General features: G+C 42.4%; 2 protein-coding genes, 1 non-coding gene and 1 pseudogene across 3 annotated transcripts; 1 reads left to right on the top strand and 3 right to left on the bottom strand.

The window, feature by feature from the left end:
* Positions 1 to 12,875: 12,875 nt before the first annotated feature.
* Ccdc39 (coiled-coil domain containing 39) lies at positions 12,876 to 51,551 on the top strand. The gene is made up of 20 exons (XM_038346975.1): positions 12,876 to 12,965; positions 15,861 to 15,980; positions 16,405 to 16,551; positions 17,827 to 17,985; positions 19,285 to 19,377; positions 19,466 to 19,594; positions 32,707 to 32,898; positions 35,533 to 35,636; positions 36,525 to 36,657; positions 37,733 to 37,927; positions 38,767 to 38,931; positions 40,506 to 40,643; positions 42,031 to 42,239; positions 44,876 to 44,999; positions 47,446 to 47,605; positions 47,944 to 48,050; positions 48,715 to 48,855; positions 48,968 to 49,144; positions 49,242 to 49,315; positions 50,372 to 51,551. Exons 1-20 carry the CDS (start codon positions 12,876 to 12,878, stop codon positions 50,523 to 50,525), a joined length of 2,811 nt encoding a protein of 936 aa, XP_038202903.1. The 3' UTR covers positions 50,526 to 51,551.
* On the bottom strand, positions 21,495 to 22,269 carry LOC121677350 (annotated as a pseudogene).
* On the bottom strand, positions 48,656 to 63,350 carry Ttc14 (tetratricopeptide repeat domain 14). Its single transcript, XM_038346976.2, has 12 exons — positions 62,889 to 63,350; positions 62,271 to 62,395; positions 61,968 to 62,167; positions 60,734 to 60,818; positions 60,485 to 60,614; positions 60,117 to 60,272; positions 59,670 to 59,741; positions 59,141 to 59,260; positions 58,919 to 59,041; positions 56,948 to 57,065; positions 55,916 to 56,025; positions 48,656 to 55,179 (listed from the first exon to the last, which is right to left on the bottom strand). Exons 1-12 carry the CDS (start codon positions 63,044 to 63,046, stop codon positions 54,261 to 54,263), a joined length of 2,316 nt encoding a protein of 771 aa, XP_038202904.1. The 5' UTR covers positions 63,047 to 63,350; the 3' UTR covers positions 48,656 to 54,260.
* LOC119826975 lies at positions 61,325 to 61,428 on the bottom strand. The gene has a single exon (XR_005287529.1). It is a non-coding gene; the product is annotated as a U6 spliceosomal RNA (small nuclear RNA).
* Positions 63,351 to 71,911: the final 8,561 nt, after the last annotated feature.

Genomic DNA, 71,911 nt, shown 5'->3' with positions numbered 1-71,911 from the left:
GTGTGGAATGAGGTAATGATAAACAGCTACCCCAGAACAGCCATGGCGCTGAGGTGAGAGCTGAGGTGAGATGGCAGACACAGAGCAGCTGGCAGGCATGAGCAGAGGGTGCAGGGTGCTGGTCTTTGTTCACAGTTCTTTCCGTTTAGAGACAAGGAGGTTCAGAAGGCGAGGCCTGCATCCTTAAGGCGCTAAGGTCAAAAGACACAATGAGTGGAAGGAAATACCCAGTTCCAGGTCTTTCATTTGTTGGGCCTGGTCAGTCAGTATGGCTGTTTTAGGAAGACATATCCAGCATGGGTTACTATCCAGTGATACGCACAATGGGATTCCCTAGCCCCTGTGAAATGTGCCATCGGGATCCAGGAAGGCGGGAGGGATTACCTCTTGTCAGAGAGAAGTGAGAAAGAAAACAAAGTAATCCAAGGGGAAAGTGAAGCCGTGTGTGCTCGAGGGGAAAGCCGGTTGGTTGGTACCACACGGAGAGGAGATGAGTCCTCAAGTCAGGTAAGGAGCTGTGTTTGCCATCCCGTGAGAATGAAAAACAGATGACCCTGACCAGGGCTGTGGTTTCTGGGATAACCTCCCCGAGATGCTTGAGGACCCGAGAGCCGGGTGGGGACAGCGCCTCCCACACCACCGGCCTTCTCTGAGGAGTCAGGGCTGAGTCCCTCCTCGGGGACGGCCTTGAGTGGTACAGAACTCACAATGGAAGCAGAGGAAAGAGCAGTTACTACTCTTTACTTAGACTTGAAATGGTAGGAAGTGAACTCCCAGCTGCTGCGTGAAACATTGAAAAAAATCTCCAAAAAAAAAAAAAAAACCCATTACCCACAGTGCACTGTAAGACACCACAAATGGTTACAGAGAAAGTCGGGGCAAGCTCTTCGCGTGTGTTTAAAACAAGACCCTTTTAAGGAGGGGGGTTCAAATTATCTTAGCGGGTCTTCACTAGAGATGGGAACAGGCTGGCAACTCTCAGGGTTCTATTCTTTCTAGGATTTGATGATTTAAAAAAAATGATCTTATGAAGATCGCTCTGGCTTCTTTTCTATTGTAGCCACCCAAGGAATAGCTGTTGCCTTGACAACAAGGGGCAGTCCTCATATGCTAATAGGAAAATGGCCAATTTTCTTGTTCATAAAAGAAAACTGTTGGCTAATAGCTTTTTTCTCTCTCTCTCTGTCTCTCCCTCTCTCCCTTTCTCCCTCTCCTTTTCTCCTCTTCTTCCTAGTCAGTTTACAATGAACCTCACTGAAAAGAGAGACTGGTTTATATCTTCAGAATTCTCACCGAAACTTGAGAAACTCGTTTACAAAGGAGTTGGGAGCGAGACAATGGCCTGAGCAGAAGACGAAATCAGCAGTCGATTGCTGGGGAAGGAAAACAATGACATACCTAAGATGCTGTGCTTGTGGCAAGGCACAGCGGACAGAACAAATCGAAGAGCGTACACTGGATCAGGAGACTAGCAGCCTCCTTCATGCATAGTTCTCCCAAGTTAGAAGCCACAAGGGCAGAAATCATGCAGTAACCCCCGGGGTGCCCCCTGCTACCTTAAGTATAGCCAGGTATAGGCTGAAGCAGACCGGCAACTGATAGCAAGTGCTTTGAGTAAATGTACCCATGTGCTATGGCGAGAGCTGCAGTTCCCAGAGTAAAAGCACTCTAGGCAGTGTCTTAAAGCCCGTACTGTAAAAGAAGCCAAGTGTCCCAGGCCACGGTTGCCTTTGCACACAGCAGACGGAGTGTCCATACGCAGCCTCCTGCCAATCTTGTTTATATAGATGGCGTGATAGATGCTAGCACCATCACAAGCTACATCCCTGCGGTCATGACCCTGCTTCATATATTAGCTTTTGCTTGTGATTCACCAGTCCCCATTACCTCCAAAGATATTTTTTAAATATTTATTTATTTATTATGTGTACGGCATTCCTTCCATGTATGGCTGCAGGCCAGAAGAGGGCACCAGATCCCATTACAGATGGTTGTGAGCCACCATGTGGTTGCTGGGAATTGAACTCAGGACCTTTGGAAGAGCAGGAAATGCTCTTAACCTCTGAGCCATCTCTCCAGCCCCCCTCCAAAGATATTTAATTACTATTATTAAGGTTTTTTTTTTGCCAGGCAGTGGTGGCACACACCTTTAACCCCAGCACTCAGGAGCAGGTGGATCACTGTGAGTTCGAGGCCAGCCTGGGCTACAGAACTGTCTTGAAAAACCAAAAGGATTATTTTTTTAATTATTAAAATAATCCAGGCTGGTGAGATGGGTCAGCAGGTGATGTTGCTTGCCACCAAGCCCAACAATGTGAGTCTGAGCCCCGGAAGTGACAAGGTAGAAGGAGAGAATCAACTCCAGCGAGTTGTCCTCTGACCTCCACATGAGCTGTGATGCGTTCCTCCTCCTTCGATAACTAAATAAATGTCAAATTTTATTTTAAATGAAAATATGCTCACTGTAAAGAAAATGCGGAAAAGAACAGAGAAGGAAGCAAAGGATTGTTTATGCCCAAGAGAAAGGCCGAGAGCACAACACCCACTGCCAGTGTTTCTTGTCCCCAATGCCAGACACCACAGATGCCACCCCCACACTGCCACTTCCTTTCCCCATGCTTTCTGTCGCTGATGACATGTTCGTGCACACTTGCAAGTGCCTGAAGGTTTTAACATACAGTCTGATGACCAGCAGACATGGGATCATATCAAAAAACCAGGCAAAACCACACTTGCTGAAGGAAGCCTGGGGAGGTTGTGAGAGCTTTGCTATTCATCATGCATTTTGCTGGAAGATTTGGAGCTGGACGCTAGGACGTCCCGCAGAAAGGAAGGCCATTCTCTTGGTTCTTCTGGTTTCTAAACATCCACAGAATAGCACCTCTTCCTCCATTTCCTTCCCTGAGCTTAAACATGGTGTGACCTGGTACCTTTCAACCATTCCTGTCTTACTTATCACGTGCCCCTCCTAGACAAACGCTACCCTGTGCCCAGCTATATCAGACTATTTCTGTAATTCCTCTCAATCCCTTCTCCACTGCAAGGAACTATTACTAGGACCCCAGGCTTTAGGCAAGAGCCTTTTCTTCCCGTGTTGCTCCTTGACTCCCCCTGCCCCCCACACACCATCCCTTCCCTGTGAAGACAAAGTCCCACTTTATTTGGTGAACCCTGATAGCCGTGCGATACTGTGGGCACACAGTCTGCATTTAACGAAAGTTCTGGGAGCAGTGAGAATCTGCCTCTCTGCAGCAACAGTACTTCCCTGACTTGTTTCCCAGGGACTAGGGATTCCTTGGCTTCCCCACCTTCTCTAGCACTGATCTGGGCTGAGCCAGGAGTGTCGCCAGCACAGCAGGGAATGTGTCAAATGACAGATTTCTGGATCGCAACTGCAGAGCGTGCTGCTCAGGAAGACTGAGACTCTGCAATGTTTCATCTGGCCCATACTGAAAATCCTGGCAATGGTTCTTTTGAAAAGTCTGCTACTGTGGCTGGGGTGATTCTGGAGGCTGGTTAGGGTCCCAGGATCTGGTACAGACACAATAGCCTTACACAGCTCTAGCATCTAGGAGAGGTGTCCATGCGTCGTGGAGGCAGACTCTAGTCTGTTTTTGTTCATAAATGTGTGTCCCTGTCGTTGACACAGGCAGTGTGCCCGACATACTTCTCGAGATCAATGACCATTAAAAAAGGAATGAAGGAATGTCTACAGAATTCTTAGTGTTGGGAGGCCAGAGACAGATAAGCTAGTGGCCCCCCTGATCCCCCTGATGGAGTAGAGGACTCAGAGAATAGACGCTTAGTAAGAACATAGTTAGGTGCTGGTGAGGCCCACTCAGGTCAGACAGCAGACAGGAGCTGAGCTGGGTGAACGCCCAGGCAGAGGGAACACACGCACCAAAGCAGACATGAAAGTAAACTTGAAGAGAAGATGATAAATTGAGCTGGACTAGAATGTCCAGTACAGGAGAATGAAAGGTGAGGCTGGGAGCCAGTGGGAACCAGTTCGTGTCGGTAAAACAAGCTTAGGGACCATGGCGGGCAGGTATGTTCAGATGTGAGGGTTGAAGAAGTCATCACGGCTGCGATACTGAAATGTCATTAGATGTCCTCGATGGAAGGCTGGAGACTGGTCAGGGGCAGCTTCCACAGTCAGCTCCTCGAGGAGAAGTGCACTGGCTAGTTTTATATGAACTTGACACACGCTAGAATCAATGGAGAAGAGGGAGCCTCAGTTGAGAAACACCTCAGTAAGATCAGGCTGTAGGCAAGTCTGTAGGATATTTTCTTAATTAGTGCTTGAAGCGGGAGGACCCGGATCATTGTGGGTGGTGCCACCCCTGGTCAGGTGGCCCTGGGTTCTATAAGAAAGCAGGATGAGCAGGCCATGGGGAACAAGCCAGTAAGCAGCACCCCTCCATGGCCTCTGCATCAACTCCTGCCCCCAGGTTCCTGCCCTGCTTGAGGTCCTGTCCTGACTTCCTTTGATGAACAGTGCTGTGGGAGTGGGAGCCAAATATTCCTCCCCAAGTTGCTCTGGCCATTGTGTTTCCTCACAGCAATAGAGACTCTAAGTAAGACAAGAAGGAAGATTGTGTTAATGTTGAAGAACCCCAAAGAGCAAGGATATCTAGGTTTGGTGGTCTATGCCTAGTATTCCTATGTAGCAAGTTCCAGGCCAGGGATACATAGTGAGACCCTCTCAAACAAACAAACAAGAAACAAACAAACAAAAAATAAGCTGTTTTGAACACAGGTCAGATTATAGTCTCTCATATTCTCTGTCTCTCTCTCTCTCTCTCTGTCTGTCTCACTCACCTGTGCAAGCCTGTCAGCACTTGATCACAAGCTGGTAAGAAACTCACATGAAGAGATGGGTAAAGACAGTGGTCACCTGAAAAGCTGCTCCCAAGTCAGGTGTGTCTGTTTTGAAATTCAGCCCACCCAGGACTACAGTCTCCTGAATGAACTCACTTCATGAGGCCTTCAGTGAGCAGACTGCCAAGACCTGCCCCATGGCTGGCGCTCATTGCTAGACACTGCTTGCTTCTCTTTTTGATACAATGAAAAAGCGTAGAAGAATTTTCAAAGAACTCACTTCATGAAATCATGTCAGAGAGAAGCAAATGAAAATAGAGCACAGTAGGCTAATGCAGCAGGGAAATCTAACTTTTTATGAGCAGCCAATACCACCCTTTTTCTTGGCTTGCGGTATGATGACATGCTCAAGACCTTAGCTGTGTTGAATTATAACACACTGCAAACCCTCCAGATAACAGAAGCTGGACATGGATAATATCTGGTTTAAATGATATGCTTCCTAATACTGTTTATAAGTAACATAACTGATCAGTTATAGGTTGCTGGACCATAGGGGTTATCTGTGATTTTTTACACACCATCCTTACTTTTCTAAAGCTTTTGGGGTTTGAGAATTCATAATGAACGTTTTTACGTATGGTTATCTTAATCATGGATTTGTGTTTATAATTTTTTGCATAGCACCAGTGTTAAAATATGTGTCATCTTTGAAAAGATTGATTTACAAGTTGCCGTCTTCAAATTCCATTTTGCTGTTTATTATTACCATGACTATGGCTGCTTCATGGCAATGTCAGCTGTGGCATTTATTTGGAAAAGGAAGAGGGGCTATGCTTCCCACACTTGGGTGTTTGTAATATGGAATCAAAGAGTCATTGGTAACAGACTGCTTGGCTGCCCTTTGGTCCACACTTATTTGCGGGGAGGGACTTCTCAAGTTCACCTCCAGTGCTGCATCTAGATGTTTGGCTCAGATGCTGGGAATAGTGGTCTTCATTGTACTAGTAGGCCTTCATGAAGCTCTGGAGTAAACCAAAACAACAACAAAAAAAACCAAGATAAAAGAAAAGGAAAAAGGCGTTTGTGGTGCTTTACATATACAGACATGTAGCACCATCTGCTGGATCCCGGCAAACGAGTGAGAGCAGCCGTGAAGAGCTAAGTAGCGCAGCTTGGAAGAAGCTTGGCTTACACAGGGGTTCAGACTCTCGTCTACTAATGCTCAGAATACTTTGATATATAAATAGCTTTTCTGTCCCTGGTTTTAGGAGGCAGCCCGAGGAAGTTGTAGGCTGTTGTTTATAGTCATACACCTACACAACTGACCATACATGTACACACACAGATGCACATGCATTCATGCACATACATACACACATATACACACATGCTATGCATAGAACAGATCCATGCACACATGTATATACATATACACATACATAAAGGTGTACATACATGCTTATATATAATATATATGAATATATATATCTACACATACATACATGCATACATACACCACTGTGAGACACACACACACACACACACACACAGCATTCTGGCTTAATTCCATCACTGCACATGAACATACATGGACTGTAATCATTTAGTTACACAGTACTTTTGCAAGGCAGTGGCTGATTCTGGAAAAATAAATCTTGTGACTATTTCAGAAAAAGATGTTAGAAAGTCTGTAATTAGGGCTGGTATAGTTAAGTGGTAGAGTACTTATCCCTGTGTGCAAGGCCCTGGGTTTGATCCTCTGTACTAGAAAAAAAATCAGTAATTAGAGAAATCCTTCTTATTGTTTTTCTGCATCAAAAAATGTTTTCTTTAAATATGACTATAGCAAACTTTCATCATAAAGTACACACATTGAACAAAAGATTTATGAATTTAACAAGTATTGAGATATTAGCAGGTACCAGAGACAATAGCTGGGACATGGGGACAGGTCCAACAATGTCACCAGAGACACTGCAGCTTCTCTCCACGTGAGGCTAATGCTCCGTGACAAGAGCATGGAGCTCGCATTAATGTGCCCAAGAAAACACGGACAAAGCCTGTGCGGGACACATTTTCACAGAGTGCTAATTGCTGGACAAGTGCCACTAGACAGATGGGGCACAGCAGCCACTGGCCTCGTGACATTCTCTCATTCAGCTTCATCTTCCTGCACCAGGCTGCATGCCTCAGGAGCACTGGGCACACACCAGCCACCATATGATTCTGTACACTCCTTATCCTCAGGCATCATTCAGAGTGTTCTTCAAATTCTGCGATGGACGGATTTTCCCAGTAAGAATTACATAAAAGAAGATCCGAATAAATGGAGAAGCATACATTTCTGTGTGGTGAGACAGCATGGGAAAATTGTCAGCTCTTAAATTATCTCCCACATCCAGTGTATTTTCAGTGGAAGCCTTTGGGACTCCCTCATTTAAAGACAAGGCTTCAGTCACTGTTCTGTTGCTGTGAAGAGACACCATGACCAAGGCAGTTCTTACAAAATAAAGCATTTAATGGGGGCTGGCCAACGGTTTCAGAGGTTCAGTCCATTATCATCATGGAAGGGAGTATGGTGGCACACACGGTGCTGGAGCAGTAGCTAAGAGCTACGTCCTGATCAGCACGCTGAGAGGGAGAAAAGGTGAAATCTCAAAACCCACCCCCAATAACGTACTTTCTACAGAAGGCCACTGCTGCTGTGGGACAATGGCCTGTACCCTGTCACTTGTATTTGAAATAAATGCTGATTGGCCAGTAGCCAGGCAGGAAGTATAGGTAGGGTGACTAGGTAGGAAGTAGAGGCGGGGCAATGAGAATTCTGGGAAGAGGAAAGTTTCAGTCTGCAGTTGTCATCAAAGACACAGAAGAAGCCAGACACAGAGCAAGCAGGATGTGACTGCCTCTCCAAAAAGGGTACCAAGCCACGTGGCTAACACAGATAAGAATTATGGGCTAATATAAGTTATAAGAGTTAATAAGAAGCCTGAGCTAATAGGTCAACCAATTTATGATTAATGTAGACCTCTGTGTATTTCTTTGGGACTGAAGGACTGTGGGACCTGGTGGAATAGAAAACTATACACATCTAGTCCTTCTAATCCTATCAAAGAGTTCCAACTCCTGGTGACTAAGCATTCAAAGATATGACCCTATGGAGGCCATTCTTATTCAAACCACCATAGCAAGTTAGGGTCTGTCTAAGATGCCTTAGTGGTTAAGGGTGCCTGTCGCTAAATTGATGACCTGAATTCCATCTTTAGGAGTCATCTTGTGGGAGGAAAGAACCAACTTCTGAAAGTTGCCCTTGAACTTTGTTGGTGAGATTCATTCATTCATGCATGCATACATACATACATACATACATACATACAAGGTTGTGGTGACACATGACTTTAATTCCAACACTTAGGAGGTAGAGGCAGAATGATCTCTGAGAGTTTAAGACCAGCTTGGTCTACATATTGAGTTCCAGAACAGCTGTAGCTATATAATAGATAGAACTTGTCTCAAAAACAAAATAAATAACAGCAACAACAACCCTCCTCCTCCCCCCCGAAAAAAGCCTACTTTTGTTTTTTAAATCATTTCCAGACAGCACAGAGAGTGAAGGTAAATAATTTGTTGTGCAAACTTCACAACCTGAGTTTGACTCCTGGATCCCACAGTGGAAGGAGAGGCCTTCCTTCTGAAAGCTGTTCTCTGGCCTCCACATGCATGCCACATCATATATCACTCACAGACACATACATTACACACATACGCACATCTCAAAATCAGGCATGTGACAAGAACAGCAGATAGCTTATTCTTAAGACATTAATGAAAGGGCCATCGGTTTGGTCACATAGCCCCTTCTCAGGACACACATACACACACACACACACACACACACACACACACACACACACACCACATAAAAGTAAAAATAACTCCTGTGAGCTGATATGGCGCAATTAAATGGGCTGACAGCTCTCTGACAAAGCTGGCTAGTTGGGTCAAGTGCCACCACAGTCATCAAAATGAAAAAGGACTAGATCGCAGTGAGGAACTATGCAGCAAGACTGGAAAGAATGTCTTTTCTCACTGCCTGGCCGGCTTGCCAAACACGTGACCAGCAGATGGTGACATGGGTCAGCTGTGTCCAGTTTCTTGGCCTCTTGTTGAAAGGATTGATACAAAGGCAGAGTTTCAGCAAGGTGACTTCATTCAAAGCAAGGTGACAGTTGAGGTCAGATCCACAGTCGAGACTGTTTGCGGGTCACATGAGTGAGGACACCCAGGACCGGATTTTTGGTTTTGGCAAAGTTTAATGGTTAAGAGAAGGAGTTCAATGACTAGGGGCACAGTCTGGGTGTTTTGACTGGCAGGTTTGGATGATGTAATCCCTTGCTCAGTGTTCATGGTCCTTCCTATGATGCATGATTTTAGTCATATGCATGCCCAATTATGCACAGGCATGAGATGATAAATAGGGGATTCTCCCTAAAATCTCCATTAGAGAACACAGCTTGCCTTGCAGTACATGTACTCCAAGCAAGCTTATGCCAGGCTAGCCCTCCTATCTTCACACCTCCATGTATTAGGGATATGTCTGAGTGGAAGGCCATCTAAGGTTGATGGTCATTAAGGGGAATATAGTCTATTATTCAGAGAAGAGTGTATATACAGCTCAATGCAGGGAAGAGTGTGTGCCCATGGCACATACAGATGGTCCTAGGTTTCTGAGTGTCTTGTTAGAACAGGGGTATACAGTGCCCAAGTTGAGTGGAGTCAGGCTGTTAAGCTATTCCCTATGCTTTCTTGCCTCACCGGGTCTTGGCCACTTCCCTTCCTTCCACTTCCTGGCTGCCAGGAGGGAAATAGCTGCTTCCCCCAGGCAATCCCACCAAGGCTGCATCGCTTTCCATGGGCTCCAAAGCAGCGAGACGAATCAAATATGGGATGAAATCTCTTACTAGAAACCAAAAATAAATTTTCCCTCCTTTTAAGTTGGTTATCTCCGACACTTTGTTACCATGCTGGATAATTGGCTAACAGAGACCAAGATCAACATGGCACTTGTATAAAGGCGGAGACTTAGATAGTTGATGGTGATACAAGGTACTTTCAGACGCAAGGACAGCTATGAAGCGTTAGAGGCTGATCAACGCATTTTTAAAGATATAACTGGAAAATTTTCTATGAGAAACAATATGATCATTAAGGTAATTATTCTCAGTCATAAATGAAACTCAGTCAACCTGCAGCCAATTAACGAGACCCCTCCACTTGTGAAGTCTTGTAACCAGGCTCCTTCTTTGTGAGGCCTGGAACCTGGTGGGTGCAGGCAACAGCATCCTTGGTGCTACACACAGCCTATTGCTTCCTGCATTTCCCTTAGGGATCTTAGAGATTTTCAAGGGCTGGTCATGTTTCTGATTGCATGCTAGACATGTACACAGGGTCTTTTTGTGAAGCCCCCAAGTATAATTAGGGTTTACAATGGCCAGGTTATCATGTCCACCCTTACCAGGATGCAGAAAAAGGAAGGTGTGGTTGAGGTCCTGCCCAGTGCCAGATTCAAGTCCCTGGCTGCCACATCTCTAAGAAGTCTAGATTTAAAGGGGTGAATGAAGATGAACTTGAAGACATGGTGGTTGGGAAATAGCTCTCCCAATTGACTGTGAAGTCAAACAGATCCTCAGTGCTGGTCCCTGCATTCTGGAGACTTCTATAGTCCTGCCTCTTTAATGATACTCACCAACAAAATGCACACATTATCCAGAATAAATAAGTACAGTTCAAGAAGTTAATTATGGGGTGAAAGTCATAGCGCTGGCCAGGCATGACTGGGAGTTCCTATCTTAAATAATAACAGTAGGAAATGGAGCATTGTGGGTAAATAGGATCAAAATACATTGTATTATAGTCTAAAACATTAACACAAGGAATAAAATATAAAGCTAAATTTAGCAATGTAATAGTTGTGTTAGCTAAGTTAGAATTTACTATGGTGCTGTCTACCATCAACAGCAATTTTCTGGTGGGATGTGGCTCAGTGATAGAAGACTTACCTAACATATGAAAAGCCTTGGGTGTGTCCCCTGCTCTGAAAACTTTTCAAAAGCCAATATTTCTTTTCCTTGTACCATGTATCTGTGGTAAATACAGAATTGTACAAACGCACATACAAACTTATAACATGGATGTAGATGAGCATAAACACTAAATATTTATAAGTAGTTTGATGACTTGTAAGTTGTTGTTTGGTTTTCTGGCCTTTGCTTGTGGTGCTGGTAAGAGAAACAGAATATCTCCTTAGCTTTTGTCTCCAGAGCTGAACAGGTGACTGACTGAAAGTAACTGACAATTAGAACAGCGGCGAATGGCCAAGACACTGTTCAGAAGAGAAAAGAATGGTGTAAGCTCTGACACGGGCTTCCCATTGCACAGAGTTAAAGAAATGCTTATAGGGGGCTGGAGAGATGGCTCAGTGGTTAAGGGCACTAGCTGCTCTTCCAGAGGACCTGAGTTCAAATCCCAGCAACCACATGGTGGCTCACAACTATCTGTAATGGGATCCCGATCTGGCATGTAGGTGTACATGCAGATAGAGCACTCATATACATAAAATAAATAAATCTTTCTTTTTTAAAGGAAATGCTTACAGGCCCTGAAAGAGTCCAACAGAAGAAAGACCTGCAGGATCAGCAAACTGTTACATTGCTGGGCTGCACTGTGTGTGACAGCTAACTGTCACTAGCCTTTAAATACAAGGAGGATCTGCATAAACACCACATACACAAAGAACCCCACGTAGGGCTTACTAAGGAAAAAAAAAGGAAAAACATCAACTGTCCTTTTTAAAGAAGAGAACCAAGTGATCACCCAGTGTTTCAGATATCAGGTACCAGACTGGGTTGCATTTAAAGGTCTCTTTCATCTCTGTTATGCCGCAAAACCTGACACTTCGAGAGTCTGAAAAGAAAAGCCCTGAAATATGTTCTCACTCACAACAGGAGGAAAGAAAATTAGGTTACCACGACCGGAGAGGCAGAGGATTGGGGCCTCAGGAGCAGGCACCTGAAGTGACGGCCCTACAGGTCTGCAGAGCCGCGAGGAGGTGTCAGCTTTTCTTTAGGGTAGGCAGTGGGACTCCTCTGCTGTGCGCTCCCACGCAGGCGTCCTGTTGTGCACACAGTGTCGTGTCTCTGTTAAAGCTGACTGACTTGATCAGAACCTCCAGAGTGTGGGAGTCCGATGGTGCAGAGCCAGAGCCAAATTATCTTGAGCTATCTTTAGTTTCCTTCATGGCCATCCATTGCCCATTTGACCAGGCAATACTTTTTGAAGTGTGTTAACTTAGCAGACCCCTAGCTTCCACCAACCCCAGAGCTAAGAATGACGTCAGATAGTATATGAAACTTACAGCACAGACTTCCCAACTGTGCCATACAGACAGTCCCTGATGACGTTTTCATCAATGCATTGGAAAATGCCTTGATGTATAGTTTTCTTTACTTCTGCACCTACAAATAATGTCATGAATCAATTTCCATGCTAGAACACGCTATTTGGGGTAACCTGGATTTGCGTTCCTGGACCATGGGCCCTCACCTATGGCTCAAAAATAAATCTCAAGTTTCTTTGGGGTCCTATATAGGCTCTCTCAATCTTGTGGTCCTGCATCCTCGCACCCTGTAGCCCACGACCCTGGCATCCCAGGAACCCTGTGCCTTCCATCCCCTGAACTCTGTGATCCTCTGGGGGCACCCGAGGTCTCAGATTTACTCGTGCTGGAAGTCCTGAAAGTGTCCCTATCCTTGAAAGGAAAGCTGCGCCTCACAGTCCCGGGCAAGCAACTTCTCTCAGGCTTCAGAAACAACACGGGAATTTTCAAAGGAAGTTCCGCTTTCCAGCCTGAGTGCTTCCTGTTTGGTAACTAAGGGCGCCTGGCTGTTGCTAGGGCCGCGGAATACAAACCGGCAGGCTTTGCAGACTCAGGCTGCGCTCTCCAGGGAGGGTTTTTTGGGAGTCTGTCTGAGCTCCCTTTGAGACGGTGCATCATGAGTAGCGAGTTCCTGTCAGAGCTGGCCTGGGAAGATGGGTTTGCCATCCCCGTGGCCAACCAGGAGAACAAGATGCTGGAGGATCAGGTGAGGAGGACCGGGTGGAAGTTAGGGGATAGACATGAGAGGACCTGCTGAGCAACGGAGAGGGGGTGTAAGGTGGAGGGGAGAGGGTGGGGACTGCTTGAGAACCGCCAGGATAGCCAGATGAGGGCCAGCGGGAGGATGGAGGACTAGGTGAGGACCGACTAGGATGCAGGTCCGGTGGGTGGGTATTCAGTGGGAATCAGGAGAGCGCCAGGAAAGACCCTCGAAGTCTGGGTGCCTCGCCGCCCAACTCTTCTGTGCCTCCCGTGCCCTGGCGTCATCCCATAAGTCGGATTTCTATCCTCCCCACTTTCCCTGCTGCTCCTATCAGTTGCTACACATTTGAAAGTTCTATCGAAGCAACGATTTCTATTCAGGGTCGTGAAACCTGGACTCTCACTCCTCCAGCTTTTTCAGATGCCAGCTAGTAGCCTCCCCTATCCAACTAAGGGCTGCAAGTGGGTTGTTGGTGTTTGCCTAGTAACCGCTGTTTACGCATGTGCACACACAAGACACGTTCTCGTGGGCATTAGCTTGCCTGTGATGCTTGAAGTGGCCTGGGTGCCTTTCAAGGGGGAGCATTTCAGTGAAATCTGCAGTGTAGGACGTTTCAAAGAGAGGATCAAGGTGTCGCAGGAAGACAGAATATTTCACACTGTGGGAAGAACTTGCACCAACTACAAAACATACAGTTTCAGCCTCCTGTTAGAAACAAAAAAACAAAACAAAAACATGAACTGCAAACGACTCCACAAAGGTTGGCCCATCTTTAGCAGCCAGCCTAAAGCCCCACAAGCTGGCCTTAGGGTGTGGGGATGAGGGCCCAAGAACAGACAGTGTGTACAAACTGAGGAAGTAGAAGAGAACCTTTTTCTGCCCTATGAATAATGAGAATGAAAAATCCCTTGAGGGGATCTGCTGAGAGGAATGGGAACTGCAGAATGGCGTGTGTGTTTGGAATGTGAGGTGGTGGATGGGAGTGATTAGTGTACACGTGTGCAAGGGTCAGAGGTCAACCTTAGGTGCCATTCCTCAGGCTCCCTCCACTTTACTTTTTGAGGCAAGGTTTTTTATTGGGATTTAGGGCTCCCAGATTAGGCTAAAATGGTAGGACCAGCGTGTTTGAGTAACCCTCCCATCTCTGTTGGGATTACAAGAGCATGAGGTGGCTTTTTATGTGTATGTATGCTTGTAGAGCAAACACTTACAGGCTGCTTTTTTTTTCCTGATCATGTTTACCAAGTATGCATCTAGTTTTTTGTTCATGTCATTCAATACAAGCTCGAATCATCTGAGAGAAGAAGGAACCCTCAACTGAGAAAATATTTCCCTCAGATTAACTTGTAGGCAAGGCTGTGCAGCATTTTCTTGATTAATGATTAATGCAGGAGGGCCATGCCCACAGTGGAAAGTGTCACCCATGGGTAGGTGGTCCTGAGCTGTACAAGAAAACAGACTAAGCAACCTGTGTGGAACAAGCCAGTAAGCAGTGACCCTTCATGGCCTCTGCTTCAGTTCCTACCTCCAGGTCAGCTTCCCTGCTTGGGTCTCTGCCCCAGCTTCATTAGTGATGGAGTGTTGTCTGGAAGTGTACAACCAAACAAGCCATTTCGTCTTTAGTTGCTTTTGGCCCTGGTGTTTATTAGAGCAATAGAAACCTAAGATAAGAAGACAAACCACAGTGTAGCCACTCGATAGAGCTCCACTTTTGCCTAGAGGGAAATAGCCCTGTTGTGTGAGAAGTGCAGCCAGCAATGGCCCTGCCAGCACTGCACACTCAAGGGAGATTCTGTCATGTGGACTATAGTACTAATTGTTTCAAAATTATCTCTAGATTTTTATATATCTAAAAGATCAGTAGATTTTTAAGAAGCTCCTGTGGACATTTAAAGGAGTCAAATGGCAACCTGTACTGGATGTTTGTATCCTTCCAAACCTTTCCATTGGATGTCCGAATTCCCAGTGTGATGGTGTTTGGGAGGGAGGATCCCTGCGGGGATGTCTGAACAAGTGTCTTTTCTGTTGCTGTGATAAAATGCCACAATCAAGGTGACTTATTAATGACAGCATTTAATTAGGGTCAGTGGTTTCATGAGAGTTAGACCATGGCGGCAGGACCAGCTAAGAGCTCACACCTCAGACCTGTAGGCAGGAGGCGGAGAGCACATTAGAAATGGCAAGAGTCTTTTAAAGCCTCAAGCCCACCCCCAGTGGCACACCTCCTCCAAGGTCACACCTCCTAACCCTTCCCAAACAGTTCCACCAACGGGAGACTGAGTATTCAAACAGAGGAATCTATGGAGGCCGATCTCATTCACACGACTACAAACACTACAAACACTACAAACACTACAAACAAACACTACAAACACTACAAACAAACACTACAAACACTACAAACACTACAAACACTACAAACACTACAAAGCTCGAGCCCTCACAAACCTATCAGTACTCTTTTTATTTTTTATTTTTTTTTTGTCGTTTTTAGAGACCGGGTTTCTCTGTAGCTTTGGTGCCTGTCTTGGAACTTGCTCTGTAGATCAGGCAAGCCTCGAACTCATAGAGATCCACCTATCTCTGCCTCCCGAGTGCTGGGATTAAAGGCGCGCGCCACCACCGCCAAGCTTCATATCAGTGTTCTTATAAGAAGTAAAAAGAGAGAGCTAATCTCTCTGCCATGTCTAGACATAGCAAGAAGACATTTGTTTGCAAAGTAAGAAGGGTCTCACTAGAAATCTTATAATTCTTAGCCTTCAGAATTGTAACAGATACCTTTCTGCTGTTGAAGGCATCGAGTCTATAGTATTTTGTTACAGTGTCTCAAAAGTGACTATGCTACAAAATAAATGAAGATTTGCTTTGCTTTTTAATTGTGGCTTTTATTACTTACAGCTATCAAAGCTGCAGAAGGAGAAATCAAACTTGCAAGATCAGCTTCGCGACTACGAAGATCGAATTAGTTCCATGACTTCTCACCTTAAAAATGTGAATCAGGAATTTTCATTCACACAGGTACAGAAATATTGACACATGTTGATAGTGCCGGGTGAGATAGTCACCATCAGTATGGAAATAATTATCTCTGTTGAGTAGAACATGTGACTAATTCAATATAAATACCCTTTTCTCAATTATTTATAACCAATATTTCTTACTTTTTGGTGAGGGGCGGGTTTTAGTTTCCAGCTCTCACCTTATAGATTTCCTTTCTTTAGTTTATGCCATGTGATATCTGAACTCCTGACAGTGGAACTCTGGGAAGTATACTGCTAACCTCCTCAGCGGTGGTGAGCGACGGCTAGTCACAGGCTAACATGGGGGGCGAGTCTACCCTGGCGGAGTGAGCAGCGCTGGGTTGGGGTGTTTCGTCTAGAGCCCTTTTATATGTTACGCTGTAGAACTGTAACGTGCTTCTGTTTTGCGCCTTTTTCTTCAGGCTCTTTACAAAGCAAGGGAGCATGAGATTGAAAGCGAAGAGCATTTTAAAGCCATCGCTGAAAGAGAGCTGGGCCGGGTCAAGGACGAGATCCAACAACTGGAGAAGGAGTTGGCGACCATCCACGAGCGCAAGACCGATAAGGAAGTGGGTGTGACTTGCTGCAGTCCTGCTTCTGTGCCTGCCCTCTCCAGGGAGCGCAACCTTTCCTGAGATTTACTTGCATTTTTTTTTTTTTTTGACCGTGAAAAGACATGGAGCACGTGGTTTGAATGAACTAGTGATCAAATGTTACATTTCTGCTTTTTGTTCATTTGTTTGGTTTTGGTTTTTGTGACAGCCCTGGATCTCACTCTGTAGACCAGGCTGGCCTCGAACTCACAGAGACACACCGGCCTCTGCTTCCCACGTGCTGGGATTCAAAGCATGCGCCACCACCGCCCAGCCTGCTGATTTCCTCCCCGTAGGCTGCTGGAGGCCTGCTCACAGGTGCAGGGGGCACCGTTAGCAGACGCAGCACTTTGGGTTTTAAATTTCACCTGAATCTTTACCTTTCATACCCATTTGTCAACTTTGGAACCTGTCTTGTTTAGCATCTCTGTCGCTGTGGTAAAACACAGGCAGTTTGGGAAGAGGGTTTATTTGGTTTACATGTACTGAGCTCTCTGGATCACTGAGAAAAGTCAGGGCAAGGACTTCAGCCAGAGCAGCGGCAGGAGCGTGGGGGAACTCTCCAGATTGGCTTGCTTCCAGACTCTCACTTCCTGGGGACACCACCCACAGTGTGGTGGGCCCTTCCATACCAGTCGCTAATCAATCAAATGCATATACATTCACAGGCTTATTTTGGTTTTGTGATATAACATTTGTATAGGCAGCATGAATAGCATTTACTGATCTTACTTATATATTCTCTGCTTTCTCTTGTGATTAATAGATTTCTGAAGCGACAACATTTACAGAAGTAATTTATCTTCTACACTATATTAACTTCAATTAGAAATGTTTCCAAGTCTGTATAGAAGAGGCCCCTTGAGGGTGGCAGATATGACTGGAAATGGACTCAGGGCACTTGTTATGGTTTTAGCAAGTGTGCCAAGCAAATTACTGACTGACTCACATAGTCCCACATATTTGGGGGTGACTTTGGTGGGAGATCTAATGAGTTCTCTGTGAGAGGAATACCCTTAAGCCTTTCACAAGAACTTTGGTTTAACCACGGTTCTTGACCATGTATGATCATCTCTGTTTTGCAACTGGAGAATTCAAATACAAGTATGGTAGTGATAGGACTCGAACATGCCATATGGAAGGCAGAGGCCTGGGTTCTTCCACTGTTTAGTAGTATAATCTATGCTTGATTTTAATTTACACAATAAATGTTTTATCAGCACCTTTTCTCTCCCATTCCTTGGAAATTAGAATGGCTTATATAAAGCCACCCAAAGGCTGGATGGCTTGAAATGTCAGATGAACTGGGACCACCAAGCACTGGAGGCCTGGCTGGAGGAGTCGGCTCACAAAGACAGCGACTCTCTCACCCTTCAGAAGTACGCGCAGCAAGATGATAACAAAATCAGGGTGAGCCCCTAGAAACCGCCAGAACTGCTTTGCTCTGAGTCAGCTTTGAAAACAAGAAGTGGCAGTGACCGGTTTTAAAGGCAACTGTCCTTGAAGGTTTGCGCCAGGGTCTCCAATTGAAATCACGTGTCACGTCCCTAGAGCAAAGGCTGCAGTCAAATCCTACGGCGTGTTGCTGACTCTGAGTTGCACGTCCTCTGAAGTCCGATGACCCACCAGGGAACTGGATAGGACTTCAAAAGACTGTCTAAATCATCTTAGGGAAGAAAATTCTAGTAATACTGAACTATTAATTAATTTGGATATTTTGTTTTACATTTAATTTGAATATTGTATGTAAGTTCTACCTATTTAATATTTTTTTCATTTGAAAATAGGATTTATTATTCAAAGTGTCCCATTTTTCCTATCTCTTTGGACGAAAATATGTTTACAATCTGAAAGGGAGACAATATTTTACTGATGTAATGTTTCAACTAATCTTATTTGAGCATCAGTGAGACGGCTCGGTGGGAAATGTTTGGGCTGTGCAGGTCTACTAACTTCATCTTGTTCATCATATGAAGATGGAAAAACGTAGACCCCCAAAAGTTGTCTTCCGGTCTCCACATATCTGTCGTGGCCTAAAAACCACACACACACACACACACACACACACACACACACACACCCCAGAATTGTTTTTATAAAGAATAAATCTTGTTGCTGTTTCATTATCTGGCACCTCTGGATAACTCCCTTTGAAGGCACTACTTCGAGATGACGTGCCAAACAGATCACTAGTGGGGACCTTAAGAAGCATGGAGCACCAGAGAGGCTGTACATATCCGTTCAACATCAAGCTATGTTATGAGACGTACAGTTGATTGCTGACTATCCTACTTGATTACATTGATCTGAGTTAATACTGCAATTGATAAGTTATTGTAATATTATATAAAATCTACTTAGAATCTCTTTACTGGTGATAATGAAGTTAGTATCACAAACATGCTATTCTCTAGCAGATTAAATACAAATGCATTATTTTAAGTATTTTCAAATGGCAGGTTGTATTTGTCTTTTCCCCCTAATTCATGCCAAAATCCATCTTAGAAATAAGTGCATTTTCATGGGGGTATGTTCAAACAGTAGATTAAACCTTGGGGCTAGACAATAAGGAAAATACATATTATCTTATACTGTTTATCTAGTGTTTATAATAAGGTATAATGATACAGAATGTTAATTATGCTATATGCCAGCTTTAAAACTGAAATAACTGACCGTTAAAAATATTTTTCGTGTCCCACACCTCAGGCCCTGACCCTGCACTTAGAAAGGCTGACTCTGGAATGCAACGAGAAAAGGAAGCTTCTAGACAGTGAACTAACGGAGACATTGAGTGCACAGGTTGGTTTACAGAGCCTTTTTAATTGTCAAGGTGGTGTTGGCAAAGGCATTGGATTAATGGAAGTGTAAACTTCTCTCTGTCTGACAGTTAGAATTAGATAAAGCTGCGCAGGACTTCCGGAGGATTCACCTAGAACGACAAGAGCTCATCCGGCAGTGGGAGGGCACCATCGAGCAGATGCAGAGGCGGGATCAGGAGATTGACAGCTGCGCCCTGGTGAGTGGTCTGCAACTCTGAGGTCCTGTAGACCCTGAGGCTCTGAGCTCGACTTCTCCCGCTCCTGCTTGCGTACCTCAGAGTCAAGTGTGGAGGTGCAAGCTTTAAATCTCAGCACTAGGGAGGCAGAGGCAGGCGGATCTCTGTGAGTTCGACGCCAGCTGGTCTACAAGAGCTAGGATATGCTCCAAAGCTACAAAGAAACCCTATCTCGAAACAAAAGGAACACAAACAACCGCCACCATCAACAACAAAATAAAATGTATATTATACTGCTATGTGAAAGTCACTTTTCAGTAAGATTCTCCAATGGTTCTGGCCAATGTGGCTCTATGGATTTTTCCTTTTTTTGCTTATAGTATCATTATCTTTGAGGTTTGAGACTTCCTGCCAGTAATCCCGACCCATGATTGTAGTAACTTGGGGTTCACATGTTGCTGTTTGGCACTAAGTTCTAGGTATGTAGAAATGGCTGTGTAGATAATGCAGGCGAGGATGTGGGTATGGAGGAGAAGCTTGGCTGCCAGGGGAGTCCAGAGTCAAAGCTCAAAGAGGGCAGGGATGGTGTGCTAGTAATTCAGGGCCAGGACCATCAGTTCCAGATGGATTGAGGAGACAGTTTAGGGGCAAATCATTAAGGAACCTTGGTGGAAACAACAGGAAGCTCAGGGGGTGAACAGAAGAAATCTAGGAAAGCAAGCAGGGAGGGAGAGGAGAGCAGAAGTGACCGGGAGTTTGGGCTTCTGAGAGCTGGATGTGGTTTATTTTTGTTTTATTGACCGAAGGGCCATGCCTCTCTAGCAAGAATTACAGAGGACCACTCCGGTTTTATGGCTGCAACCCCTGAAGGTTGGAGCCAGCATTTCCTCTGAGCGTCTATTAAAATCGAGTGTCACTTCAACAGAAAAAGGCTGCGGGTAGATGCCGCACCATGCACAGCCCTCATTCTAGAGACGGACACTGGTGTCCATTTCTTTAGTTCCTATTACTTTCAACCTGTAGTCCTGGTTGTTTCCTTTCGTGAGCCAAACAGGTCCAAGATCACAGCTGTCTGGTCATCATTGGCACAGAGCACAGGCTAGTAGGTTTAGGCTTCTCTTCTCTTCCTCCCTTTCTCCAGTTTGTATCTTGCTACCAAACAACACACATGCCGTATCCAGGGTACCACTTAATAAACAGCTCTGTTAACACACATGAATGCTGATGTTATTATTAAATTATCTGCTTAAGTGGCAGAAAAATCATTGTGATGAAGGCTTTCAATTGAGTACTTGAAACATTTAAACATAGATTCTGACGGTCTTTTGGTTGTCCCAACACAATAGTGTTCCTCCTTGCCCTCTATCCAATTTATAGCCTCTTTTTAAATTGTTATCTGCATATATCTGTAGTGTGAATCGGCGGGGCTGCGTCCCGCCACCCAGCCACCGGCTAGCTTTACATCCGAAATAATTACACGGAAACTGTATTCTTTTAAAACACTGCCTGGCCCATAGTTTCAGCCTCTTATTGGTTAATTCTCACATCTTCCTTTAACCCATATTTAGTAATCTGGGTAGCACCACGAGGTGTGGCTTACCAGGAGAGATCTTAACCTGCGTCCATCTCGGAGAGGAGCAGCATGGAGACTCACTATGGTGACTGCCTGAAGCGTCTCCCCCACTCTACTTCCTTGTTCCCACAATTCTGTTCTGTCTACTCCACCTACCTAATTTTCTGTCTCTTAAAGGGCCAAGGCAGTTTTCTTTATTAATTAACCAATGAAAGAAACAGACAGATAACTCTCCTCCATCATATATGTATATGTACATATACATATATATCCCTAAATATAGCCTGTTCAATTTTTTGGAAGATAACTTTGTAATTATATTTATGCACAGAAAACTTATCTGTACTTTTAACCCAGTTTAGTGGCGAGTTCTTTGACCTTTGCCTTTTCCAGCTTGGCAATTTGAGCCCCAGATTTAGGACCCAGGACGTTGCCTCCCCAGTGGCGGCGGATCTCATCGTATCTGTCATTGTAATTGGTCCTAATAGCTCCCACCAGCTTAGGCAGAGCACCCTTGCCTTCCCGGTTAACCTGTGTTAGACAACAGTGGTGCACGTCTTCCTGGGGACCAGCCACCCCAGCCTGGCCTTTTCCTTGATGATGCAGTACTGGACCCCCATTTTCCCAAACAGGGCAGGCAGGAAGATCACGAGCTCAGTGAGGTCTACATCAGCTGCGCCTTCTTGTTCTCCACCAAGGCGGTGACTGTATTGACCCCGGCTCGAAGGACAGGCGGTCTCTTAGTTGGGATATCACCTTTGCCAGCAGCTTTCTTCTCAGCACGGGCCAGGAGCCATTGCTTCTCCTCCTGCTTTGTCTCCGGCCTGTAGTCGTGTGCAAGCTTAAGGAGCTGCATAGCTGTTGGCCGGTCCAGGGCCTGTGGGAACTGGTCAATGGCAGGAGGAACTTTGAGCGGCTATAGAAGATGGCCCTCTGCCGCTGCAGCCTAGTGTAGCAGGCCCATTTGACGAAGCGTGTGAGATCTCTCTTGGGCTGGATGGCCCGCCCAGTGCCAAAGGGCTTAAGCCTCTTCTCAAACAAAGGATTTACCACCTTTCTGTCTCTTCATGATGGTGGGAGCCAGGGCCACCTTTTCCCCCTTGGCCTTCTTTCCCTTGGGCATCTTGCTTAGCTGGAGGCGAGAGTAGCCTGTTCAATTTGTACAATGTTAGTTGTATATATGTTTTCCGGGCTGACAGTTTGGTATTGGTGTGCTCTTCCCTGGGGAAGACTATTCCTCCCACTCCCAGCATTCCTTAGTTACCTGAGGTTCTTTATGTAGGGTTGGGAGTTCACGGTCTTTTCCTCATCCCCTTCCGTATGTCTAATTGTTATCCTTGGGCAGCTCATGTTTAGACAGTCATGCTGGTGAAACCTTCCAGTTGTAGCTGTTGATGTTCCTAGGAGACACAGTCTCAGGGAAAACACATAGATCCTCTGGCTTTACAGTCGTCCCACCCTCTCTTTCTCAGTGTTCCCTTAGCCTTAGGTGTGGGCATGGACCAGGCTCCACAACTCTGCATTTTGATTGGTTGTGGTTTTCTGTACTGGTCTCTGTCTGTCACAAAGTGAAGTTGCCTTGATGAAGGGTGATGACCACACTTATCTATGGGCATCAGAAAAAAAAATATTTAGCTAGGTGGTGGTGGCACACACCTTTAATCCCAGCACTTGGGAGGCAGAAGCAGGCAGATCTCTGTGAGTTCGAGGCCAGCCTGGTCTACAAGAGCTAGTTCTAGGACAGGCTCCAAACCTACAGAGAAACTCTGTCTTGAAAAAAAAATAAATAAAAATAAAAAAGAAAGGAAGAAAAATATTTAGAATGTACTTAGAGATTATGTTGTTTTAGTAAAGTGATTGTATGTTTTCCTCCAACACCCATGACTTTACTGGCCCTGGGTAGTTGGCTCAGTTTCTAGTACTAGGAATAATTTTCCTCTTAAGTGAGCCTTAATTCCAATCAGTCCAACTAGGTTACTGCTAAGGCACGAATGCCATGCTGGTCATTGATATGGTTCATAGGAATCATGGGTGAACTGTTGGTTGTGTCCCTCATTTGGAAGCTTGCATGGCGCCGTTTGATTCCATGGAAGCCAGTTCTCACAGTGGAGGCAGCGCTCTCTGGGGTAATATGGCTAACAGCTTCTGTTGGGAGTTCTTCTCCTTTTCCTTGGAATACTTGACCTGTACATGAGTGCGGCGAACCCCCCTGGCCAGCAGGGAAGAACGACCACCGAGTCGAGGATTCTTCTCCTATCACGCTTTATTGGAGCCTCTTGGTTGTTGGGAGAGCAGGAAGCGAAGGGCCCAGAGCACTAAACGGCAGCCGCTTATATAGGGAGAGCGGACACGGGTCATGCCTGGATTGGCTACTCACTCATCTTCCGATGCCCCCGGCCACGGGATTGGCTAAGATTACTGCACACTACTGCGCATGCGAGAGGTTCCGTCTACAGCCTTACCAAATATGGAGTTGTTTACTCGGTGGTGCAGGGGCTCAGCGCCATCTTGTAATGGCGGCTAGCAAATCGGCTCCCTGCAGTTCCCCCTTTTTTGTTTTATAGGCAACAAGGGGTCTTATTCCCGTTCTGGCTCCCACCTCATGATGTGGGGGCCGATCAAGGGAGGCCCAGGCTCGTGGTACTCCTTCTCCTGTGCAATGGGACAAATCCCTAGGAGGTGCAAAGGCAGTGCCTCAAGCGTTGTCTCAGCACACCTTCCCTGGTGCAATGGGAACAAGCCCTACAGGGGTGCAAAGGCTATGCAGGACAGACAAATGCCTACTGGTTCTTAAGAACCGATAACCATATTTGGGGAGAGTCACCACACTCCAAAGCGGCTAGGGCCTGTAGGACAGCAACCTTGTCTCTATTCGTTTGGGCTCGAAGACGGCAAATCAGCCACAGGCAGACCACGCATCCTCCCAGACAGCATGCCAGAAATATCCCAACCCCTACCCATTCCTTGAAAAAGGAGAAAGCAGAATATAGCCAGTCAGAAAATTGTCCAAGGGTGATAGGCTGGACACGAGTGTTATTCAGGATAGTGATCTGGAACAATTGATTCTGGAGAAACAGCTCCGCTTCCCGCGACCAGTTCCCCGCCAGATACTCCCCAATTCTTCGTGATTCATTCCTGGAATTATTAAAGACAAGAGAAGTAATGCACACATGTTTCTGATAGGAGACACATCCGATCTGGACCAGGCGGGTCAACTCATCCACCTGAGTCTGCACATAATCTATCCTCTGATTGGCAGCTATTATGCCAGAAAGGATATGATTATTAATTCTATTTTGAGTTTCTAATGCATCAGCTGTTTTTGAAACCACGTTGTTAATTGTGGTCGCCGTTTGCACCTGATTAGCCATGGCTATCCCAGCCGTGACGGCAGCCGCCGCTGACACTGCTACAGCGGTGACAATGGCTGCAGTAATACCGAAGTCACGTCGTTCACGCAAAAGCGTTGTGATGGGAAATTGGTCCGGGTCAGCTTGGACCGGGAGTGGTACGAAGGTTGGAACCTTCACCATTATAGCCAGCTTTTGAGTGCCATTCCAACATTCAGACAAGTGGCAATTAACTGATCCATTTGTGCAATCCAAGGTACCCGAGGAATCCGGGATGGAATTAGTAAGCAAAAAGGAAAAAGGAGGGGTCACGCAGACCGCAGCTCCCCCTAGAGTAGCATTACTCAATTCTTCTTCTTGATAAATGCGAAGCCATCTCCCCTGGCCCAATGACTCTGATATGCTACCAGAAACATTAAGGAGCCAAGTCCTAGTTAATTGTAGCGTTGCCAGGGCTGAGATGTCTGCAGTGGCTCCTACTTCATTAGAGAGCAGCCATTGATACCAGGACCATCCTGATCCAATAGCAGAATCTTGATTAGACTGGTTATAAAGGTATCTCCTCATAGATGGGGATAGGGAGAACCCATAGGCAACCTGTGTCTTCTCCCAAGTCTTAGCTTGGCAGGCTGTAAATGTAGGTGGAAATGAAAAATCTGGAACACAGTGTGGTGATGTCCTAAAACGAGTAGCATTCTTAGGAGTGGATGCACCTCCCAATGGTACCAGGGACTCCACTCTCATTGCCAAGGTGGTAGCATTGATAGATGTAGCATTACTGGGCCCTCCTGACCCTGAGGTGATCCCCTGAGTCACCTGGGCTAATACTGCGCCCAGGGACCCTAACCCTACATTACTCTGCCTCAGGGGATCCATCCAATTGGTCAAGTTTTTGCGTAAAAGCCTTATGCAGGGTCCTTTCTCCTCAAGGGAGAAGCACATAGTCCCATTTAGGGCTATCCTTGTAGCATTAAACAACTCCTGTTTAGCATCTGAGTTAGGCAGACAGGGTGCCTCCAGATCGCAGGAGGTGGAAAACAGTGTGGGCAATATAGAAGAGTTAGCATGAACAGGCATTGGCATGGGCCAGGCCTTCGTTACCGCCCATAACGTTATTGGACTCGCGTTCAGCAGGGCTGTCTTCATTGCCAGGATCAGCATCCATGTTGTTGCAGCCCTCATCTTCAACTGTTGGTCTCAGGCTCCTTGTCAGCCGTGTTGGTACCCAATGAGGGACTTCTTGACTCTGTGGGAAAACACAAACAGCTCCCCTGGATCTCGCAACAACTGGATCCGGTCCATACCATTTGTTATCCAACACATCTTTCCACATAACAGACAATCCCTTATCTTCGGGGGTCATGTTAGCATGTCTATCAGCCGCTGTTCGGCCTTGACCATCAAAAATTAGAAAATTAATTGTAAAAAGTGCCAAAGCAATTCTGTCCCTGGGGGAAGCTGTTTCTGCTATTCCCCCTTTTTGTTTTGTCAGAATATCTTTGAGGCTTCTGTTAGCCCTTTCAACAATCCCCTGGCCTTGGGGATTATATGGTAGGCCAAAAGTATGTTCAACTTGAAGCTGTGTGCAAAAGGAACGAAAGCCGTGGGAGGAATATGCTGGGCCGTTGTCTGTTTTTAAGCGCAACGGTTTGCCCCAAGCTGCCCAAGCTTCCAGGCAATGGGTCTTTACATGGGTGACCTTTTCCCCCGCCAAAGGGGTGGCATGGATAATGCCTGAACAGGTATCAACAGACACATGCAAATATTTCAGCTTCCCAAATTCAGGGATATGAGTCACGTCCATCTGCCATAGATCAGTCGGGCGCAGGCCCCGAGGGTTAACCCCTGTGTGGGGAGGGTGAAGAAAAGTCACACAAGAGGAACAGGCCTTCACAATATCTCTTGCATTGCTTCTGGACAAGGCAAATTTTCTACGAAGAGTATCAGCGGGTACATGATAGAGCCTGTGAAACTCTCGAGCAAGCTCCATTGAGTCCGCAGCAACTAAGGCCATAGCTCTGGTTGCCTGATCAGCTCTTGCATTAGCCTCAGACATAGAACCAGGAAGTAGAGTATGGGCTCTAATATGTCCAATATAGAATGGATTACTCCTTTGAAGTATATGTTGTTGAATCTGTATTAGAACATTGGAAACCGGACTTGACTGGCGAATGGAAGCGGCCACCTCGAGAGAGGACACCGCATTAACCACATATTGTGAGTCCGAAAACAAATTAAAGGGCTCAGGAAATTTCTTAAAAACTTCCAATACCACCAAGCATTCTGTAGTCTGGGGGGCATCGGGTTGAAAATTGAATAGCACCGGTGACTGATTATCCATCACCATAGCTCCTACTCCTGTTTTTGAGCCATCAGTAAATATGGTTACAGCTCCCAATAAGGGCTTAGGGGAGGTAACTCGTGGAAAGTACACTAAATTCTTTTCCACAAAACTCAAAATTGGATGTTTAGGAAAATGATTATCAATAGTATTAGAAAAGGTGCAAAGCAAAATAGCCCAATTGTCCACAGTGGCGGCCAAGACCTCCACTTGTTCCTTAGTATAGGGTATAATCAACTTATCAGGCATCTTTGCAAAACAGGTCAAGCAAAATTTTATTCCCATTAAGGCTTGATTAGCCACCAAGTCAGGATAATATCTAAGCGTTTTTGCTCCAATTGAATTACCATGCAGCCACCATAGAGGTCCCTCTTGCCATAAAACTCCTGTTGGAATATTTTTTGTTTTTAATATACAAAGAGAAATTGGCAAAGACGGGTCATGGCGGCATAGCTGTGCCTTGGATATAGCTCCCTCAACCTTGCGTAAAGATTGCATAGCAGCAGGTGTCAATGTCCTCGGGGAGGTAACATCAGGATCACCCTCTAAGATAGAAAATAAGGGCAGTAGCTCCGACCTTGGTACATGTAGATACCCTCGGATCCAATTAATATCTCCTAGTAACTGTTGGAAATCATTAAGGGTCCTTAAGTTTTGAGTACGAATAAGGACCTTTTGTGGTCTGATTGTATCTGGGGAAATAATAGAACCCAGAAACCGTGCTGGTGTAGAGCACTGTACCTTTTCAGGGGCTACAATTAGCCCTTGCTTTTCCAAGGTCTGAACAGTATTTTGAAAAGCTTCCCTAAGTACCTGTTGAGATGAAGCTGTCAATAGAATGTCATCCATGTAATGAATGACCTTTACAGTGGGAAACTGTCTCCTTATAGCCATCAGGGCAGAGTCTACAAATAGCTGACACATAGTAGGACTATTTGACATCCCCTGGGGGAGGGTTCTCCACTGATAACGAGCATCAGGCTGTTCATGATTTACAGAAGGCAAAGTGAAAGCGAACCTTTCCCTATCCTGGGAACACAGCGGAATGGAAAAGAAGCAATCTTTGATATCTAGTACTATAATTGGCCAATCCTTTGGCAGAGCAGAGAGTAATGGGAGACCCTTTTGGGCTGCCCCCATGACTTGCATCTGACTGTTTACAGCCCGCAAGTCATGTAATAACCTCCATTTTCCTGATGCCTTTTTGATAACAAAGATCGGGGTATTCCATGGTGATACAGAAGGCTCAATGTGACCTAGTTGCAATTGTTCCTCAATTAGTTGTTTAGCGGCTTCCAATTTCTCCTGGGAAAGGGGCCACTGGGGGATCCATACAGCCTTATTTGTTGTCCATGGTATGGGTATGGAGCCCATTGTGGAAGCCGATATGTCAGTGGCCCCTAAGAAAAACCCAGTCCTTTGCGGTCTGTCTTACTGACCGGTATTATCGGGTCGGGTATGCCTTGAAGATTTTTTCCCAGGCCTCGAGAAGGAACAAATCCTTGCAACCTCATCATATCTTTACTTTTATCTGAAAATTCATTAGTCAATCTGAGCTGTAATTGCTGCTGAACATCCCTTCCCCAGAGGTTAATGGGGAGGTCTACTACAAAAGGTTGTATTTTTCCATGCTGATCTTCAATTCTCCAAGTCAATTCCTTTGAACTGATGCACGGTGTACGTGCGTACCCTAGTCCCTGTAGGGACTGGCAGGATTGCTGTAAAGGCCATTGCTTAGGCCATGATTGGGTTCTGATAATGCTTCGATCAGCGCCAGTGTCCACCAAGCCCGAAAAAACTTTTCCTTCAATAGTCAATTCTAAGATCGGTCTATCATTAAGGGCCATGGACAAACAGGCAAGATCAACTCCTGTGGACCCCAAGCCCTCATTCCCTCTTACTCTGTCTGCAGAGGGGAATGATTCATGCTTGGAGGGCAAAATTAACAATTGAGCAACCCGGTCACCGGGAGCAACAGAAATTACGCCATGAAAAGCGTGACAAAGAATCTTAATCTGCCCCGTATAATCAGGGTCAATAACACCTGGGTGAACTACCAGCCCTTTCATAGTAGATGAGGAGCGCCCCAAAACAATTCCTACATGTCCCTCCTGCAAGGGACCCGACATGTCAGTCTCCATAATCTGAACTCCCATGTCTGGTGTTAATACCATTCCGGAGGTGGCACAGAGGTCCAACCCTGCGGAACCGATGGTGGCCCTCCGTACTGACGTGTCTGCCTCTGGTAACTCAGAGGTGGGGCTGAAGCCTGAAGCGCCCCGAATATTTTCGGGCCCCGGGGACTGGGGCCCCTCATCCCGTTTTTTGTCTCAGAACTAGAGACTTGTGGGATAGACTGACCATTAATGTCCCTTACTGAGCGGCACTCATTGGCCCAATGCTTTCCCTTCTTACAGCGAGGGCAAATGCCTGGCATACGTGGACCACTGCCATTAGGACAATTTCTTTTTAAGTGTCCCATCTGGCCGCACCGAAAGCAACCTTTGTTTTTTGTATCCCGGGCCGATCTAGTGGTCGAAAGCATCGCCGCTGCTAAGCCTGCATTTGTTAAAGGACCTCCAATTTCCCTACAAGCCTTCAACCAAGCATCCAGTCCTTTATGCCTGACTGGTCCTATGGCTCGCTGACATTCTTTAGTGCTTTGTTCAAAAATTATCTGTTGCACAAACGGCAAGGTCACATCTGAATTTCCAAAGATCTTTTCAGCGACCTCAGTCATCCTGGCCACAAAGTCCGCGAATGGCTCTGTGGGTCCTTGGACGATCTTAGTCAAATTGCCTGCCACTTCCCCTTTACTGGGTAGGACCTTCCAAGCACTGAAGTAAAGATTACTAATTTGCTGGTACACCTCAAGAGGATAATCAACTTGGTCTTCAGCAAACTCCCCTTGTCCCAAAAGCATCTCAGCAGTCCAATCTGGGTGGCCATTTTGTGCATTAAGTCGAGCCTGAACCTGTGCCTTGTCAGCGGCCAGAGATTTGAATTCCAGGAATTGTCCTCGGGACAGGCATGCCCTAGCAACCTCTGTCCAGTCTGTGGGTGTTAAAACCTGGGTACAGAGTCTGCGCAACAATGCAATGGTATAGTCTGCGGTGGGCCCAAAGTCCTTAGCCGCAGTCACCATGTCTTTCAGCTGTTTATAGGGCACCGGCTCGTACCACCTATGATGTGTATCAGCATCCTCAAACACTGGGAAGGCTGAGGCCAAACGAGCCCAAGTGTTATTGCTGATGAAATGATAACCTCTGGCAGGCTTTGCTGCCTGTGCGTAAGATGGCGGCGGCGCTGTGGGTGGAGACTCACCCAGCAGCTGCCTAGGCCCTCCTCTGGCCCCGCCTCCAACTGCAGAAAATTGCGGCAGGCGTCTCCGCCCACGCCGCTCCTCCTCACATCTAGCAACTTCCTCCTCTAAGTCCTCCTCTTCCTGAGGACTGAGCTCATCGTCCGACAAGTCTAAGTCGGCGAACTCCTCAAGAACCGGATAAAGCCGGTTCCTCTCCTCCATTTTTGTGCCCAAGGGCTCTCTTTGGCCCTTTTCCCTGGGCTTAACTTTTGAATCTTTTTCCTTTTCCTTTTCTTTTTCTTTTTCCTTTTCTTTTTCTTTTTCTTTTTTTCTTTTAGGCCTATCCAAGTCTCCCCCTTTTGATTCCGATTCTGATAAGCTGTCCTGGTGTGCTATTAATGCCTCTCTACCTTTCCTAACAAGATCTGCATTATCACCCCCTCGTAAGCAGTTCCTCACTAGTCGCCATAGCGGCATAGTGCCACGGCTTATTTGGTTCTCATGTTTTGCCTTTTCCAAGTCCCGTCCTAATTTTTCCCATGAGGGCAAGGTGAAATCCCCAGAGACCGCGAACCATGGTGCGTTCTGGTCAATGTCCTTCACGACCTTATCGATCGTGCTCCGAGAAACCTTCAGGCCACGCTGTTTAAGCAGCGCCTGCAGGGGACTAACGAGGTCGATGGGACCAGGACCAGCGCCATGAGTGTTGCCCATAATGAGGTCTTATGCACGGGCACCCTACCGGAGAGCCGCTTAAGCTACAGCGGTCTTATTTCCCCTCAGAGAAAAGCCGTTTTATTTACGACGGACTTACTTTCGATTCTGACTAGGCGTGGTCGCAACAGCAAAGGCACTCTTGACCAGGCTTATGGCAACGCAACCAAAAGCAACACAGGAGCACACAGATCACCATTACCACAAAAACAAGGCAGAACACTCCAGGATCAACTCCAGCAATCATCATTTTTTTTTTTTTTGAGACTTGCTTACCGACGTCGCCGCCCCGCGTGTGGAGTTCTGGATCCTTTTTGGCCCCTCGCCCGGTGACCGAAGGGTGTCCCGGCATCCCGGGTTTCGGCACCAGTTGCGGCGAACCCCCCTGGCCAGCAGGGAAGAACGACCACCGAGTCGAGGATTCTTCTCCTATCACGCTTTATTGGAGCCTCTTGGTTGTTGGGAGAGCAGGAAGCGAAGGGCCCAGAGCACTAAACGGCAGCCGCTTATATAGGGAGAGCGGACACGGGTCATGCCTGGATTGGCTACTCACTCATCTTCCGATGCCCCCGGCCACGGGATTGGCTAAGATTACTGCACACTACTGCGCATGCGAGAGGTTCCGTCTACAGCCTTACCAAATATGGAGTTGTTTACTCGGTGGTGCAGGGGCTCAGCGCCATCTTGTAATGGCGGCTAGCAAATCGGCTCCCTGCACATGAGATATGGAATTCTGAGAATTATTTTTATTAATATGACTTCAGTGCCATCAAAAAGCCTGTGAGGGCATTCTTATTGAAACCTCTAGGAATTTGAATGTAATTGACCCCCGATAACCTCATAGGGAGAGGTGTTATTAGGAGGTGTGGTCTTGTTGGAGTAGGTGTGGTCTTGGAGTAAGTGTGTCACTGTGGAGGCGGGCTTTGAGGTCTCATATATGCTCAAGATATCATTCAGTGTCTCAATTGCCTTCTGATCAAGATGTAGCCAGCACCATGTCTGCCTGCATGCTGCCTTGCCCCCTGCCATGACTATAATGGACTGAACTTCTGAACTGTAAGCCGCCACCTCAATTAACTGTATTCCTTTATAGAAGGTGCCGTGTTCACGGTGGTCTCTTCACAGCAATAGAAATCCTAACTAAGACGAAACCAAAAACAAAATGTATTTTTCTTTGATGCTGTTTTTTGATACAGGGTCTCTTTGTGTAGCCTAGGCTGGCCTTGAGCCATGAGCTCTGGGCTTCACTCCACCTCCTGAGAGCTGGGACTAAAAGCATGTGCTACGACATCTGGCCGAACATTCCTTTTAAAAGATGAAAAGTGGGTCTATACAGTATTAGAAGATTTCACTGAGGTCTAAGATTTAATGTGAAAAAGATTCAGTCCTATTTCCTTGTGTGTTTCTTTGCGGGGAGGGGGCATTCCCTTTCTGTATAAAGGCCTAAGCATTTCTGTGCTCTTCAGCAAGGTTCCAGAGAGAAAAGAGAAAATATAATGGCATTCAATGATGTGAATTCATAGATATTCAGGGGTAGCATATTGATAATCCATCTTATTTTTAGCCAGGTGTGGTGGCATACATCTTTTAACCCCAGTTCTCTGAGAGGCAGAGGGAAGCAGATCTTTGTGAGATTAAGGTGAGCCTGGTCTTCACAGAGAGTTCCCAGTCACCCAGGGCCACAGCGTGACCCTGTCTCCAAACAACTGTACACTCTCCATGACAGCAAAAAGTGTTTTAAAGGCATTTCTTTTTGGTAAAAAAAATAAGTACTGAATATAAACATGAAAACTAAATTCCTTTGTATTTCAGTTGGTACTTATTAAATGCATGCATTTATTTCAATTCTAGACATTAGCAAAGATAAAGCAGGAAATAAGAGAAAAAGAAGGCGTGGTGAAAGAAAAGATCAAGTTTCTGGAAAATGAGGTTGGGAACAACGTAGAATATGAGAGAAGAATTTCTGTTGCTGATCGTAAAGTTTTAAAATGCAGGATGGAGTACCAGCGACATGAAACCAGCAGGAGTCAACTGAAGGACGAGGTGCGCCACCCAAACCCTGGTCATTGATGGCAAAGGGTTATTTGGTTAGGGAGTGACCTGCTGGCTCTTTTCCTTAAATCTTTGTGTGTGTGTGTGTGTGTGTGTGTGTGTGCGCACACGCGCGTGGTGTGCATGCATATGCATATATTTTTCATTTCTTTTTTTTTCTTCTTTTCTTTTCTTCCTATTTTGACAAGACTTCACTATGGCCTGGCTGCCCTGAAATTTGCTATATAGACCAAGCTGGCCAGGAAATCAGAGTTCTACCTGCCTGCCTCTGCCTCCCATGTAATGGGAGTAAATGCATGTACCACCACAGTGTGTTTATGTCCTTATCATGGGACCTCAGGGTACTTTGTTTGAGCCCTTGTACGGTGAGGCCACAAGGGGTGCCCTAAATCTCAGGTCCTGCACAGGGACCCCTGCTGAGCACTACCAGTGCTCCTTTGAGATCTAGTGTCTGTGAGATGTGAGGCTGATACTTCTAATGATCCACGCAGGGATCACGATGCCTGGGCGTGTACGAGGAGTGTTGCCGGGAATGTCTTACCTGTGTCGGGCATGTGTGACATTTGTGTCAGCGTCTGCCAGGGACCTGATGACGTTTTCCATTTTGTTAAGGGACAGTATTTCAGTCTGACCATAGGAGCAGTGATGAGTGGCCTTCATGCAGAGAGAGCAAAACTCCTATACTGGGCTTCTTTTGCAGGTTCCATAACAGCTGGACTAGCATAGCATGAGTTCATGATCCCTTCTTCAGCAAAGAATGGACCATCCTAACATTTCTGTTTTGAGTCCTTGCTATCTAAAGCTACCACTACTTAGGCAAAAAGCAGAATGTTATAAACCATTTTATTGTACAGCACATTGTACTTTCCTCTCCGATAGTTTTTTCTGCCAAAGAGCCAATTACGTAAGTTCCTAAAGAAGGTAATTTCTACTTATGTTAGATGTTGCCAAGAGCTGGAGAGCTTTAGCCATTGTAGGCAAGTGGACAGAGGCAGGCATCCCTGTTCCTGACTCTCTGAGGTCTAATTCCCAGAGGCCCGCCCATCCTCCATGTATCATAAACGAGTGGCTTTCGGGACGTTTACGTAGCTGTGGAAATAGTCCCTGCTAGCTAACTATAGAGCTGTTTCCATTTCTAGCATGCTTTTGTTACCCCCTATAGCTTTAGGTCATTGGTCACTTTTTCTTCTCCCTTCTTTCGGCCTGACACCTGACATTGCCGATCAACTTCCTGTCACTCTAGATTGGCCTCATCCGTGTCTCTCATAAAGTGAGATCATGCAGTATGTCGCTCATGTCTGTCTTCTTGGCTGTGTTTTCAGGGTGTCCTCCTTTCTGTGTAGAATACTGTCCCGCCATGTGGCCATACGTTATAGTTTACTCACCAGTTGTTGGTGGCTGCAGCTGTTTCCGATGTTAGCATGATAGTTGTCTTTTTGTGTCTGATTTTATTTAGTATGCATTTAGGGTTTGTTGCTATTGTTGCACATGACAGGATTTCTTTCTTTTTAAAGGTGGATAATATTCTACCCTATCCCCTGCCCCCACACGCCACCATTATATTCTCTTTAGCCATTCATCTGTTTAGAAACGCTTAGGGTGTTTGCTTGTCCTGGCTATCCTGAGTAATATTGTCAGGAATGTGGAGTCTAGATATCTCTTTAACATAGCTTTTATTTGTACCTAGGAGTGGGTTTACCGGAATGTCTGGTGGTTCTGTTTTTACTATCCTGAGGATTTCTCTCACTGTTTTTTTGACTAATGACGCTGTCTTTGTGTGGCAAATGGAGCATCACAGCCTGCAGATAATGGCCTGTGTTCCCTTGGGCTCAGTGGTGCTCACCGTCTTTAGGTACCTGTTGCTTGTTGATGCTTTCTTCGGGAAGATGCCTGTTTAGGACATTTGCCCACTTGAAATTGTTATGCTTTCACTGGTGGCTTGGGTTGCTGGTGTGTTTGGAGATGAGCCCTTTATCAGCTGCGGTTTGGGAGTGTTGTGCAGCTCGTCTGTGCGTTGGGCTGCTGTCCTGAGTCGGCAGAAGAGTGTCAGGTGGTGATTTTGCTTGCGTGACCCGCCCTTTCAGCACAGAGCTCCCTGTCTTTTTTCCTAGCAGTTCTAAAGTGGCGGACCTGCCTCGAGGCTTTCCACACTGAGTTGATTCTGTGTCCAGTAAGAGGAAGGATGTATTATTCTTTCTATTTATTAATTATTGTTTATATTACATAATACATGCTATTACCCTGCACGTTTCTGGGTGAATCTCGAGGTCTTCCGCCTTCAGCCACACTTGTCTGGGTGTGCTGACAGGTTATCTATTCACACCAAGTTGTCCAGAGTCGTGTGACATGTTCCCCCTAAGCAAGTCTAGTGAGTAGATGATTCTCCATGTACTTTCAACTTATAAATGGGGATACTGACAGTTTTCTCATGCTATGAAAGAAAAAGTCATTTAAAATTTGATGTGGGATGCAAGAAGATCCACAGATATGTGTTAGTCATAAAACGTTGTTATTTTAATGGGTGCTATTAACTTAGAATTCGAAGTAGGGAGGACAGCATTTCTTGGAAGTAAAATTAACTTGTCGAATATGAATATGTAATTTTTTCTCTCTACTGGTTCATAGCTGGATACTTTAAAAACTACTCTCAATAGAACGTCCAGCGACTTAGAAGCTCTGAGGAAAAACATTTCCAGAGTAAAGAAGGACATCCATGATGAAACATCGAAGTAAGAAAACCCATAGAAATATAATGTATGGAAACATTAAATATATTTATGGTCTATTGTAGAAAATTATTAATGGTTACAATTATTTTTATAAATACACGCAAGATTGTAACTGTTACATTCTGGTTTTTTTTGGCGCTAGGAATGAAACTTAGGGCCTTGAAGGTGGTAGGTAAACGCTTTACCACTCAGTGGTACCCCTGACCCCTGAACTTCACCTTATCTCACTGCGCTCCACCCCACTGCACTCCACCCCATCGCTCTGAGCTCCACCCCAGCCCACTGAGCTCCCCCCCAGCCCACTGGGCTCCCCCCCAGCCCACTGGGCTCCACCCCAGCCCTCTGAGCTCCCCCCCAGCCCACTGAGCTCCCCCCCAGCCCACTGAGCTCCACCCCAGCCCTCTGGGCTCCCCCCCCAGCCCACTGGGCTCCACCCCAGCCCTCTGGGCTCCACCCCAGCCCACTGGGCTCCACCCCAGTCCACTGGGCTCCACCCCAGCCCTCTGGGCTCCACCCCAGTCCACTGGGCTCCACCCCAGTCCACTGGGCTCCACCCCAGTCCACTGAGCTCCACCCCAGCCCTCTGGGCTCCACCCCAGTCCACTGGGCTCCACCCCAGTCCACTGAGCTCCACCCCAGCCCTCTGGGCTCCACCCCAGTCCACTGGGCTCCACCTCAGTGCAGTTGCTCCATTATTAAACTCCAGATTTTCTCTTTTTTTTTTCTAACAGAGGCTCAGAGCAATACTTTTATAGTCTATTAGATTCATGATGGCAATAAAAATGTCTGCAGCAAAAGAAACAATATTTGTGTGTGTGTGTGTGTGTGTGTGTGTGTGTGATATACCCATTTAAGCGTTTTCTATATTTCCTTGTAAACCCTATTTAGGTTACAGAAACTGAAACATCACAACGAGATTGTGAAGCATAAACTGAAGACAATAACCGAGAAGACCATTTCTGTGGAAGAGAAGGCCACCAACATGGAAGACATGCTGAAGGAAGAGGAGAAGGTGGCCAAGGTCAGGCTTGCTTTGCTTATTCCCAGAACCACAGCAGTTTCCAAAAGAGTGAAGTCACTAGACTTGTGGGGTCAGGGCTGCGGAGTAAGGGCCCCGACTCCAAGGGTGGCGGCACTCTATGTCCTGTAGCCATTTTTTTTATCTTAGCCCATTTCTTTCCAGTGCCCACTGTGCCATGTTCTCCTACCTATGCCTGTCAGTGTGCAGATCCTGACAAGTGCCCCTGTTTTACAGCTTACTCTGGCACATTGTCATCTTGTATGTATTTGTGATTAACTCTCCCCTCTCCATACATTGGTCCAAGGCCAGTATTTGATCCTTGTTTTAAGCTCTTTCAGTCTGGCAGCGTTTTTGGCAAGTGGTTTGTGAAATGTACCGTTTCATTCATTAGATTGGCCTCTTCTTCCACAAGGCTCTGGCGTGCTAGAGAGAGTAAAGTTAACTTTTAAGAAACTGGAGGAGGTTGCCTTGCCGAATTCTTTGGAATACTGAAAATGGCATCAGCGCTTTCGGCATGACAGCCCTGCCTCCGATTTTTCCAGATTTTTGCAGAGGAGGTGGGATAATGAAGACAGTGCAATCTGAGCACTCGATGAGGCTCATAAAATACAACTTCACTTATATTTGATGAATCCTGGTTCCCCGATGTGTTTTGAATTCCCAAATAACAAAGCACTTGGCCCAAGTGGGTTTGAGTGTGAATCTTGGTGAATCTTTGTCTTTTGCCTTGCCTTAAGAACACGGTGCAAATGTGGACAGCAAGTAAAGCTTCTGACAAAAAAAAAAAAAAAAAAAATCCCTGAAAGACTGAAAGTGTGTGAAATAGATCTTTTCATCACAATAAAAATTGTGACATTTAACAAAGCAGGTGAACTGAGTTCACTGTGGCTGCAGTGTGATTTGGGGAAAGGGAGGAAGCTTAGGAAGACTTTCTGTTTTCAAGGGCTAAGTGCGGATTGGGGGCGGGGGAGGCTCTCGTTTGTTTCTGAGCTCCTAAATGTTCACGTTCATGTAAACACAAAGCTTAAGCTATCTAATTTCATTAACGGTTCTACTTCTTACAACGTCTTATCAGGAAGTGGAGGTTCAGCTGAACATAGTGAAGGATGTGCTATTTAAGAAAGTTCAGGAGCTACAGAATGAGACTACCAAGGAGAAATCCCTGGTCGCAGAGATCGAAGGAACCCGATCCTCCCTAAAACATCTGAACCAACGCTTACGCAAGCTGGACTTTGAAACCCTGAAGCAGCAGGAAATCATGTACAATCAGGTAGGTGCTCTTCTCCGTGGGTGTCTGCTGTGAGGACTTGCCATGCCCGTGGTGGTCGAGTCACCCCAGTGCGCATGCAAATGAAGTGGTGCGAGATATCCTCGACGAATAGCTGATGAGCACAGCTGGCTGCCATGCTAGGATAGTGGAGCCTTGCAAGAGCCTTAGAAGCTATTTTTTCCAATCTAAAAGGAACAGGCAAGGGGACAGACACTAGCGAGGAAGGAAGGCCTGTGCTTTAAAGAAACCTGGAGCAGTGGGTGCCAGAGTATAACAAAAGAAGTCTGCAGACGTGAGCATCTCCCACCCGCCTTATCTCCTCAGTTTTGCCTACTTATGGTTCTGTTTATTTCCTACCACCTCCCACTCACATCTTAATTTCTTAATCAAAAAATTATTAGTTTTGCAATGTCATGCTATTATAGATGCTAAAATAAAATTAAAAATATAATTCATTATACACTGAGCTTTCCATGGTTACTGTGACAGGCGTTGTGTGTGTGTGTGTGTGTGTGTGTGTGCCCTTTGACAACTGTCCTGCAGGCATCCCCATACAGATCCTGTGATTCCCAAGCTCCCCAAGGGCATTGTGTTGTTCCTGGTGGTGTTTGTGTTGCTGTCCTGCACCCTGACTATTGAGCAGCCAGGTGTGGTAGACTGTTGCTCCCCTTAGCCTAAAAAGGATTTTATCCTAAATTTCCTGAAGGACCAAGTTGACTTTCCTAGTGAATGGTGCTCAGAGCAAAGCGAGGAACACACGGGCTGCTTCTGCACTTCCACAGAGGTCTTGTTGCCTGTATACAAACACCCACTAACATCTTTTACAAATCTTTCAACAGGACTTTTACATTCAGCAAGTTGAACGCAGGATGTCCCGACTAAAGGGAGAAATTAATTCGGAGGAGAAGCAAACCCTTGAAGCAAAAATCGTTGAACTTAAGAAGACACTGGATGAGAAAAAGTCCACGCTTTCCCTTTTGGAATCACAGATCAAGAAGCTGCATGTAACTAAGTCCTCCTAACGTGGTTTCCGTATCCTGCTGAGTGTTCCTGGTGCGGGCAGTGATGTCTAGCGACCCACACACATAACAGATGCTTGTATTCCTAGGCTCTCAGAATGTCACGGCGCTCTCCCGAACTTTCACTCTGTATAGCTGTTGCATTACATCCCTGCCATATGGTTTCACTTAACTCTTGTAAAGATGATTACCCTTCTTATAGGCAAAGACACTTGTTCAGGGCTACGCAGTGAGTGCATGGGGAGGAAGGATTTGAACTCAGATCCATTTGACTTAAAAGCGTTCTTAACTGTTTAGGATATTGGGACACTCCACTTTTTGCCCCAGTAAAAAGTGCTACCAGGGAACTTTTTTCCCCATGACTAATTTGTTCTCATGCAGCTATGCAGTTATGTTTGAAGCAACTACAGTTAGGTGGGAGGACAGTTCAACTTTAGGGACTTGGTTATGTCTGTTGTAAACCTCTGTTGAAGTTTTATGGTGGGAAAGTTGGAAAGGCTGGTGATGAGTGGCCTCTAGTGGCCACAAGTAGAATTGTCTCGAGTTACTTGAAGGCAAGACATTTAATTTTAACATGAATGAAGCATTTGATTGGAGTTTATAGTTTGTAGCGTGATAACATAGTTTTCAAGTAGGTACCTAGGGTTTCTGGAAAACAGCACCGACTTTGGGATCAGGCACACGTTTGAATGTCAAGGTTACATGGCTCCTGCTATTTGATCTTTCTTGAGCATAGGTTTTTCATTAGCCAGCAAGGGAAACACAGGAGCAATCCCTGCTGAGTACTCGCCACAGGTTTTGACCATTTGGAGTGAACATGAGGACACAGTGTGAAGAAACGAGAGGGTTTGTTTAGCTGTGCTGTATGGGGAGCCCCCAGTGGTCTTCGAGTTCCTAACCACCCCAGCTGCTCTTGCCACTATGAAGCTGGTTGGTGCACACGCCATTCTGTTCCCCACAGACTCATAGAAGTGTAAGGAGATCCCAGGTTAAGGCTGGCTAAAGCACGGAGTATTTGCTCTTCTCTGCAGTGGGCAGGCTGAGGGATTGTGTGTGAGAGTGAAGTCCCACTCTACTGGAGCATCCAACCTTTCGAGGGAGAAAACAGCCTCAGGCTGAAATGCTAGCACGTTCATCTATTTTATTGTTTTATTTATGATGTATGTCTGTGGGCTTGTGTGCCACTGTGTGTATGGGCCACTGGAGCCATACTGTTAACCGAGGGTCCTGAGCTCTCCAGACTGGTAGTGTTTTTACCGCCTGGCACTTGATGCCCTGTAATGAGCTATTAGCAGGGTCCTATTTCCTCCTGAGTGGTCAGCACCTTGAAAACGAGGCTGACTTGGAACCACACATGATACCTCATAGAATTATTGATCTCACGCTAACCCCAAAACATCCCAAGTGATTGAACTTACAGTGTTCCTGTGTGAATACATGTGGGGAAGTTGAAATCTCCAGCTGCTGTGTTGAAATGTGACTCAGTGCAAGGCGTATCTACTTCTGTCTGCAATTCTTTCCACTGTTTAAAACATAGATACCTTCCCTTCTATTTGCAGAATGATCTCTACTTCCTTAAGAAGTCAAACAGCAAGAATAATGATGAGAAGCAATCTCTCGTGAATAAAATAAATGAACTGCACCTTTTTGTTGACAGATCGGAGAAGGAACTGAACAAGGCTAAAGCTGCCAAACAGGTGCGCTGAATCTCCCCACACAGTTGATGAGTCACAGGCGCCACAGCAACCATGGGGACAGTAACACAAGGAAGTAATTAAGGGGAAAATGAGCCATGATATCCACTGTATCCAGGATTAAGTGTTAATGTGTATTATTTCCTCTTTTTAGAAAAATTGCCATTATGTTTTATTACAAATGTTTAATTGATTACACATGCTTCCTACATCAACTTTTCTTTAAATAGTAATTCTCCACCACTTCCTACAGGGATAGTTTATGAGCTCAGTATAACCTAAGTTTTTTGTGATCTGGGGCTGTTTCTGATAATATGTGTGAGTGCTGTATCCATTGTGTTGTACAGTTGATCAGTTAGTTGTTGGAGTAATTTCTAGCTGTGTAATTAAACTAAAAATAAGTATGTTAGAGACTTGAAACTATTTTAAACTCAAATTGTCCTCTAGATGGTTCCCTTAATAATCATCCACCAGCTATGTGCAACTGTGGCTTAGATCGTATTTCCAACTTGATGGACAAATATGAAATCTCAGTGTTTTAATTTGTACTTTTTACTTGGTAACATTTTAATGATACTTATTTAAAGTTTTAAACAATGCATTACATTCCATATTTTTTGAATAGCCAGTTTATATTCTTGGTTTATTTTCTTTCATTAAGGGATTTATGTTTTATAAATTATTTTGTTTTGTAGAAATAACTCTTAAATATTGCCAATATTTTCCCCATTTGCTTTTAGAGTGTTTTTGACATGAATCACTTAATATTAAGTTTCAAGAGTCTTTAATGTTTATGTTTAGAAGCTTGTGCTAAGTCAGACAAATGTTTGCTCTTTCTACTGGGTTGTGGTGATTTCATCCGTTGCATTGGCATGTCTCATTCATCAAGAGTATCTTTCTGGACATGTGAGATGCAGTGATCTCATCTCTTGCAACCTGAAGGCTGTGCTTGAGAAACAGCCTGCTTTACACCCTGAACTGTTTGCTCTATATTGTTTTAGTGGGAGTCGATCCATTTGTCGACTTCTATGCTAAACTCTACACATGGAAGAATGATTTTAAACATATGTATTCTACATTAGTTTGTGATAGCTATTTTGGAGTATGAAGTGTTTATTGGTGGGACTTAACATGCTTCCTGGAATATTACATTTCGATAGTAGGAATACTTGTATAGTCTAGCAAAGCTTGGACTTAAATTTAAATGAATAACAGTGATCTATCTGGAGCAGCCACAGCTCTCCAGTCTGCTTTCTTTCCTTGCTAATGTCTTAGTCAGTGGTCTAATTGGGAAACATGTTTTCAAATTTGACTTTTACCTCAATAAAAAAGAAAAAATACCTTGATTTTGATATAGAAACAATCACAATAAGTTTTGTTATGTTGGTAGGATATGATGATCGAGGACAATCTTTTAAAGTTTGAGGTTAAACGCACCCGAGAAATGCTGCACAGCAAAGCAGAGGAAGTTCTTTCCCTGGAGAAAAGGAAACAACAGCTGTGCACAGCAATGGAAGAAAGAGCTGAAGAAATCAAGGTGCACAAAGCCATGCTTGCCTCCCAGATCAGATACGTTGACCAGCAACGGCAAACTGTGAGGTACTTATCAGGGGTTTTTCTCTGCTAAAGAACTTTGTAAAACCACGTCAGGGTGGTGCCAAGAGAGCCACCTGACACCACCCTCATGCCTATCTTTCTCTGACTCATCTGAAAGGTTTTTGACTTTAGTGTAAGCCAGAGCTCTAGGTGGCTTTCTTTAGGCTAACCCTGTACCCTTGACACATATCCCTACTGAGTAATCTACTTGGATTGAATTTTTTAAATGCATGTGTATTCCTGTATATGTATATGCAGGTGCATGTTCCTGCATGTGGAGTCCAGATGACACTCTCAGGTGTCATCTTCAGAAATATCCTAGGAGACAGGGTCTTGCACTGGCTCAGAGCTCACCAGTTAGGCTGGTCTGGTTGGCCTGTAAGCTCCAGTCACCATCTTTGGTGCTGGGAGCACTGGTTCCTGCCATTGTACTTGACATTTTTACATGGGTTCTGGGGTCAAGCTTGGGTCCTTATGCTTGCAAGACAAGTGCTTTGGCAATTAAACTATCCTGGCTCTTGGAATTGAGTTTTGTAAAATTTCTAAAAACGTTTCCCTTAACTCTAACAGTTAAGCTGACTGAAGAAATCTTCGTGTAGAACATTTCCCTATCGCTTATGAGATATTGCTGGCATGTTATTGTTACTTCCCTTTAAAGCACGCCATTTTTGATTGGTTATGGGCATATATATTATTTAGCTAATTTCTATGTATTAAGTATTCAGTAATCTCACTAAAGTAATTTTATCAGTACACATTAATTTTCTGGGCATTCCATTCATATCATTTTTGAGCAATAGTTTTCCTTCCAGCCTTTAAAGCCTTTTTATTGTACTTGCTAGCTCAATGCTAAATAATGGTAATTACAGATACCTTTGTCTTTTGCCTGATCTCAAAGGGAGAGTTCCCTTATTTTATAATTTAAGAGCTTCTGTAGTCTATTTTTTTTTTATGGTGCTGGTAATTGAAACAAAGGCTTCATGTGTGCTAGATAAGCTAACCTACATACCTCAGTCCTGTTTTGAGATATCCTTCACCATATTCAAAAAGTCAATCTTCTACTTTTTGCTCAAACTTTGCCTCGATTTTACTTAAATGGAAATATATATTAACTTTTAAATATTTTCTGCATTTATTGACATCACTTCTATTTTGATCTGTTAGTGTAATTACAATAAGCTTATCAAAGTTACCCAGAGTAAATTTATCCTTTGTACACTCTGGATTTTGACAGTATTTTATGCACTTTAAACCTCCATGCAAATGACCTTTGGTTCTCTTTGCTCTTGCTGTTTTTTGGAGTGTGTATATGCCTTCATAAAATTGCTGTTTACCTTTCTCTATTCTGGTCAAGTATGCAAATAGTTATTTTCTTTATACAATTTTCAAGAATTCATTGGTGAAGCTATTGGAGGCCTGAAGTTTTTAATAGGGAACATTCAAACATGGATTCAGTTTACTTGTTTCAAAAATCCATTTTGTATTTCTATTTGATTCAGTTTTATAGATTATATCTTTTCCCCCCAGCAGTCTTGCTGCTGCAGTAGTGCTCTGTTTTGTTACCGTCCATTTTTCCCATGAACTCAGGAAAAGATCCCCTTCCCCAAGTCATGTTTTCTGTTTTTCATGCTTCTTCCCTTTCTTTCTTTTTGGTTTTTCAAGACAAGGTTTCTCTGTAGTTTTTTTGGAGCCTGTCCTGGAACTAGTACTTGTAGACTAGGCTGGCCTCGAACTCACAGAGATCCGCCTACCTCTGTCTCCTGAGTGCTGGGATTAAAGGCGTGCGCTACACCACCCGGCTTCATCCCTTTCTTTTAAAAAATTATATTTTATTTGTTTAATTTTGAGACTGGGCATTGATACATAGCTTAGGCTGGCCTTGGCCTCAGTCCTGCATCAGCTTCCCAAGAACCAGGACTGAAGGTGTTTGCCACCATACTCAGCTTTTTGTTTAGAAAGTTGGAAGATGAAGTTCTGCTCAGTCTGTGGTCTTTAGCTGATGAGAAAGTTATGATCACAAAAAGAATGAATGTTAGGTCACAGCAAGAAGCGAGTCAATCTCCACCCTGCCATGCAGACAGTGCCCTTACTAGTATTATAACTCTTGGAAATAGCTCCTGAAAGTTTACTGAAACAAATGGAAGAAGTAACTAACATTTAAAAATTTGACACCAAATGTTGACACCATGAATTGTTTTATTTTAATGCCTTGCAAAGAGAGGTACTAACCCTGTCTGTTTGAATAGCAAATTACGAGGTCATATTTCCCTGCAGAGCAAAAGTTAGGTTTATTTCCCACTTGAATATATTTGGGGTTCCTGAGCTGTAACAAAAACCTGTCTGTGTAGTATCTAGCTGAGCCCCTTCTTGCCTTCCTGAGATGTGGGAGCAGGCCATATAGACAGGAAGCTCCTATCTCCTTCTGTGTCATGAATGGTAACACCCTTCATCTCTGTTACAAGCCTCATGTCTTCTGCTAGCATCCACAGAGCTATGACAAGTAAACTTGGAGACCTTCACACAGAACTCTTAAAACAGGGAGCACTTTAACATGCTTGAGTAGAGCACAGCAATCATACAAGTCCAAAGTCCTTCAGTACAAACTCTTATTAATTTTGATTTCTTTCTTTCCATATTAGTGCTGAGTTTCATGAGCGGCTAAGTAAAATTGATAAGCTTAAGAACAGATATGAAATTCTTACTGTTGTTATGCTGCCTCCTGAAGGAGAAGAGGAGAAAACACAGGCCTATTATGTAATAAAGGTAACATTTACCTGATGTACATTTCAATGTATGAAATACACACATACATACATTCACACTTCACACCTCAAATATGCAATGTATTTCTCTGTAACTAAACTTAGTCTAGGTTTTATCAGAAATTATTCATGGCACAAGTGGAGAAGAGTAGTGTACTGTTTTTGCAAGGATGCCAGTTCTGTTGGATTGAGGCCCACCACCGTGACATCGTCTTGACATCTGCAAAGGCCTGACTCCTGAAGGAGGTCACACTAAGTTACTAGGTGTTGGGACCTCAACACATCTCACGATCACAGTAGCTCATAGTACTGGTCCTGCAGCAGCTTTGGCCTGTGTGTGTGGCATACCAGGTTGTTTTCCATGTTTCAACTTTAATGTCTCTTTCTACTTAAAAGCAAAACTGGAAAATATCCTTTATATTTCACTCCTAAGACGCTCAGTCTGTATAAGTCAGTAGTCTTGTTCTGACCAAAGCTGAGTGATACAGTGCAATAAAGGTATTTTAAGAAGCTGTGATATTAAAGTTATGTTTCAAAATACCAACTTTTCAACCCCAAATAAAATGTACATTATAAAAAAACCTGACTTACCTACAGAGGTAACAATCACTTTAGGATTTAAATGTACACCTAGAATTAAGTCAGGAATAAATAATGAACTGAGCTTAGAGAAGGGACATTCACTAAAGTTACTCGACTGTCATGCACAATGTCTCGCTCATCCCAGCTTTCTCCCACCACATTATTTTATTCAACTGAAACAGCAGATCTGAGTTCTATCATTTTGTTTTGGATATATGTGACACACACCTATTGCATGTGTTTCTATGTTAGTTTGATGTTTCCATATATGTACATGGTTAAATCAGGGGTAATCACATCATCATGTATCATCAATGTTAAAGGTTCAGTTGCCAGTTGGTAGACTTTTTGGGAAATTACTGGTTCCTGAGAATAATAACCTAATCAGTGGATTAAGTCATTGATATTTAATTTAGTGGAATATCTGGGAGGTGGTAGGGCCTAGGCAGAGGAAGCAGGTCACTGGAGGCATTCCTTGGTAAGGTTTATATTGTCCTTTGCTTCCTGGCTAGCAGAGTGAGCAGCTAGGGTTTAACCATACACACATACTGTCCTGCTTTAATACAGGCCAGAAACAACCAAATGAAGGATAACGCCTCTGATACCGAGCAAAAAATGTGGGTTTACTTCTTTATGCCAAGTGTTTGCCACAGCTGACAAGCAGTATATGTTACAAAAGTATGTATAACTCATGTTCTGAAACACAGTTAAAAATGCCAATCAAAATATAAAGTATGGGGCTGGAGAAATAGTTCAGTGGTTAAGATCACTGTTCTTGCAGAATACCAGAGTTTAATTCCCACACCAAGCAGCTTACAACTGCTTGTAACTCCAGTTCTAGGGATACTCCTAATCTCAAGAGCATGCATATATGCAGACATACATACATACACATAAATAATAATGAAAAAGAATGAGAACAGCTTTCCCAACTTGATTTAAATATGCATATCTAGTGTCTGAGGAAGACTCTGACTAAAAAAGGGGGCTTAATACTAAGCCTTAAATACATACTGATGCTATTCTGTCAACCTCAGAGTTCTTGGGAATTGTAGAGAATTTTGATGGAGCCCATCACAGAGAAGTTACTTTTGTAAAAGTTCACTGTGAAGGAAATTTGAATTTTTAAAGCATTTACAGGCCCTGTTTCCTAGCTACATTTATTATAAGTACTATCAACTGTGCAGTTATCTTCAAAATTAAAAAAATTCTTTATGTGTAGGTGTGTGTGTTTACACACTGAGTGCATGTATCCAAGGCCAGAGATGTCAGATCTCTTCGAACTGGAATTACAGGTGGTTGTGAACTGCATGATATGGGTATTGGGAACCATAACTGGGTCCTCTGGAAGAGTAGCAAGTGCTCTTAACTGCTGAGCCATTCCTCAGGCTCCAAAGTTATCTTTTAAACTGTAACAAAATATATTAGAAAATATACATTGTTTTCCTGGGTATATGCTGGTTACCTTTTACCCTTATCTGAATCAAATAAGAATCCAGTTCCCAAAGCTCTGTCAAAACAAAATATTCTTCTGATTTGCTTAATTTCAAGACCTTCTTTGAGTCACCCATTTATCTTCCTAGAGATCTAGTAGCTGCTTAGCTATCCCCAGCCCTATCTCTCACCCTTCCTCCTGGTGTTTTATATAAACACTGGCTACATTTCCACCATGGTTTGTATCCCATATATGTGCTGTATTGTGATGACTAAGGATTTGGTATTGTGTTTGAAACTGAGTACAAGAAGTAAATGCCTGGTAAGCATGTGCAGGTCCTGAGGTAAGCAGAGATTGCTGTGAACGAACTGATATCTGTTTCAATGCAATATCCCCTGTGATAATGTCAGGACTGTTCTGTATTTTATAGGCTGCTCAAGAAAAGGAAGAACTTCAGAGGGAAGGTGACAGCTTGGATGCTAAGATCAACAAAGCGGAAAAAGAAATCTATGCTCTGCAAAACACCCTGCAAGTACTCAACAGCTGTAACAACAACTACAAGCAATCTTTCAAAAAAGTGACTCCATCAAGTAGGTGTCAGTCACTGTGAGCAACGTGATGGAGAGGAACACTAGTCACAGAGAATAAAAATGTGCCATGATTGAGCCTAAGAAAAATCAATAATGCACCTTCCTGATTGTTTTAATCAGTATTAGGTGTGATTTACATTAGTTTTATTGGTATATGGCATATCGTCTTTAGGAATTCATTTTGAATCTGAAAATATTGCTGCCATATCCTAAGAAATGTCTACTACCTATCTATACTGTTTTTCACATGGGTCTAAGACATTTAACCTTTCATAAGTGGTTTATTTTGTTAAAGTGGCTTTCTACATATTATACTGGAAATTAAAATTCTCTTGTAGGTGATGAGTATGCAATAAAAATTCAACTAGAAGAACAAAAAAGGGCTGCAGATGAGAAATACAGATACAAACAAAGGCAAATCAGAGAACTTCAAGAAGACATCCAGGTGAATTCTGTAGGTTTTTATAGTAATTAGCCCTAAGTAAAGGGCGACTACCATTATTACTACTCAATCTTGTATGAAAACCATCTTCAGGGAAGCAGACCATAAGAAACATACACCTCACTTAAAAACAAGTGAAGGAAACATTTAAGTAAATCAGTTAAAATCCTATTGCTGGGTGCCAGTAACTTAATTAGTTATCAACCACATCTAGACAATTATGACTTATTCACTAATCATTACTAAGTGACCTTACTGAATTACTTAAAGAGCACAATAAGTTTTAAAAAACAAAGTTTAAAACAGAAAATCTAGTGACAGTAGATACTAGAGCAAACCTCTCAAAGACTGAAGAACATGCTTTGGTAAGTAAGCCCTAACTAAGGGAACAGATGACACACAGCACGCATCTCTGCATAATTTCAAGTAACTGTTTCCTATTTTTTCCAATTCTATAAAAAGTTCCAAGTGGAATTATATTCAAAACTAACAGCATAATTAGACTTCTTATCCATTAATACACTAAACATATGTGTGTGTATGTGTGTGTGTGTGTGTGTGTGTATATAAACAAATAAAACAATTAAAATTGAGGGAACACCTGGCAATTGGCAATTAAGTCTTTTTTATTCTGATCATGAATGTGTTGATATTTTGTTTTCTACAGAGCATGGAAAATACTTTTGAAGTCATAGAACACTTAGCAAATAATATCAAAGAGAAATTATCAGAGAAACAAACTTATTCCCTTCAACTGCGCAAAGAGACTGAGGAGCAGCGGCCGAAATTAGAGCGCGTGACTAAGCAGGTAATTTCTTAGAGCTGTCCCTAGCATTCACTTCTGTAATGTACCAAATGCACTCATCCCCCTTTCCTGAACTTGGTGGAATTTAGGTTTAATATTTGACTGTTATTAACAGTGTGGAAGACTCAAAAGAGAAATCCACATTTTGAAAGACACAAAAGAAGAAACACTAGAAGAACAAGACATTCAACTCCGTGAGGTTAAACAGTTTCACAAGGACATTGACCAAATGTTAGTCAATGCCATGGAGAATGCTGAAATCCACATCATCCTTCAAACATACTTTGAGCAGGTAATAGAGCATAATATGTCTATGTATCTAATTAGTTTTCTTCTACAATGTTGCAGGACTAATGATATTTTATTATTACAATATAATATTCTTCCAGAATGGGCTAGAACTACCCACAGTTAAAGGCCCGAGCTCCAGATCCTCTTCACAGTCTTCCCTGGGGTCAATCAGGTAAGGGCAAGGTTACTAAGTGTGGCCTCAACTCTCAGGGCTGCTGCTGACCAGCATGCTGCCCACTCTCCTCACCTTCAGCAACCTCACTATAAAAGCACAGTCTAGCAAGACTCCCGCACCAGTCAACATTGCAGGCACACTCATTGTAACTAGTAAGCTATTTTAGGGGAACGAGGGTGGGTAAAAATTGAGGTGATACAGCTAACATTTTGGGCAAATTCTGAGAAAATTTAAAATCTTTTGAAACTGTAAAAGGGCAAGTTAGACGCACAGTTTTGTAATCAGATCTGCTCGTGTAAAATCCTATGTAATCAGCTTTTATTTGCGGTTGTCTTACTTAGCTTAATGCAACCCAGAAATTAGTGGGATAAATCATGGACACTAAGTCTTTGTTGACTTTTAGCTGATTTTAGGATTTCTAATCTCCTACAGTTGACAGCTATTTACTAGTTTTTATTAGTCTGTGAAACTTTCATGAAAAATAAAAAAAGCATCCTCAAGGACAGTGTTTTAAGTTTAATAACCTGCTTCTACATATTTTAAGTCACTCAATATATTTACTATTACATATTAAAATTTCTGTACTTTTTATAAAATATATTTTAGAACCGAATTACTTACTATTACATATTAAAATTTCTGTACTTTTTATAAAACACATTATTTTAGAACTGAATGGCTATTTTCCAAACAAGCTCACCATTTCTCCTGCCAACACATCCCTTTCCTCTTCAGCTTAAATGACTTAAGATTAACATTTTGATGCCTTTCCCAAGTACTTTCTCCTCCTTTTTTGCCACTTGATAAACTACTGCTTCCAATTCTAAGAAACTGATTACAGTTGAAAATAACTTGCTCACAGAAACAATTATTGAACTATTTACTTAAACTATGTTCATTTCTTCTTTTGAAAGAATGGTCATACTTTTAAATTTCATTAACACTAATGGTTTTTCTTGTTCTTTACTTATAGAATTATGATACTTTTTGCCAATAAGATATTTTTAAAGTACATTTTGCATTAAGTTTACAGTAAATCCTTTCTTGTTTTAGGTCGCTTGAGGACACAATTTCTCCTGTTTCTCCACCTTCAGTTAAAGTATTACAGCTCAGCTTCCCAGAATCTCCAACAGGAAGCAGTAGTTCTAGGTCAGCTAGTAATGGCAGTAATTCAAGTACTCCAAAAGGAAAAAAGCCCAGCAAATAATTTAAGTCTTCCTTTTTCTGGGGTTCCATTTATTAACGATATAGGCCTACTAAAATAATATTGGAAGTACTGCAGACCAGACAAAGGAGCCCCCCCCACCCCCCGCCATAGAAAAGGAAACTGCAGAACCTTAGGCAGGACACATGTGATTAGGCAGAGGGAAATCATTTTTTTTCCTAGAACACTGATGTCTATAGTGTTAGATGTTTTATGAAGTAACACATATATGAAGTAAGATTCTTTCAGGAATACACTTCCAAAGAGTCACTGCATATCTCAATAAGGAAATTTTCATTTACTCTAAATCACAAAATTACTTTTTAAAATTAAAAACAAAAAGCAAACAACAACCATATTCCCCCATTTTTTCCCCCGAGGGTAACACACACCTACCTGTTAAAGGCCTTTTTTTGGGGGGGGGGGAGGTTTTAATTTGTAACAAAAGACAGCATCATTAACATTATACTCCCTCGGAAAGAAAAGCATTGTATATGTATATATGTGTGTCCATATATATTTATCCCTATATATGTATACAGAAAGTACAACTTGAGTTGCTGTCTCTATTCTGATCTTGAAAAAGCTGAACATTTTACATTTATAATGGAGGTAGATATTGCATATTATATTTAAAGTGAGTTTTTCCAGCACTGAACTTTTTGGATGAGAGTGTGAACTACTACTATAAAGCTAGATTTAAATACATTAGCATTCATGTAGATAAAGGAGCATATCTTTAAACCTTGAGAAAAATACGCATTACAAGAGTGATTGTAAAAAAAAGCAGTAGTGTTAGTAAATCTGTTTCTACTGACGATCGCTTTTAATTCAGAAACAGGAACGTATAGTTAAGTCTAATAACTGAAATGGCAAAGAAAATCGTGGACACTTTATAGTTGAATGCTGCCAAAAATGTATGACATTTAATCCCATCATCATTTTGTTTACCAATATTGTAATTCTCAGTCATATATTACTTTGTAAGTTACTAGAAACTTAAAACATTAAACTTGGTGTTATACGAAGGCAAGAGTTTTGTTTCTTACTAGGAGGCTTACTTTTCTATGCTTTTTTCCCTGTAATACAAGGATGATTAATTTATCAAGGTCTTATTGAAGTAATTAAGATATAAGCAAAACATACTGGCCTTGAAGCATAGTAATTGTACTTTAAGTAGTTAATTTCTACCTATGGAGTTACTTCTAGCCCCTAGTCTGGAATGCCCAGCATCCAAGTTTACATTTAATTACTACAACTGCTTATAATAATGCTAAATGGCGAGACAAAGGATCAACCTGTTTACAGATCTGGAGTTATCTTAACACCCAGAAGTCACAGGACAAAGCTAACCGGGGTACATATACACTATGGACATATTAATGTGAAAGAAAGAAACTACTGAAGCCATCACTGAGGATCAATTAAAATCCGCAATATTTTTTTTTTCTGTGATGACTCCTTAAATAACCCAAGGAACTGGATGCTTAGATTAGTGCAGACTGCTTAAATTAGTATGTCTTTTCCTATTAAGAAAGATGTAATCCTATTAGGAAGCCTGTAGTTTCCAAATTGTGATAGCCTGCCCCACAAGGCACTCTCTTAAGGGTTAAGTAAGATATTATGTGTAAGAGTATAAGGCGTACTAGGAATTCTCAAAGATGAAGTGGCGTGCAGGGAGGTGTTTCCACTCTTTAACAACAACAAACCCCCACTATGGAGGACTAGGTAGTAGGACTAAAACTGGAACTATTACTACACTGAGCATGTCTAAGAGTTCCTCGGGGCTGGGCTGCCTGAGTACTGTCTGTCAAGCCCAAGTGTGATTCCTGGGACCCATAAGGTAGAAGAGAATTGACTCCCTCAAGTTGTCCTCCCATCTCCACATATGTAGCACATATGCTCACTGTTTTCCCTGCCCAATAATAACAGTAATAATGAGTTCCTTGGTACAGAAACTAATATTGAAGTGATTCTCCAATATCTGCTGCCATTATTTATTGTTCTTAATCAAGGTTTTTTCCTATCATGTTTTTACAGTAGTTTTCTATCATTATAATTTGGTACAAATAGTACATATCATTACTAAAGTTTTAGTATTTTACTGGTATAAACAAACATGCAATGAGTCTCTTTTCCTGTCACTCCCTCATCTCCCTCATGCATGTCTGTAGTGTGCTGTGGATAATACTCTTGTATACTGTAAAGATTCGTCTCTCATACTGGATTAATAAAATGCTGATTGGCCAGGCAGGAAGTACAGGCGGGACATCCAGAAGCAGAAGAAGCAAGATGAGAATGCTTGAGAAAAGGAACCAAACTATATGGCTAAACACGTGTAAGAATTATGGGATAATTTTAAGTTGTAAGAGCTAGAAGTAATAAGCCTGGGCAATAAGATAAACAGTTTATAATTAATATAAGACTCTGTGTGTTTCTTTGGGACTGAATGGCTACAGGATTGGGCAGGACAGAAACTACCATCTACAGTTGTGGATCCTATCCAATGACCAAGAAGAGATTAAAAGCTCATTGCCATTTACTTATTCCTTTTTTTTTTTCCTGTGTAACTTTGGTGCCTGTCCTGGAAGTAGCTCTGCTCTTGTAAACCAGACTAACCTTGATTGAACTCACAGAGGGCTGGGATTAAAGGTGTGTATCACCACCGCCTGGTGTTTATTTACACTTTCTAGAAGGTTAATTGAAGAGCTGTTTGTGTGTAGCTACTGTGTTTGTGTATGGCTGTCAGAGGACACTTTGGGAGTCAGTTCTCTCCCTAGGCCTTGAGTCTCAGGACTGCACTCAGGTCATCAGTTTGGAGAGTCTTTTATCTACTGAGCCATTGCAGAGGCCTGGAACTGATTCTATCCTTCACTATGATTCAGAGAACAGACAGAGAAGGTAGTAGAGTAGAAGAAGAGGGAACTTCAAGCCAGCCCTCCACTATTTGGAAACATGCCTATTGACTTCCCAAGCATTTGCGAGGTACGACAGAAGGCAACCAGATTCACAGGGTGCTTCTCTGCTGCTATTTTTACTAGCAGTTCTTTTCTATTCTCATCTGCTTGTCTATAAATCCCTAAGGATTTTGTAAATACTTAAAGTTAAAATTTTTCTTATGAATATAGCCATTAAGTAAAAATAATAATGGAGAAATAAATAAAGCAGGCTCTGATTAACCAACTTTCATGGTCTTATTCTTAAGGTATTCTGTTAAAGCTGGGAAGAAAACAATTTTCACAAACCATTTACATCAGGTGTTAGAGGTAAATCAAGTCATAATTTATCACTTAAAAATGAAATGGTGCAAAAATTTTAATGCTTAAAACAAATGACTTAAAATAGTACCGTTGAAACATTTAGCCATAAAATATTTCCCCTAAGAAGCTAAGGGCTTTTTAACAAAAGAGAATAAAGTACTTTTTGATAAAACAATCCAACTGTTCAACGTAAACATATTTCTCTCCAACAGCGAAATATGATAGGCACAGGGTTCTCACAAACCCCAAACATGAAGAAACAAAGTGCTCAGAAATATCTTTACGAGAAAAGCTTAAACTGCCAGAGTAAGAGTTGTGTCTGCACAGACCCACACCCTGCAGCACTGGCTATGACAAGGGGCTGATAACTGAAACTGAGAAACTTCTTGTAATTTGCTATAGTTTTAGATCCAGAACCGTTTGTTAGATTAAAGCATCCCCAAACTTCTGAAAATTTAGTGAAAATTTTCTAAGCAAATTATTTTTTTGGCTTATTTCCTTTTTCTTTCTCAAATTCTGCTATCTGATTAAATATATTGAGTAAATTCTGAGGTAAATTTTTCTTAACTTTGCTTTCTGGTTGCTCTCTGCTATTCAGTGTCTCTTCTGGAGGCTCAGTTCTGTCACCCTCCCCATAGCTATCCTCCTTTTCATACGCACGTTCTCCCTGATTTGTATTTAGCTGATATCTTGGCTCATGTCTACTGTCACGTGATCCAGAGTAAGTGTATTTTTTGTGTTTTTCAAGTGACTTCCAAGAGTAGTCTGAACTTGCTGGTGAAGTAGAGTACTTCCCAGACCCCGGCTCCCACCTTCTAGAGTGGTCTTTTCTTCCCTCTGTGTCCTTTTCACATCTCCTGTAACTAGATGCTTTCATCTTGTCCTCTGAATTCCTACAGAAGGAATCCAAGGAATTTCTCCTATTGGAGAAATATTTTTCTGATTTATATGGCTTTTCAGTTTTGCTACTACCTGTGTGGGTTTTATAGCTATTGTAGAAATCTCTTGTGTCTTCAGACCTACCTCCCAAGTCATCTGGCACTTCAGCTGAAGATGTGAGAAGGCAGCGCTCTTTCTCTTTTACCTGTGTGCTTGGACATTGTAACCTATCCTGTTTTTCCAGAAGTTTCTCCACTTCTTGCTTTTGATTAAGGAAAGATGCTGAAGTATTAGTTGGAACTGGGTAGCAGTCATCTTTCCTACTCTGATCTATGTGACTCAAGGATGCCTTAGACCAGTGCCTCTTTGAACTGCGAGAAGACTCTGAGCGATTCCTCTTACTTTTCTTATGCCGTTTGTGACTAGAAGAGGAAGAAGATGAGGAAGAAGAAACGGATTCATCAGCAGAAGAAACACTTGAAGAGGAAGATGATGATTTTCTTCTTTTCTTCTTTAGCCTTAAAAAAAAAGCAGTTAGCTCATGAGACATGTTAAGTACAAAAATACTATTCAAATATCCTCAAGATTTGACTTTATTCTGTATCCCTTGAAGATGTTCTATAAGCTGTCACTCAGACATAATCTCAATTACTGCATTAAGTTTCACCATAAGCATGACTTCTGAGAATGTCTATGGAGACAGGTGTCACTACAGGCAAACCACTGCTTCTGAAAGATGCAGTGACTTTTCTCCATTGCTTATGCCCTCCTGCACATGGAAGAAGCAACCCGAGTTTCCTATCTAGCTCCCAGGAGTTTCACCATGTTTCCCTGAGCACTACTGACATTTCAGTGTCAAATGATTCTTTACTGAAGGTAGAAGCAGACACTGTCCTGTGCACTGCAGGACATTTAACTGTTCTCTACACAATGGATGCTAGTACTTTTCCACAACTTACAATAATTACATAACAAACCACCAGTCTAGGAACTGCAGCTCCTCTTCTAAAAGCCTATAACCCAGGAACAGTTAAGTAATTTATTCTACATTTTAATCCTAATTTTTAAAAAGAATTCTAAGCTTAGACTCTGCTTAATTTCTTTCGCAGACAGACATGTGGAACATATGCTTGCTAAGAATTATCACTTGAGATTCTTTTTTTTTTTTTTTTTTACTTACTTTACCTCCATATGGCACTTTGGTTTCAACTCAGTAGTTTCTTTAAGTTTAAAATACTGAATATTATAGTTTACCTTTTCTCCTCTTTTAAGAGCTTACGCAACTTTTCTGCACTTGTTTCTATTTTCTTTGTTTTCTGCTTTTCTTCCTTTTCAGCTTGTTTTTCTCTTAATTCCAAAGATTTCTTTTAGAACCCAGATATCGGAAAAAACCACACGTTAAAAATAAAAGTAGCAGGATATACAAAAAACAGTATTTAAAAGACCACCCCCCAACCAGAAGCCCAATTTAGTATAGACAAATCACCATACAGCCAGTATTAAGCAAGTTATTTTTTCCAAATAAAAAATTAATGACAAACATTGGGCATTAATCATTTGAATGGCCAGAACAGTATTGAGGACCATATTGCAGATGGTATCCCAAGAAAAACAGGGAAACCATTGCAGTAGCACCAATGATCCAGAATGCAGGGAAGATAAAAAAGATGAAAAATTATTTTTGAAAATTGAAAAATGTAAACAGGACACAAATTTTACAAATAAAATTCAAATAAGGACATTCCACAGAGGTGAATTGAGGGGAAAATCACCATGTTCAAATACAAACCATTTTAAAAATAGCACAGGCCAGTTGGATGCATGATTACATAAGAAATCATTTTCCAGTTTGTGGATGGGGATGAGCAGCACCAGATGTCACAGACACAGCAGCAATGGTCCAATTCAGAAGAAAATGCATGAGAAAACATCATCATCAGTATTACAGGAAAGGACAAGTGAAAAATGTCTATAAAGGTTTGCATAATTAGCTCAATTATACCAGCAATATTCATAATCTTATAACCACCCAGTAAGCTCTCTACAAAGGGGAGCAATCAAAATCATACACTGAATTTAAGCATAAGCATTCTCTTACAGAGTATTTCTACTCTTGAGTACAAACAAAAAAGCAGAAGTCTTACAATGCAATGTCAAACCTAGTTAGGAAAAGCTATTCATTTTCCTAATAGTTCATCTAGGTAACCTAGTTTTTCCTAAAAGAATATGACATTTTGCCATTAATTTTAAGCATCATTAAATTTCAAAGAGGAAATAAAGAATCACCTGCATATACTTATGAAGTTTCTGCAAAGCATCCTCTGCATCTTTAAAAGTCTCATCCAAAGCCAGAGCTTTCTTATAGTAACTTTCAGCATTTAAAAACTTTTCTTCTTCTTCTAACCTGTTAGGAAGATACAACATTTTGTAAAAATTTATCCACGTACATACAGAAGTTAGAGGCTTATGACAGAACTCAGAGAAAAATTATGTTTAGAAAATTATTTTCTAATTACCTACTCATGTGCTTACTTAGTAAAAAGACAACTTAACACAAGATGGTTTTTAGTTATGAAGTTTTCCTTTCTATGGAAAAGTTTTCACTGGAAAGCCATTAAATTTGGGAATTCACACACACAGTTGTAGGCATCATTTACAATCATTATCATATAATCTACAAGTCTATGCTGTGAAAAACCCAAATTAGAATGTTTGGGTGGGTGTGGTGACATACATCTGTTATCCCAGTGCTTGGGAGGCAAAGTGGGAGAAAGTTACCCTGGCTAATATGACCTACATAGCAAGTTCCAGGTCAGCCAGGGCAACACAGAAAAAGGAAGTTTGGATATAGGGCAATGAAAGGACTTTACAAAGTACTTCTGTAGGAAATAAAAAATTATCACTGCAAAAGAAATGGGATTACTGTCGTAGACTGGATGTAAAGAGCTGAGGGACAAGAAAAAACATGACTAATACTTGTGGTTTGGATAACTAGTTAATGTAGCCATTCGCTCAGCTAAAAGATACCAGCACTCCAAGAATAAGACAACCTCATTTCAGTGGTACTAGTTATTTACTTGGTAACAATGAAAAATCTTTTCCAGTCACTAACCGAAATCTCATTAATTTGGAATTTGTGGGCATTCTCATCCTACAAATACTTGGAAGGAATGCTCATCCACGCAAGAATGGCCAGGCAGAAGATATATGATATAGACAAGACGTTCTTCAATAATAGCAGAGAGGGCTAGGGATGCAGCTCACTGTCACAGCGCTTGCCTGGCATGTTTGAGATACTCTGGATTCCATTTCCAGTATTACAAAAAGAAAAGCAGCACGATGGTCTTATCAAAACATTTCATGGCTTTTAGTTATTAAGGCTGAATACTGTCTATTTGAACACAGCCATGAATGAACTTGTATAAGATTTCTGAGAACTTATGAGAAAACTCCAAGTCAACAAAACAGGAGTTCTATAACCCTGTTCCTCTGTACCAGGGATTTGTTATTAACATGTGCTTCCATGTCCCCCCCAGGAGTAGTTCATAGGAATGGGTTTACTTCAGACTTCCCGTTGCCTCTTTTGTCATTGAAAATGTCTTCACACATGGGTTGCCCTAGTGACTGTACACAACCTAAACTCATACGACCCTGCCTATCTCTCAAAAATACCCTCAGATTATAAACTGATCCTCTGAATAAAGCTGGCTCTTGCACGAGACGTTAGCCTGCCTCAATTTTAGGCTCCACTCTCCCAGGTTCAGGCCACCAACTAGAGTGGCAACACTGCCAAATACTTCTAACTCCACATTTAATCTGAATTTGCGGGGTTTACCAGACAAAGCAGAGCTACAAGCTGAATATAACAGCAAAGTCTTAATCACAATTTACTAGAACTCGCTCAATTCATATCTACAATATTATATATTATTACAATAAAACGATTTAAAAATTAAACCCTCCATTAGAACAAAATCTTTTGGTATATACCCTGGACTAGAACACTTATTCTCTTATAATTTTTAATTTATATTTCTATGTAACAAAAACATACATTCAGAGCAATTAACCATGAGTATCTCCAGATAGACAGACAGATACACACTCCCACTCACCCTCAAAAAGGCAGGAAAAAGGGACCAAAAGGCCACCTGCCCCACCCAAAACTGAAAGAGAATACTTTGAATTACATGGCACTACCGGAGTTGGTTGCAAGTCGGACCTTATCACTATTACTAAATGAAATCCCATACTTACTGCCCTCCCCTTTCTACAAGAGTCTGGCAGAGGTATTTTCTTGCATTCCTGTGAGTTGGGCAGTTTTCTAATGCTAGCTCAAAATCTTCGATTGCTTTGTTCAGACTTCCTTTTGTTGCATATCTAGAGACATTAAACAAAATTAGAAAATTTAATCTTGTGACCTACTTAAACATTTTTCACATTCTTAAAAATATTCCCTAAAATCCAAAATTAACTTACAATGCTCCACGAGCTACCAGAGCTTCCACATTTTGTTTGTCTATTTCCAGAGCTTTATTGTATTCGTTCATAGCATCCACATGTCGTCCAACCTTAAAATAATCGACCCCAATCTTCACACTGAAAACACATTTATAAAACATCGCAAATATCTCACAAAGTATCTAATAAATAAAATGTTAGTAAAGATGATTATTAAAAGAAAATGCCTTTAAATTGGACAAATACTTAGTTTTCAAATTATTCTTAGTATACTTAAAAAGCACCCTGTTTTTATAGATTCTCATAGCAAACATTTATGACACTTAAGATATCAAGACCCTAATTCTTTCTGGAAAACAATTCTGAGTAAAACTTAACTCTGATAAGATGTCAATATTAAGACCAAAATAATACCTATACAAATAATGCCCAAAGTTTTCATGCATTTGTAAACACAGTCTAGTTTTAATGGTGATGAAAGAATGCATGCCCGACCAGAACTTTCACACTGGGTAACTGCCACTGTTAGACAAAACAACCTCCATACCATTTTAAAGCCCAAGATGCTGACTGCTTCTTTCTTAAAGCCAAAGCAAAATCATCTTCAGAGAAATTTTTGCTGTGAATGAAAACGAGAGTCAATAAACACTTTAAAAGTACAGTTTATTCTATCTCTGATACAGACTCAACAGTGAAATGGTGACTGCCAAGCAGAAAATTTGTATTCTTTTCATACAGCAGAATCCTTGAACTGTCAGCTATGACTATTACTGGTCGTAGTACTGCTCTTAAGCACATGCACAGGTTCTGTACCTTCTCTACTTGTCATATGGCACATCCTATCACTGCTTAGGCCAGACCAGGAGCAGACACAGTTGCTTACTTTGCCATCTTCGGCACATTCTTATTGCTGTGGTCAAACATGTCCTCCAGCTATCCAGCTTCTGAGCTGACCCACTCCCTTCCACTTAAGAGAGCACAGCTCTACTTTTACCTTTGCAGGCCTCTCAGTAATGATGGCGGACGAGATTCGTCTATTCCTAGTTTCTCTAGAAGGAATTCAACTACTCCTGGATTAACAAATCCCAGAGAACTCTGCATGATATTTTCATAGGACTCCAAAGAATTACTATTTAGTTCAACACTCCTCCTTAAGGGGAAAAAAAAAATCAGAAACACAAACACATGAGCATAACAATTAGCAAACCCTGCTTCTACTAAAGACATTACTATATGAGGTTTAAATACTAATATTTTTGTACATCAAGCCTACAATAATGAGGTTTATAAAAACAAAACCCCACTTAACAATAAAAAAAATTTAAAGTTCTACTTTGTTAGGAATACATAAAAGATAAATACCTGTAGTACAAAGGTAGCTCTTCAGAAGTAATCACACCTAGTTTAATGCCAGACAGGTGTGGGGGAAGAGATGAGCTGTACAGAGATACTGCAAGCTTTTCATGGTATCTGTCAATGTCCTTGATTCCAGCTTTTAAAAAAAAATGACATAATAAAAAAGTGAAAACAAAAATAAGCTTTTCAGACATTACCTTCTTATATTTTCAACATTAATTTGATAATTTTAATTAGTATGTTGAAACTCATCACCTCGAATTATGTCACCAGTTTGGTAATACGATAAAGGATCTCCATGGTTACTGTGAGAAGGCACATCTCTTAAGGGACAAAGAGCCTGCAAAGAGAAGGATTTGAAAGCACCATACATTTCACTCTTAGACCAGAACAGTAGCTCCTTTCACCTTAGCTTTTCATTATGACTGGGTAAATCTTCACATGAAAATTATAACACTAAAGTCTAACACTATTTTCTTTTTAATGAATGCATAATTATACATGTTTACAGGGTACAATTATATAATATTTACAGGGTGGCAATTCAATACACATATGCAATGTATAATTATCCTATTATCTTAGTGTAATAGAAATACATTTGTTGTGTTTATCTTCGAACTTTCTCATAAACTTCAGTCACGGTACTGCGCTCTAGAACATTTCCCCTATCTAATTTCACTAAAGATAGGGTCTTTCAGTTCCATTCACTTTGCCACAGATGGCATAGTTTCATTCATTTTGACGGCTTTATGCATTTACTAGCAGTCATGTCAGTTACTTAAATTTAACATCTGCAGTTACAATTTGTGTCCAAACACAATAAAGTTTGTTTTCTAGTTCTTTAAAAATATGGAATGCTTCACGAATTTGCGTGTCATCCTTGCGCAGGGGCCATGCTGATCTCTGTATTGTTCCAGTTTTAGTATATGTGCTGCCGAAGCGAGCACTGTTTCCTAGCTTTAAGAGTCAAAAAAGACAACAAAACAAAGCTATTTCCATTTGCTAAATGAAATGTGAATTCTTAAGTTTTGTAGTTCTTCCTTTTCAGACAGTGCGACACAGCACTAGCAATGGTTTCAAAGGAAGTATTCTAAATGGAGGCAAACTATTTTGTCACAGTGGAAGAAAGCTGTACGTTGATTGTGAATATATCATAGGAAGCTTTTTCTAAATTACTCACAGTACACATCTAATGTCCAACTATTAAGCATCCGTTTAACCAGAAGATAATTGTCCAAAATTCCAATGGACATCATCTTATCAACTAACAGATCTCTATGATTTTAAGAAAGGAACTGACCTGCAACCAGAGTCCCCCAAACCCTAAAAACAAAAACAAACAAAACAAAACAAAACAAAAAAACCCAAAACGGAGGAAATGTAACACTAGTACTGGTTTTTTTAGAGACACGGTTTCAACAGAGACCAGCCAGCCCTCTGCCTAAGTACATTCACTTCTGAATGGGATGACCACCAAGGAACTTACTGTGATCTCTAAGTGAGATATGTCCCTCATGATGCCACTTCCCAAACAGATCAACACCATGAAAAAACCGAACTCTCGAATAGAGCTGATTCTTCCAATCACTATATCACCACGCTCAATATCTCGGAAAAACAGCTCTCTCCGGTCCAGGCCTGGGATCTCCATGAACTGCTCTAATGGTGGCATGACCGCATAATGATCTGGGAAAAGAAATTCAAAATCACCACAATAATGTCGCCTTCCCTCTCCTTCGCTATACTGCCGAGAACCAAACCATCCTGAAAGCACCCCAGACTAACTTACTGTCAGTGTCGTCATGCACTTCAGAGGACGTAGGCGCATCTGATTTCCAAGACAGGGCAAAAAGCAGGTCTGCTTTTTTGGAGATGAATTTTTGTATTTCTATGTTGTCAGCTCTCTTCTCTTTCCTTAAAAGGGAAGACGAGGGATTAAAATTGTTTTAAAATCCAAGCTCGTGCTAGAGCTTTCATTACTCCCCCACCCCCCAGAGTTCCATTCAGGCTGTATCTCTGGAGGGAGTTTTATTTGTTTTTATTCGTTTGGCTTTTCAATAGGTATTCATTTAGTGCAGATGTGTGGCGTCTATGTGCCACTGTGCAACTGGGGTCATAGGACAACTCTGGGGACTCCTCTCCTGCCACGTGAGTCCTGGAAATCGGCCTCAGGTCAGGAGGTCTGATGACAAGTGACTTTACCCACTGAGCTGTAGAAGAAGTTTGAAGCCCATTCTCCCACGGTCGCCACTTGGAAATGGGGGCGGGGAGGCTTTGAAAGCTTTGCCAGCGGTTCAGAGGGAACAAGCCGGCTTTTCTGCCAGGGGCCAGGGCTGGGCCACACACCCCGGACTCCTGCTCTGCACCGGCCCTGCGCACGGCCCGGCCCAGGTCACGGTCCCCGTACCTGCCAGCTCCCTGAGGAGGTGCCGCGCCGCGGGTGGGCTCGGCCGCCGTGCCCAGGAGGCTCCGGAAGTGCGGGTTGTCTTGCTGTTCGCTCCGCAGCAGCGACAGCAGCGCCGGACCGTGACAGCCCAGCGACTGTCGCATCAAGTCGCGGTCCATGGCCAGCCCGCCGGAATCCGGTTCCCGAGCCCGCGCTCCCGCAGGCCGAGAGACTCCGCCGCGCCACGGTAACCTCCCGGAAGCGTTCTCTGCGGCGGGCTGCCACGGTCTCGCGAGACTCAGCGGGACTACGGGAAGCCGTAGGAAACGCGAAGCGTGTCTGGCAAAGAAGGCGGGGTAGGGTTTGAGCTGTGCCTAGTGGGAACGCTCGCCTTAACCTTGTGCGTCGTGACACGTCACGTCCCTCGGTCCGCATGGCTCGAGCTCGGGTCTGCGGTATAGAGTAACCCCGCGCCTCCGACTGCAGTGGGCGCCACGGGTGGCTGAGCATCCGCGGGGGGAGGTTCCCTCAGCGCGATCAGCTGGGGGGCGGGGCCGGAGCGGGGTGGGCGTGTGGCGGGGGCGGGACAGGGCGGGGCGGAGTAGGGAGCGGGGCGGGGCAGGGGCGGGACAGGGAACGGGAGCGGGACGGAGCGGGGTGGGCGTGGCAGGGGCGGGACAAGGAACGGGGGCGGGGCGGAGCGCTGCGTGTTTTATCGGAGGACTGCCAAGGTGTTCCGAAGCCCTCCCAGTGCCATAACTGTGCCAAATCGGCGCTCCAGGAAAGGTGCCTGGTGGACCGAAGGGCTGAAGAAAGACCGGCACCTACCATGAGTAACAGCCGAAGGTGTGTCCACCACGTACCTCACTGTCTAACTCAAGCCCGGTTAGCGTTAAAGTTCCATGCGCAGGGCAGGGGCTTGCTGCCTCTCTGCTTATGCTGGCCTCACACTGCAACAGCAGGCAGCAAAAACTAATTCGTTCTTCACCTAAGACCCGCACCCACCCTGGAGGGCCAGGCCTTTTATAGCTACAGGCGTTTTGAATTCATTTCTTCTGTAATAAATACCTTATTTTGAAAGGGACAGAACACTGAATATTTGACCGATCCACAAAGGGTAAAGGGAGTGAGAGGATTAGCGCCAGGGTTTTCAGGACGGCAGCCAAGGGCTCTATCACTGAAACCCGGCTTACAATTTTTTAAAACTTAAAAAAAACTCCAGGAAACTTTTAAGAAATATAACTAATTTAATGAACTATGGGGTAGGGGAGCGGGGGAGGGGACACAAGTGGTGAAGGAAATTGCTGAGTATCCCAAACAGATTTTCAGTGTCTGGTTTCTAAAAATACTTTTATTGTGATTTCAAATTTTCATTTCTTACTAAACACATATGCTTATCCTCTAACAAACACCCTAGAATATTGGTACCACACAGAGAGACCTTATCTCAAGACAAAACAAAAATAATTCTTTAGTTACAAGCCATCAATTCTCTTATTTTGGATAAAGTAATAAAAAGGATTTTTTTTTCAAGAAAAAAATGAGGAACTTCAGGTTTACTTTAAAGTATAATAATCAAGACGGTTTTTATAGGTACAAGGATAGGCAGTTCAACGCCTCTGACTAATGAGCCCAGACATACAATTCTATAAACAACATCAACTGATATATGACAATGAAGATAATCAGTTGATAAAGATGATCTCTTCAACAAATTGTGCTTCAATAACAGAACATTCACGTGCAATTTTAAAGAAAGGATTCTACATACAGACTTACACTTTACAAATAAATTCAAATGGATCGTGGATCACAACATTGTGGAAGCCCAAGACAATAACACAGGAGAAAACAGAGCTCCTATTGGCTTTAGACACTGCACCAAAGGCATGATCCATGGAGAAACAGTGACCAGATAGACCTCACTGGAATGAATTTCTTTGGGCCTGGGGGGATGTCTCAAGCAGTTGAGAGTTCTTGTTGCTTTCGCAGAGAAGACCAGATTCTGTTCTCTCACCAACATGGTGGCTCACAATCACCTGTATCGGTTCCAGGAGAACATAATATCCCTTCCTGACTTTCAGGGTCACCACCAGGCACACATTCAGTGCAAGTGAACACAGACCTTAATACATAAAAAAATCTAAAAAATTAAAATGTTCTAACTTACAAAAGATTCCATTCAAAGAATGAAAAGCTAATACATAAGCCTGCAGGAAATGCTAACAAAAGGCATATGCAAAGAATTTTTAAAATAATGGTGAAAAAGCCAATAAAAATTTAAGAATGAGCGAGACATTAACAGTGTGTCTGCGACCAGGAAGACATACAGAAGACAAATGCACATATGGAAACATGTACTACATCATATGGTATCAGGGAAATGCAAATTAAAATCACAATGAGGTACCGCTACGAGCTTATTAGACCAGGTTCCAGAACATTGGCAATACCAATGTGATAATATGAAGCAATAGAATTCTCTACTTGTGGGTGTGAATCCTAAATGGTACAGCCACTTGAGGAAAGTTCTAGTGCTTCGACAAAAATCAAAACATTATTGCCATAAAGACCCAGTGGTTACACTGAGCTTACCTTGGTAGCTGAAAACTTACACAGTTTTAATCATATTTATCAAAAATTAGAAACTAAGATGTCTTTCCACGGATGAGCAGATAAACTATGGTATCATTAGGCAATAGGATACTTATTATTCAGCATTAAGGAGAAATTAGTCACCAAGCCACGACAAGAAACTCAGGAAAGTTAAATACATATTAATGAGTGAAAGAAGCAAATTAGAAAAGGTTACTTACTGAATTATCCCAACTAATGATAATCTCTGAAAGGAAAAACCATGGAGACAGCAAAGAATTCTTTGGTTATCAGGACTTTGGGTGTGGGGGGGGGAGAATAGAAAGCCCATGGAGCATTTGTGTAGGGCAGTGAAACTGCTCTGTAGGCTAGTGTGGTGGTGGTATGCGAGCCACTGGGGGCTTGAATAGGAAACTAGACAAAGGAGAAAGGAGCCTGTGTCTTTCCCTTGCTTCAGTGTTTGAACTGGGACATCTAATTTCATTTTCTCCTCCCTTCAGAGTAGAATCTGAATCATTCATTTGCCTACAAATTTCAAGATGTCATTATTTTGCGCTGCTGTATAATACTCCATTGTGTAAATGTACCACATTTTCTTTATCCATTCTTTGGTTGAGGGGCATCTAGGTTGTTTGTAAGTTCTGCCTATTAGAAGTAATGATGCTATGAACATAGTTGAGTTCATATCCTTGTGGTATGATTGAGCATCCTTTGGGTATATGCCCAACAGTGGTATTACTGGGTCTTGAGGTAGATTGCACACAAATGGATGGATCTAGCAAAAACCATATTGAGTGAGGTAACACAGATCCAGAAAGACAAATATGTACTCACTCATAAATGACTTTTAGACATAAAGAAAAGAAAAACCAGCCTACAGGCCACAACCCCAGAGAAACTAGACAGCAACGAGGACCTTAAAAGAGACATACATGTATCTAATCTACATGGGAAGTAGAAAAAGACAAGATCTGCTGAGTAAATTGGGAACATGGGGGGTCACAGGAGAGGGTAGAGGGGAAGAGAGGAGGAAGGGAAGGGGTGTAGAAAAATATATAGCTCAATAAAAACCATAAAAATGAAAAAAAAAGAATTTGAATCATTGACTGCTCATTCTCAGTCCTGTGGACACAGACTAACTTCACTGGGTCTAAAACTTCCATATGCTATATTGCAGATTTCTCAATTCCTTTAATCTGCCATAGTTGTGTATCATGTGAGGCAGTTCTTCATTTTATATAATATCTATCTATCTATCTATCTATCTATCTATCCACCTATCTATCTATCTATCTATCTATCTATCTATCTATCTATCTATCTATCTATCTATCTATCTATCACCTTCCATCCCAAAACATTTGTTTCTGTTATTAGTGAGTAGTTCCAACTATAAGCCACATGATAAAGGTTGGTACATCTTCATTTATCCCAATAGTCCTTGTTTGTAAAGGATTCTAGCCTTTTCCAATGTCAGAACAACACTTCTCTTCTAGAAAGGACATTTTGTCAGTTTAATCCACTTGAGGGTGCTGTAAGATCACTATAGTATCAAACTGTGTGTCCATGTTCAAGAAAAGCACAGCAACTAAATATGGACTCAGGGATAGAGACCTAATGACTTTTTAGGACAACTGTCTTTAACACTGCCTCCATCTTGTGGTGACTGGTGAAAGTTTTGAGGCTGTTACTTTAATGCAAATAAATCAATACTCTATTGTACATCATTACTTGTCTTAGTATCTTTTGAAGTTTTGCTTGTTGATTTTCCTTCCTAGAGTAGTATTCACTGGTTTTTGTTTTCATCTAGGCTGAGTAATTATGAACAGATCCAGAATATGCATAGCTCCAAGGCAAGGGAGCAGAATATTGGCATTTTTATATATGACTTATAGGCGATATGTGTATCACTTTTGGGGAGGCATAGTGTAGGCACTCCAGAGCACAGTACTCGGCCATATGATGTGACTGTTGGTAACCCTTTGTAACACAATCCTTGTATGATATATGTGATATTCTTGGGGGTATACAGTGCTTGACCGTATGACATGACCATCCATAGCCCTTTGTAACACAATTCTTATATGACATGTGGTACTCTTGAGGTTGTACAGTTCTCGACCATATGGAGTGACCACCTGAAGTCCTTCTTCAGTATTTCTTCCTTGTTTTTATTTGTTCACACAAGAGACTAGAAAATAAAAGTACATCAGAATAACTCCATAATAATTGTTAATAAAAATTGAAAGATATGCTCACTACTGATATGGGTTAGGTTAGTGTGTTCTTTTAAAATAATCTTATTTGTTACTGTTCATAAACCCACACAAAAATACACATATATTAGATTCTTAAGTTCATATTTTGTTTTAGAATACTATACCAAAGAACATGTGATGTGTTTAACTAGAAGAAATGGAAAGTAAACAATAAATAGAATTTGTTGCCAAGACATTCTAGATTGCTTTGGTGATCATTTTAAATTCAAATTACACATTGTTCTAAAATCAGAATAATTGAATATCTTTTAGTTATTAAATAATAATTTTTATATCTTATTGGTGGCAGCATCAAAAGAAAATGTTAGTAATTAGAAATACATTAACTGTTTAAAATTTCACCTTTGTGTGGAGACCCGAAAATGTGAGCCTATTTCCATATTGACCAAAGGTCAGAGAGTTGGAACTTACTACCTCAAAACAAAGGTCCCACCTAGTTGTTGAGCAGTTCTCCTCTCTCAAGGTTATTGACAACAGATTTGGCTAATTGCCAGACCTTGTGTTCCAAGACCAGAGAAGTAGATCTGTTCCTACCTCAAACAAAAGTCTAAGGATCCAACTAAATTCCAGTTCCCTTTATGGAGATAACTTTGGATTCCACCCAGGGAGTGGTTTGCCTACAGAATGTTTTGGTCTAGGGTGTAAGCATGACTTGTTTTGTCCGAGCAACAGAATGTTTAACTATGAATGTAGTCCGGGACTTTCAGTTGGTGTGTTCATTTCCTTGTATCATGTTAATGCAGTCTTTTGTCTTACTCCTACATTTTGGGGTCAAGGGTATTTTAAGCAGTTGGAAATTAAATGTGGGCGAATTTTCAGTACTCACTGGAACTTCCTCCCAATACTATCCTATATGTTTCTCTGTTTTATTATTTTCATTCACGTCTTCATATTCTTTACTATATTTCTAAATCCCCACACCTCTACCCTGGTGAGAGGTATTTTTGTCGAGGCTGGTCCCCAGCACTTTGTTAGAGGAACTTCCTGGAAAATCCATTCTATCAGGGAGAGGATTCAGAACTTATTTAGATGTGACCTTTGATTGTTTATAGACACAGAATTCCAAACTGTCAACTACATCAGTCTACTTATTCAACAAGTATTTGTTTGGCATTAGATACTATTTTAAGTGTTAAGGTCATACTAATGAAAAGGACACACCAATATTCCTGCCTTCTTGAAGTTTATATTCTAGAGGAAGACATAGTAACCAATAAACAAAAGTGAATTATGCAGTGTATTGGTGATACATCCTATAGAAAAGTAACTAAATGAAGGGCAACAATATAGGAAGAGGGACTGGTCTAGTAATTTTCAATAGGAGAGTTATGGAAGGTCTCACTGAAAAAAATGTTTAAGCCAAGAATCATAGAAAAAGCAAAATAAATACCCAGAGCAGAGGTTAGGAAGGAAGCAGTTGGTACATGTGAGAAATGGAAGGGAAAAAATATGGTTGGTAGGAACAGTGTGGCCCATTCAGGGGATGAAAGACCCTGATAAATCCAGACCGCTCTAACAGGAAGAGAAGAGCCAAAAATCTAGGATTAACAGGTTCAGTGACTCTGTTTCAGGAACTAGCTGAAGATAAAATTAGATTGTAATCTTGAGAATAATCTTGAGAAACAGGGAGTTACCCCCTTGTGATTATCATTGGTATTTTCGGAATTTTCAATGAATTGGATTACTGGGTTGTGGTCTCTTCCCTTAAATACCCCTTCTCCCAGCTACTCAGAGTTGAACTTCTCCCCTGCGTGGGTTATGAATTTCGGCCCCAGTGCACTGGTACCTGTCAATAAACCTCGTGTGATTGCAGCAAGGACGGTCTCTCTTGAGTTACTGAGGAGGGGTCATGTTATCCCGAGACTTGAGTGAGAGTCTCCCCACACCAGCGAGTCTTTCAGGGAAAGCTCTGTAGTCACCATGTGAAGTTGTCTTTCCTTGTTAGTGAAATATGGGCATAATGACTTTTGTTATAAAAAGATACCATGTGGGCTGAAATTGCCTACTTGTTCATATGTTGAGGGAGGCTGCTTGTTTGTTTCCCGGCCGCCCAGACTTCCGAAATAATCACACAGAAATCTGTATTAATTGCAATACTGTTTGGCCAATAGCTTAAGCATATTTCTGGCTAACTCTTATGTCTTAAATTAACCCATATCTATTAATCTGTGTATCGCCACTTGGCTGTGGCTTACAGGCAAGGTTCCAGTGGGCTCCAGCAGAGGCGTCTGTCTACTGTGGGCAGCTACATGGCTTCCCCTTGACCCTGTCTACTCTCTTTATATATATCTCCTTCAGTCTGGCTTTACTTTGTTAAATCTTTGGCTGAAAACTGCTTCTTTATTAACCAGTGGCAATAAAACATATTCACATCTTACATCACCTTTCTTTTCTGTTTTAACTTTAACACAACAAGTTACATATAACAAAACAGGTATCAAGCAAGAATTATAGTTACAATATTTATATCTACTTTATCTTATATTGTAGCTAAGGAAAACTATAACTATTCTTCAACTCCATCAAAGACTCTAGAAGGATATAATATTACCTAAGTAAATGGGAAGTGCATTATAAACAACTTCTAAAACTCTAGAATTGACAGGGATATCTTTTCCTGGACAGTCACCCAAAGTTCTTCTGTAATATTGTGGGCACCCATCTTCAGCCTTCTGGCCCATAGTATCCAGTAGATTTTTCCATGAAGCAGGAAATTTCAGACAGTTCCACCTATATTGGCAGTTTGTCAGTCACTTTCTTCTGTGTCCTGCAGAATGTCTGGCAGATTCTCTCATGAAGCAGGAACTGCAAAGGATGGTCTCACCTTCTTTAGGCAGCTTTAGGAGTCATTCATTATTCTGTGGGTCCTGAAAGTCCAGTCCAGTAAAGCAGTTCAGGCAAGAGCAGGTTCTTGCCCAAATGGCTAACAAACTCCATGAGAAGCATCTTCGATGCTCATCATTCTCTTGAAGTAGATTGGTGATGCCAGGAGCAGATGTGTCTCACTGTCATGAAAAGTCCTAAGTTCTTAAAACATTTTAAATGCCATATTCTGTAGTCTTTGAAAGATCTGAAGACTATCTATTCATCTGAAATACATCTCTGTACATTTAGAAAACCTAGCTAACATGACTACAAACTTGACAATTATAGATGATTATCTATTAACCAATATTTCCTAATTATCCATTACATTTTTAAATGATCTGTAAAACACAATACCTTAATCAAGAGCAGAAATATACATATAACAAAATTGACCTAAAATTTGTATCAATAGACTAAGATCCATACCAATACAAATCTCCATATAATATCTCTCTTTAAATGTAAACAAATATTTATAAACAATATTTGGGAATTTAGGCATAGTTTTTTCCAAACTGCTTCCTGATTTTGTTGGGCAAAGTATTTTTTAGGGGTGTTTACACAAACTTTTCAGGGAGTCTTGGTCCATCAAACCACATTAGTCTGGAAGGATTCCAAGGTTCTCATCCTCTGTGGAAACAAAAGAAGAATCTCTTTTCCGAAATGGCAAATCCTTAAACCCAAATTTAGAAGTCACAATACCTTTAAAATATAGATGTTGGTTTAGCTTAGCAGTCTGTACAATGAAATGTCTCTTTGTACTTAGGTCATTCACAGTCGAAAAATTCAAAGAAACCACAATAATATACATAATCCAGACTCTCTGTGTATATTTCATCTTTATGTGGCTTATTATGTGGATATAGTTAATCACACTGGAGCCAAATTGTTGGCTGCCCAGACTTGAAGTAATCACACTGAAACCTGTATTAATTGCAATAATGTTTACTAACTCTTATATATTAAATTAACCCATTTCTATTAATTTGTATGTTGTCACTTGGCTGTGGCTTACCGGCAAGGTTCCAGTGGGCTCTGGTGGAGGTGTCTATCTCCAGCGAGTGGTTACATGGCTTCCCCTTGACTCTGCTTATTCTCTCCCTCTATCTCTTTCAGCCTGGCTTTACTCTGTTAAGACATTGGCTGAAAGCAGTTTCTTTATTAACCAATGACAATAAAACATATTCATGGCCTATATCACCTCCCACATCATTCATAAGAGATAGGAAAATTTTTTATAGGAGGCTAAATATACCTTATTTTTAGGAAATAAAACTTTAAAGTTTATATTTAATTATTGAT

The sequence above is a fragment of the Arvicola amphibius genome, chromosome 11 (assembly GCF_903992535.2).
Source record: "Arvicola amphibius chromosome 11, mArvAmp1.2, whole genome shotgun sequence".
In the NCBI taxonomy this organism is placed as follows: Eukaryota; Metazoa; Chordata; class Mammalia; order Rodentia; family Cricetidae; genus Arvicola; species Arvicola amphibius.
This window is presented reverse-complemented; position numbering and strand designations above follow the sequence as displayed.

Excerpts from the sequence above, each read along its gene's own strand:
- Ccdc39 (XM_038346975.1), top strand. The coding sequence starts at position 12,876 with ATGAGTAGCGAGTTCCTGTCAGAGCTGGCCTGGGAAGATGGGTTTGCC. Across the intron at positions 40,644-42,030 it reads AGGCTAAAGCTGCCAAACAG|GATATGATGATCGAGGACAA; the intron begins GTGCGCTGAATC and ends TTATGTTGGTAG. Across the intron at positions 45,000-47,445 it reads AGGCCTATTATGTAATAAAG|GCTGCTCAAGAAAAGGAAGA; the intron begins GTAACATTTACC and ends TGTATTTTATAG.
- Ttc14 (XM_038346976.2), bottom strand. The coding sequence starts at position 63,046 with ATGGACCGCGACTTGATGCGACAGTCGCTGGGCTGTCACGGTCCGGCG. Across the intron at positions 60,615-60,733 it reads AACTGGTGACATAATTCGAG|CTGGAATCAAGGACATTGAC; the intron begins GTGATGAGTTTC and ends TTTTTTTAAAAG. Across the intron at positions 55,180-55,915 it reads CTCTTAAAAGAGGAGAAAAG|GCTAAAGAAGAAAAGAAGAA; the intron begins GTAAACTATAAT and ends TTTTTTTTTAAG.